Source organism: Elaeis guineensis, chromosome 7 (genome assembly GCF_000442705.2).
Source record: "Elaeis guineensis isolate ETL-2024a chromosome 7, EG11, whole genome shotgun sequence".
Taxonomy (NCBI): domain Eukaryota; kingdom Viridiplantae; phylum Streptophyta; class Magnoliopsida; order Arecales; family Arecaceae; genus Elaeis; species Elaeis guineensis.
Genome location: NC_025999.2, coordinates 17,188,889 through 17,260,977, shown reverse-complemented (window position 1 = coordinate 17,260,977; position 72,089 = coordinate 17,188,889). Strand labels below are relative to the sequence as shown.

Below are 72,089 nucleotides of genomic sequence, written 5' to 3'. Positions count from 1 at the left end.
CAGAACACGGCCGAGTGGTTTCCGTTTTTTTTAAAAAAAACGTTTTAAGCAAAAATCCACTCCGACTGTTACCACTGGTACTTGGCACGTGCACTTGAGGGAACGCCTTGTCTGTCACACGCTCTCCTTGATATCGAGGTTTCAAATAACAATCCGTAACGGAGTCCACAAAAATAATATTTTATCACTATACTAGTTATAACCGCAATTATTTGTCGCATCATTTGATATTTAGGCACCCATTTGAAAAGTGATCAAAAGCGGTCTGTGGCCCAACAGGTACTTCGCAATGGTACATGGGTGTTTGGGAAAAAACTTAGGAACAACTTTATGCCGAAAATCTATCCTTTTTTTTTTTTTTCTTGGTACAAATTAGATACCAATACATCTCAAAAAAATAAAAAATAAAATATTTTATAAAACATGTGAGTATATTTGATCATGTCATCAAATCCAATCACCAGTGTGCTCCGCCATATAAGAAGCGACCTAAATAGTGGTGTTGTTTGCCTTCTGAAAAATATGCTGAATGACACGGCAACAAACTCACATAAAAAAATCCATATGTCTCAAAAAAGCGAATAGACCTCCAACTGCTCTGTATCGCATTAGATCTAGCAGATGATAGTGGAAGAATCTTCCTTAATGAGAATCCTCTCTATCCGAAACTATTGCTTCGCATGATGATGCCCGTCTAAGCAGCACAAAGCTCAGATTTCAGCATGGAAGGCTTGAAGATATGTGAGCCATCTGCTACCAGCAGTCTAACATTCAGATCTCGGACGATAAATCCAGCATCACCCCTACCCTTGCCAACGCTGCCATTTAAGTTAATCTTGACATACCCCGAAAGAGGGAGCTCCCAGGAAATGAATAGAATCTGCCAGGTCACTGTAGGAGCAGCATGAGAGCCCCAAGATTCGAAGGCATCAAAGATCTGATCGGTAGCATTGAATCAGCTATACTCAACCGCCAAGCACCCGATGTGCAAGGACCACCTCAGTTTTGAAGGTCAGGCTGTTCTTGGCAAGCCAGATTTGATAGACGATATATACCATCCGACCGCCTTAGGTATAGGTTGGCCCCTCAATAGTGCTCCGACGAATCACATCCAGAAAGGGTTCCTGCCAAGAACTGCTACTCTCCTCCTATGGCTGACCACCCACCCTCCTCCAAATCAATCTCACCCATGGGCAACATAGGAAACCATGCTAGGTTGTCTCATCCTCCAGCCCGCAGATTGGGCAAGAAGTCGAATCTCCATCACCCTATCCTTGAGAAGCATATGCGTTGGATGCCGATCCCAAGCAATCATCCAAATAAAAAGTCTCATCTTGGGATGAGCACCCACTCTCCAAATCTAGGCTGTCTCAATCCTCTAACTCACCATAGGCCTGTACATCTCGAACAGATTCTTCATGCAGATCTTAAGGCAGCATGATCGGCCCCACACCCTTAAGTCCTGACTGCAGTGGATAGGAACTAAGATGGCGAGGATCTGATACGCGAGTAGGCCATTGAAGAGACAATAGACATCCTAGATTCTCTAGCCCCTACCATCAGCAATGATCAAGTCATAAACTCGAGTTATTGTCCAGAAGGTAGTAATCCAAGAGAAGAGGTGAATTGGGTTCTTTTACAATTTTAACCAAGTTAAGCTCTTAAAACAAATATGTGCTTCTGGTTAAATCAATTCAAGTGGTTATGAAATGTATAGTTAAAGAAGTAGCGGAATCAAGATACATGATATGCTATGTAAGAGATAAACCAAAGTTAAGTAAATAATAAAATAAGTAAAGCAAAAAGCAAAAGCACAATACAAACACACAGATTTATAGTAGTTCAGTGCAACCCACACCTACGTCCACTTCTCAAGCTCTCCTTGAAAATTCTACTATAATCTCCTTGATTACAGTACGTTTATTTTTTCAGGCTCACAAATAAATTCAGTTAATTTTTTGAATCACCAATCAAATCTTACACCGATTATGTTTCGGACTCACAATCAACCAAGTTGGTTTTCTGAGATCACCAACCAAACCTTACACCGATTATTTTTCGGACTCACAATTAATCCAATTGATTTTATGAGCTCATCAACTAAAATCTATAATGTCTAATTTCGGACTTGGATGGGCCTAATCTCAAGTTTCTTTTCTCTAAAAACATTATAAAGAAATTAAAATACAAGATAAAAAATTTCAGTTCAAAATAAAAATAGAAAAATAAACTCTTTAAAGCGTAGAGAAGTTACTGATTGAAGTCTCAAATGAAGCTTAAATTTCTCTTCTTGATGCTTGAGAGGATGCTTGAGATGATGAAGATAATCTCTCTTGAAAGTTCTCTAAATTTTATGCTCAAATCCCTCTCTTTCCTTTTCTTTTAAGGATATTCAATGTACACTTAATAGAAGAAATGTTCCCCCTTTAATTTTCTTTTTCTTGCTTTTCAATTTGATTCTTTAGCTTTTTATTGGCTTGATATTAGTTAAAAAATAAGTTTTGATCGTTGAGAGGTTTGGACTAGCCGTTGGAGTCAAAAAATATCCATTAGAGAAGTACAGAAAACTAGTCATTAGTGCTATCCCATATCAGAGATCGACTTCAATTTCTCAGATGTCGACTTCAATTCCTCAGGTGTCGACTTCAATTTTTCAAGGATCGACTCCAAGACTGTACTAAAAAATTTAGCTTTTTATTTTTCTGAGAGAGCTGACTCCTACTATTCACGAGTTGACTCGAGCTCTGTGTCATTTGATATCAATGTACCAAAATCGACTCAAAATCTTTCGAAGTCAACTCATAACCTTCCAACTTTATTCTTTTCATATTTTTGTCTTTTAAACTTAAATTTCTTAACTATAATGCTTCCAAACAATATTTGCTTCTTTTAAATTTATTTTTTTCATAATGAGCCATCCAAACTTGTGAGAACTTGTTCTTTTAAGTGCTTTGGCTTGGTATCTTGAGAAGATTTATTTTAAGAATAATTTCTTCATTATGCATATCAAAGAGATCTTGCATTAATTTTTGAAATATATGATTACTAATCTTTATGCTCAAAATTTTATGATCATCAAAATCAATCATAGGGTCAACAATCTCTCTCTTTTTGATGATGACAAAACTTTAAGTATATGCACAAATAAATATAATATATTTCAACTAATGAATCAATATAAATTATGAAGTAAATAATTAATCACTTGTGAGCATATACTTCATAAATGCTTCAAGTTATCTTGAATTCAGATTTCAAAGTCAATGCACATTTCAAGAGAATTCAACATATACTCATCAACATGTGATTGTCTCAATGCAAACAAATGAGCATTTCCAGCATATAATCAACTCAAGCATATACTCAATATAACTCTCTCTCTTTTTGACAGCATCAAAAAGCACAAGAGAAGGATTTAAAATGAATCATCAAAATCAAACAAAGACCAAATCTAAAGATATTCAAATTTCAAAATTTGATTTGATTTCTCCCTCTTCTAAATTTAACTTGAGTTTAACTTTCAAATTCAGATTTACTAACTTCTCTTTTTGTTACACTAAAATATTTCTTTTAATTTCAAAATTAACTTGATTTAAGTTTCATGATTTCTTCTTTCTTTTGATCAATATATATTAAAAGGAAACACACTTTTCCTTTTGGAATAAGCTGATTCATTAAATAGATTTTTAAATTTAATTACAAAATTGCTTTGAGCTTCAAGAATTGAAGAAGGATGGAGCTTTTCAAAATAAAAAGTTTGAGCATTGGAATCAAGCATAATACATATTTCAATATTTATTTTTTTTTTTAGTAAATATCAATTAATTCAACTAAAAAGAGATATGTATTGAGGATGTATAAAGAGTGTATTGGAATAAAATATGGTATCAAAATGAAATAATTTTAAATAATATATTCTTTTTTTTTTGCCAAAAGATAAACCAATAGAGTACAAAGCAACAGTAGTTTGTCTGATACCAATTTTTTTTTTTTTAAAATTCATTTGAGCAAACAATCTAAGCAAAATATTTTTAAATTTTAGTTTGATACTCTAATATTTGTAAATTATAAATAGTTTTCTAATAATTTTTGAAAGCGGATCAAATTTAAAAAATTCAAATTTAGAAATATGTTTCAAAATCATTTTCAAAAATGGTCTATTTCAGCAAAATATGATAAATAATATTTTAAATTTAATTTGATATTAATTAATTATCAAAAATGATTAGACAATCAAATCATGTAAAGTATGAATTAACAAATTAAACGATTAAGTACACATGAATGCTCAAATTAGAAAAAGCATGATGTAATTGTTCAATGATTTGAGTTCAAAATTTATTTCTCTCATACCAAATTAACCAAAATTTTTAGTCAAAGTAGAATTAAGTTCAAGAACTATTTCTCCTCTTATTTTTGAAAATTAATGTCTGAAAAATTTGTGTTTCTTAATTCTCCCTCTTTTTCTTTAAAAAAAATACACATTCAACAATCCTAATCAATCATTCATTTCTCCTTTAATATTTCCTCCTCCTATTTTTCATAGTAAATATCAAAAAAATTATTTTTCTTATTAATATTTCAATAATATTTCTTTCCTTAATTTTAAGAATACACATCAAAAAATATGTTTCTTTTAATTCTCCTCCTTTTTCTTTCACTTCTCCACCTTTTTCTTTCAATTAATGCATATGTGATAATTATAATCAATTACTTATTTCTCTTCTCATGTTTTCTCCCTCTTGGTTTTGCAAATAAGATAATTTTTAATTAAACAAACAAATATATAAGTGTAAGCATCATAAGATCATATTTTTCTCTCCCTTAATTTTACAAACAAAGTAAATTTTCAAACAAGCAAATTAACATAAGTATAAATATCAAACATACTGAATTTTCATAAAAAATTATATTTTATTGATTTATGAAACATAATTATAGAACATGAAAACATATAAGATGCATAATATACCGATGTCAATAATGGATTGCTAGGGTCACTAATGCTCTATAAAAGAAATCCTAACATCCTAAGCAAATATAAGTCAAGATAATCTTATGATAAAGGTCTAGGCTGAGAGGGTGAGGATGGTCTAATATCTTCAGATGATTGGGTCTGATACCATATGTTAGGACCATAGCCCCTAACCAACTTTCTTTTAAAAAAAAATTATTAGAAGGTAGGATTTATTAGTCTTTATCTACTAGACACAGAACTCCATATTTATACATGCTGTAGGCAGGCTTGAGGGGCTTCACACCCGAGCCAATCTACTTCAAGCTAGATCGACTCGAGCGGTGGGAAGAATGGTCAGTCTTCTTTTAATCCTCCAACCTGAGGATGAGTCGACCCCCCCATAAGAGGTCGACCCTTTGAGAATTATTGCTACATCACCAGCCATATGAATTCCATATGGGACCCTAAAAGGTGTGCACTGAAATATAGCCAACAATCTCCCCTCCAGTGACTATTCGAAGGGCTAAACGAGACTCAAACTTGCAACCTCGCTCTGATACCATGTATTACCCAAAAGACAGCAACCCAAAAGGGGGGTGGGGTGAATTAGGTTTTTTTAAAATTTTAACCAAGTTAAGCTCTTAAAATAAATATGTGCTTCTAGTTAAATCAATTCAAGTGGTTGCAAAGCATATAATTAAAGAAGTAGCAGAATCAAGATACATGATATACTATGCAAGATATAAATTAAAGTTAAGAAATAATAAAATAAGTAAAACAAGAAGCAAAGGCATAATACAAACACACAAAAATTTATAGTGGTTCGATGCAATCCGCACTTACATCCACTCTCCAAGCTCTCCTTAAGAATTTCACTATAACCTTCTTGATTATAGTGCATTTATTTTTTCAGACTCACAAACAAACTCAGTTGATTTTTCGAGATCCCCAATCAAATCTTACACTGATTATTTTTTGGGCTCACAATCAACTAAATTAATTTTTTGAGATCACCAACCAAACCTTATACTAATTATTTTTCGAGCTCACAATTAATCCATTTAGTTTTACGGGCTCAACAATCAAAACCTATAATGTCTAATTTCGGACTTGGACGGGCTTAACTCCAAATTTTTTTTCTCTAAAAAATCTTATAAAGAAATCAAAATATAAGATAAAAAATTTTAGTTCAAAATAAAAATAAAAAAATAAACTCTTTGAAGCATAGAGAAGTTGCTGATTGAAGGCTCAAATGAAGCTTGAACTTCTATTTTTGATGCTTGAGAGGATGCTTAAGATGATGAAAATAATCTCTCTTATAAGTCTTCAAAATTTTGTGCTCAAATTTTTTCTCTTTTCTTTCCTTTTAAGGATATTGAATGTACACTTAATAGAAGAAATATTTTTCCCTTTAATTTTTTTTTTCTTGCTTTTCAATTTGATTCTCTAGATTTTTATAGGCTTGATATTAGCTGGAGAATGAGTTTTGACCATTGGGACCCTTGGACTAGTCATTGGAGTGGAAAAATATCCATTGAAAAAGTATAGAAAACTAGCCTTTAGTGCTGTCCCGTGCCAGGGTCGACTCCAATTCCTCAGGAGTCGACTCTAATTTTTCAAGGATTAGCGTCTGGACTGTACTTAAAAATTATTCTTTTAAGTACTTTGGCTTGACATCTTAAGAGAATTTTTTTCAAAAATCATTTTTTTATTATGGACATCAAAGAGATCCTATATTCATTTATGAAATATATGACTAATCTTTATGCTCAAAATTTTGTGATCAACAAAATCGATCATAGGATCAACATGAGCCTCGATGTCCACCTCCATGCTGACGTAGGTTGGCCAATAGGCGATAGATAAGTGGGAAATCTAAGCATCTTGGATCACAAACACCAACTCCCCATCTCCAACTAGCCATCTCACCAACTCCCCATCCCCAATCAGCCATCTCACCTAGGAAAGAGCAATAGGTGCATGGACACATATCTCCTTCCAGATGAAGCAACCACGATCAGCCTAGACTTTCGAGCCCTGATCTCATGCTCCATACCAACTGCTCATCACCCTACTTTGTGAGCAATCCAACTGTATTAGGAATCTAGTAGCACGCCTTGCAATGTTAGCCTCCATCTTGATGAAAAGAGACTGGATCCCCTGACCTCCATCCCTTATAAGCTGGAAGACCACCTCCCAAGATAATAAATGGAGCCCTCGACCATCAAACCTCGAGCTCCACAGGGAGTTCTGGAACAGCGGCTCCAGTCTCCAAAGATAAAAACTTGGCACCATCATGTTCGCCATGAGGTAGATCAGAATGGTACTCAAAACCAATCTCACAAGTATCATCCAATCCATCATAGAGAGAGTATTGGCTTATTAGCCCTCAAGACGATCTTGGACTTGTTGCTTCAAAGGTTTGCAGTCAGCCTTTTGAAGATACTGACCTGTAATAGGAATCTCCAAATAGATCAAGGCCCCAACCTGCTCTTGGATCTCCAGACGATCCTGAATAGTTTGCTTCACCTAGACTTTCATCTTGGAACGGAAGATGATAATGAAATTTTATATATTCACACATTGGCCCGAAGCTTGATAATGGATGCGAAGCACCTTGCATTTCGAATTGAGGCCTAATCGATTAGAAGGTAGTCATTTGCAAAGAGGAGGTGCAAGAGAGGTTGTACATCAAGGGCAGGCCAATAAGGTATTAGCTCCGATCCCTGAATCAGTGCACTTAATGTCTGAAACAGAGCATCAACACATAAAATGAATAAAATAAAGAGAGAAAGAGAAACATTGGTGAAGCTCGATCATTGAGTGAAAAGACTCAATCGAGGCACCATTGATCAGAATGACAAAGCTTGAAGTCTTCATGTAGTCCATGATCCAATCAATCCACCTATTTTGAAAGTCAAGCTTCTGAAACATCCAACGAAAGTGCTAGCTCATCCAATCATAAGCTCGCTTCTTATCCAGCTTGATCGCTATGAGGCTATAGTGAGTACAAGCATGCCGTAAATTATACATGAACTCCTGAGCCAACAAGACATTATCAATGATGCAAATAGCCATTGACAAAGGTACCCTACTCCGAACTGATCGAGTGTGACACTATTGGCTTCAATTGCCCGACTAAGACCTTGACACACACCTTGTAAAGGGTGGTGCAAAAGCTAATCAATCTAAAATTTCTTGAATAGATGCATCAGGGTGCTTCAGAATGAGGATGATTAGAGTCCTCTTCTACTCCTCAGAAAGATCTCTGGAGTCAAAGACCATCTGTATTGCCTCTACCACCTTCCTCCTAATAATAGACCAATACCAATGGAAGAAGAGAGGAGAAAATCCATCCGACCCTGGGGGCCCTATCCTCCTCAAGAGACTATAGGGCCCACCACACCTCCTCAATAGATGTCGAGCAGGTCATGACCTCATTCTCCTGATCAGAGACATGGGTCATGGTATGGGACCCCTGGAATGGGACATCCTTGCCCAGAGGAGCTGTCCATCTCGATATGAAGAGTAAAAAAATTTACTCCCTAATCTCCTCATTGTCATCTATTAATGTGCCATCACTCTCCCTTAGCTACCTAATGCAGTTGCCAGATCTTTAGATCATAGTGGACTGGTGAAAGAATATAATATTTTGATCACTTTTTTTGGTCCATTGAACCTTGAACTTCTACCTCCACAGCATCTCCTACTGTCTCAGTAAGGAATGGTGCATCAAGAGCTTATGATAAAATTTCTTCAAGTCAGGCTCCTAAAAGCCCCTCTCTAAGTCCTCTCTCATCTATAACTCTGTAATGTCCGCCTCCACACCTTTGATCCATCTAAAGATGTCACCAACCTCAAGGTGGTTCCATCGAAGAAGTCTATGTCTAGCCAACTCTAGTCTTTGAGTCACCTGATATGTCATATTCCCATGAATCAGCATCCTCCAAACCTCCTCGATCAACTCCCACGATCACGGATAGAAGGTCTAAAACTTTTCAAACCTGAACGGATCCCTGGACAAGCACGGTCGATCAGTGGTAATGAGAATTGGATAGTGATCCGATAAAATCCTTGGGAGATGCAGGACCTGATGCCTCAAAAATTACTGGATCCAATTAGCAATGGCAAGCACACAATCAATCCTCTTCCAAACTCTAGCCATCTTCCATCGATTATTGCGCCAGATGAATCTAGGATCAGAGTATCCAAGGTAAATCAGGCCTATATTATCGATAAATTTTTTGAACTCTCTAGAGTCAATATTGTCAGCATGCTATCTACCACCCCTCTTCTCATGGGATCCCACAATGCAGTTGAAGTCATCGACGATAAGAGAGGGAAGTCCTGCGATACCATCTTGAGGATCTCGAACCAAAGCACCCTTCACTCCCTATACTCGGTGATCGCGTACGCCCCAGAAAGAAGCCAAAATCCACTAATCTACTCCGAGATAACCAAGGTGTCCTGTTGCTCGCATCTATGGAAGGCATCCACCTTAACCCGGCCGCATCTCTATATCACAAGGATCCCTTCAGATAGGCCTCTAGATTCTACTACGTAGGTGCTCCATGCTGTCAGAATCCACCATCTGGCATGGGCAAGACTCACCCCCGAAAGCCATTTCTCAAGCAGGATGCAAACATCAGGACTATGCTGTTGGATCAACCTATCAAAAATTGATCAAAATGAGGGCTTCCCCATCCCTCAGGTATTTCAGATTCGCATCCTTATTGGACAGACTAGTAGGAGAGGGCCTCCGCATTAGTACTCCTCTTCGCCTGAAGATCTACCTCCATCCCGGCTATCACTAGGTCCATTGCCTCAGCAAGAGACGGGCATTCCCCCTCCCCCTGGATGACCCATCTTAGACGGATAACAGCACCCTCATGACTACTGTCTTGGCCTCCCACCATCACATCCATCTACAAAGAGTCCTCTCCCTTGAGAGGCATTAGGTCATGCTCCCTTAGAGGCTCCATCACCCGCTCAGAATGCCCCTCCTCGATCGGGCCCTAGGATCGTATACCATTTTTTTCGATTCAATTGGTGCCTTCTACCCCTCCATGGAGGTCCTGACAGAGAAAATGAAGACCCCAGGGCCTCCACCATTAGCTATGGACTCCAAGTTGGCCTCCAAGAGGGCTAGGACCTTGCCTTTGGCCCTATTAGACTTCTAAAGGGTTTTCTAGATCCAATAGGCCCAAAAACCTGCCCATTGGTCTTCACAATCACCCGGCCCACATCAAACTTAAGGGGCTAGGTCTTTTTGGACTAGGCCGAACCCACCTTAAGAGCACCCACAGACGCACCCACAAACGAGCCAGCACCTGCATTCCGACCCAGTGCCAGCGGGCTGAACCGATTAGCGAGACGATCGGTGCCTGGGCTCAAACTCTCCTCATCGATCTCAATACAAAAAGAAACTGATCCGACCATTGATTTGGGCCTAGGTTGGGTGGGCAAGCTCCGTCATCTGATCTTAGTGGGTTGGATCCAGCTATTGAATCTCGACGTCGAGTTCGCCTGATTAAAACCCGCCTTACTCATCTTCGACTCAAACATCAGGGGGCCGGATTGACTTGGCCTCCTTCCTCAAGCCAGCCTAGCACCTCTAGCCCACACTACCATCACCATATAGCCACCAGCCATGGCCCTAGGCATAGCCCATCTGTTAGGATTTCTAAGGTGCTCGTACATGTAGATTTCAATTTTTTTTCAAAATCAAAATACATCAAAAATAAGATTAAAACTCTTTTAATTAATAACATACATTCATCATATAAAAGTATCTGAGGATCTTTTAATCAAGTGTAGGTCGTTATGTGCCATATTAGTTGGTTATCCTCTTAACCAAGATATGTGGTGACACGGGTATGGCATATGGATGAAATATAGGAGTACGTTTCATTGAGCGTGACCAACTTCGGAGTACTTTGCTGTCAAAGATTGTTCTGATGGGATATAAATATAAGTATCCCTCTAATTTGAGGCTGCCTCGATAACTTGCAAGCAACTCATCGTACTTTAGTGCTGGACTATCCAAATTTCTAATTCGATAACAGAAGGTTTCTAAGTACAGTCAAGTACTTGTGAAGTCTGAATGCGAGTAAAAATGAGATTGACTACTCCAAGTAAAATTAAAAATAATGCATCATTGTGTTTCAATTTAGTAAAACTTTATCCAAAGTAGTCCTAATGAGGGGTCACAAGATTTTTGAGATTGAGACACAATGCAGACCACTCATCTAGGATTGACAGTTTAATCTTAAGTCATTCTTGAGCATTGAGAATCAAAGTAATGAATTATACAGTAACTATATCCACGTAGATTCTAAAATATTGCTAAGCATACATTCAGTCTATCCGGATGTCGGGTCTCTTGCTAGATGGTTACATTGATTGGTATAAGAATTATTTTTATGCTACCGACTTAGGTTCGAACTTATGAAGTTACACATATAGAAATACTTGTCTGATCAAATGGCTGATCGATGATTATGAATCATTGAAGGATTTAATTATCAATATAATTGATGATTAATCCTGTACAAAGATTGTAATAAATTATTTATTAATAGTTAATAAATTAAAAAAATAATTAATTAATAATTTGATTATTAATTAGCTCAATTTGATTGAGCAATGAAAATTGGATCAGATCTAATTAAATTAGATTCAATTATATTTACTTTGAATTGATTGGATGTAGCCCTAATGGATAACAGAGTTTATTCCAATTGATCTTAGAAATACAAATCAAATTTTGATAGAGTTCAGTTTAATTTGATTTGGGTTTGATTGGATCAAATCCTATTAGATAATAGGCTTGATTGGATTAAGCCCTATTGATCAAAAGTTTCACTGATATCCAATGAGATGAGAAAAATCAATCCCTGAATTAATGGGATTCTTAATTTAACTAATTTTTTAATTAGATTAGGGCCTAATTGATTTCATAATTGAGCTAGAACCTAATTAGTTAATTTGTTATAATTAATTCTTAAGTTAGTTAGGATTGGATTCAAGAATTAGTTAGAGTTGGACAAATAATCATGAATCCTATTTAGAATAGGACTTAACCAACCTAAGCCTTATGTGATATTAATTCTCCATGCCCCACATCTTTTCACCGTAGAGAACCCACACCCCACAAAAGGAGCCGTGTTGCTCCTTGAATTGATTTTGATGATTACAAAGCATTTGAGGGGATCACTAATGATTCTGGCTTGGAAAAAGACTTATTGCATTTCAGGAGTAAAATCGTAATTTTGTCAAGACCTAATTCAAAAGCCTCAAGAACAAGAACTGAAGACGTACAATCCATTGGAGGAAACTTCAACATTTTTGAAAGTGTATTTTGTAAGAAAATCAGGTTTTTATTTTTGAGTCGACCCCATGAGTCGACTCATGGCTTAAAGGGCTGAACGGCACGCTGAAATTTTGACTGGCACTCTCTGTGAGTCGATCCCATGGGTCGACCCCTTGACATGAGTCGACCCTATGAGTCGACCTCTGCTGCTTTGCAAGTCAAAATTACAGAACAGTCATTTTCTGTTCTATTCCACAGAGGTCGACCCTATGAGTCGATCCATGAGCATGAGTTGACCCTATGAGTCGACCCCTGTGATGGAAAGTTCCGCAACGGCTAGTTTTTAACCCGTTTCAATTGCATTTAATGCTCATTTAATGTACTCTAACGGCTCTATTTCAACCCAAATTACTCTCCATCATTATTTGAAGTTATATAAAGGAACTTAAAAGAGAAAATCATAGATAAGAAGAAAGAGAGAGAAATTTTGAAAAATATTCTTCAAGCATTCTTTTCAACCCTAAGCAAGAGCCCACTTAAAGTATTCAAGAAGCTTTTAATTCAAGCTCACCAACTCCTCAAGTGCTCATTCAAGTCTCCAACTACCTTGAAGAAATCAGAAAGAGCTTCCTTCAAATTGTGTAAAGTGTATTTAATGCCTTAGTCGCTCATTAAAGGAGTTTGTATTTCTGTGCTATTAACTGTAATCCTCTTTTTGAGTTTTTTTTTATTTTGGAAAGATTTCAAAATGTGGGAAGGTTGATCCAAACTTTGAATCGGATTGTATTGGGTTGACTTGTACCCAAAAAATAAGTGGACTAGCCTGGGATAGCTAGAGTCGGAGTTTTCGACGAGTGTATTCAGGTTGAATACAAGTTAGTGGATTGAAATTCTCAAGTAGGAGCTTGGAGAGTGGATGTAGGTGCAAGGTTGGCACCGAACTACTATAAATCATCTTGTTTGTATTGTGCTTAGTTGCTCTCCTTTTAAACTTCTTTATTCTCTTGCATTCTTGCATCCAACTATTACCCTTGCATCAATTACACTCTCCTTACTTATCTTGCTATTGTTAAATATTCTTCATAAGTTGTAAGTTAAGTTTAATTTTTTAGAAATCCAATTCACCCCCCCTCTTGGGTTGCATAGCTGGGCAACAAGCCGTGCCCCTTATTCTCTTCCATAAAAAATATGACGCCTCTCCTCTCTTCTCGTTGCCCAAAAAGGAGGGACGCCCCAAATCCCACATGCCAAGCCCTCATCTCATGTCTTTTTGAAAAAAAATTTTGAGAACTTTGCTTACTAGTTCTTAGGCATCAAAGAGAGCTTTTCTTGCTAGTTTTATAGCAAAAAATTAGAAAAAAAAAGTTCTTCCCAATGAAAGGAAGAGAAAAAAGAAGAAAGATCTTCTTTCTTATATGCAGTCTTAGAGAAGAAGGAATTCTTCTCCCAGATTTTTTTTTTATTTTTCTCTAGTATAAAAATCAGATTGGATCTGATTTTTAACATGAGAATTTGGAAAAGAAATACTATAAAAAATTAGTTGGATGTTGGGGACTTCGTAGAACTCTAGATCAAGGAGAAAAAAGAGAAGAAAAGAGAAAAACGGTTCTTCTCTTGGATTTCTCTTTTGGGTTCTTCTAGAACTTAGGATTCCATATTATTTTCTGTATGAAAAATTAGATTAGATCTGATTTTTATCGTAAAAAATTAGAGAAAAAAATGTTCTTCTTAAAGATGTGAAAAAAAGAGAAAAAGGTTCTCTCTTGTGCGTGGAAGAATTGAAAAGAAAGGATTCTTCTCTTGATCTCTATCATAGAGATCTAATGCATGGATCCAGAAAGAAAAGAAGAGGATCTCTTTGTTCTTCATCTTCTTCATGTTTCTCTTAGATCCGCCAACAGTATGGTATTTTCGTGAGCTAGCACTCTCAGAGAGATCAATCAGCACAAAAACTTCGTGTGGATATCCATAGAGGCCAGATATATGTGCGGTGCTGAGTATCATGAAGAACCAACTATCATCGATTTTGAATGTGGTGATGTACTACCCGCACTCAAGTATGAAGTTTTGAATTTAATTTATAATTTAGATATGATCTAATTTGATATAAATGTGATCTATGTTTGCTGAATTTTAGATTTCAGATTTACATACATACATATTAGTTCATGTCATAAATCCTATATGGTAGTTTTAGATTTAATTTATGTATGTATTGTAGATTAAATTATTTAATCTATGTATGTTCCACTATAAAATTTTAAAAATATATGCACAAAACCGTCACGTTTTTCTTCAGAGGCCAATGATGGAGCAGTAGTAACGAGACTGGATGAAGATGAAGATGGAGGAGGAGATGAGTTAGGATTAGGAGATCAGGATAGAGTAAAAGCAGAGAATGGAGACAATTGAAATGTGGGGAGGGCATGATCATATCCAAATATAGAGATAAACCACAATGGTCATAGTGGACAGAGGTAAATGAAGATGGAGCTCTAAGAGCTTGATAACTTTGGTATGAAGGTAGCTGTGGCACTTTTCTATCGACTATTATTGAATATTTTAGGTATCAAGTGCTAGAGCTTTTGTCTCCATCTTTGGATTTCAGTTTGTGAGGTGGATAGAGATCAGAAAAGAATAGAGTTTTATAAAAAAAATATTTTTATTCTAAAAAATAATAGAAAAAAAAGTTGGCAAGAAAAAAAAAATAAAAAATAATAAAAATATTATTTTTTAAAAAAAATAATAAAAAAATTAGGAGTCCGGCAATCTTTAGGTGATCTGCTGCTAACTTGTTAAAAAAATGGTTTGAGTATCTTAATTTTTCGAACGATGTAGATATTTTTTTTAATTTTTATAAAATATTATAAAAGTCTACTATAGTAGAATTCTACGTATATATAAAAAATTACTGTGGAAAATGAGATGGCAGTGGCAGGGCAATTTTGACTTCTTCACAATATATAAAAAGTTTTCGCCAATGTATAAACCATCTCGTCACGTCCTTTCGTGAAAGCATATCTATACCCACCATAAAAAATAAAAAATAAAAAAATCTCCATCGCCTTCGTATCCCACCTTTATCGATGGTGACCACAAGATCAAATAGGGTTGGACGAGCACCAGAAATCACAAGCTTCACGACAAGGGATGGAAACAGTCTTATACACACACATACGGCTAACAGCAATCCTACGGTTTTTTTTCACCTCGCCCTCCCACCCCTTGCACGGCCTCTCTGTTCCCAACCCTATCAATTTCGCTGCTTCTTCCGTGATCCATGATCCAACCAATAATTTTTTCCAGGACCCGGCCTCAGTTTATATATTAAAAAAAAAAATTAATATAAACAAATATCAGCTTCCAGACAAAACCTCAACCACTCCGTTACCAGCTTCCTACTTCCCACCATGTCTGAGCTTACTTTCTTGCCTCTCAAGTATTCAATTCCCATTTGGTCTTCTCTCTGGCATCCTTTCACCTCATAATTATCATCACTCGTATTCCAAAGCTCTTCCATTTCAGTCTCTCCCTCTCTCTGCTTTTCTTGTCCTTTCCTCCCAGAATGGCAAAAAGAGCAGTGAAGTACTCAGTGGTTAGTATCTCCGTCTTTTCAAACTCCTTTTATAGGCAGGGTTTTAAATCTCATGGGCTGTCTCGATGTTTCTATTTTGAGAGAATGTTCCAAAACGTCCTAATCGAAACGTTAGAATGCTAGTAGGACAGCCATGTCCCGACATAATGAATCACATCCCGTCCCATGTCCAGATCTGAATCCTTGTTTATAGGAACTACAAGAAAATAATTACACGGAGTCTTTTTCTCTTGTTTTTTTTTGGTTTCAGATAGATGCCTTTACTGATACTCCCTTCAAGGGGAATCCGGCTGCTGTGTGCCAGCTGGACGATGAAGTGGCAGGAGCTGTGGATGAGGAGTGGATGCAGACGGTTGCCAAGGAGTTCAACATCTCACAGACCGCCTTCCTGACTCGCGTCGCCACCACCTTTGGTTCAGACAGCAATGGTGTTCCCACCAACCCCCGGTTCGACCTCCGGTGGTTCACCCCCGTCTCTGAGGTCACATTTGCCACTTCACAGTTCTCATGAAACATGCTACTTTCTGCATGCATGTGTACCGCATCACTGTGATGTCCGATTCAACTTTATGCAGTGTCTTTTTCTTATCCATATATAGCTCAAGTTATAACAAGGGGAAGTCTGGTTCTCTGTAGCCCAGACTTTAATTCTATAGATCTTTTTATACTTGAACAAGAGAAATTTGACATGGGAAGCCAAAGGATGATTTTCTCATAGATGGGCTGCGATTATTGTGAGGACTCGTAAGGGCGTGTATGTAGTGCCATATCAATTATTTGTCGGAAAAATCTTGGATGTTTATACAGGATCAAAAAAAATTCAAATAATATCTTCGGACTAGCCTTTTTGATGAGGTTTTCGGTTGTGATAATTGCACAATTGGATGATAACTGATGTTACATAGTTGAACCTGGAGTTCACTCATTTCCTAAGGTGTAAATCGTACCAAAAATTGTATCATTAACTTTGTTTTGTTTTTGTGGCGATCTAATGTTCTAAATAAGTTTATTCTGGCATGGCTTGATTTCTTTGCTGATCTATGGTTATCGATCAGAATTGTTAGCAGTGTTGAGGTGATAGGACAGGCTTCATCTTTTTATCTGAAGCAAATACTATGCTGAGGATGAATACATTAAATGATGTTCTATATTTTTAATCCTTTATGCCGGTTCTAATGTTGAATTTTGTGGGGTTCTTTTTCAGGTTGAACTTTGCGGTCATGCAACATTAGCTGCTGCACATTACCTTCTCACTTCTGGTGTGGTAAAATGCGACGTAATTGAGTTTGTTACGAAGTCTGGCCTTCTGACAGCCAAGAAAGTTCAATTGCCTTCAAAGTTTTCTAATAATGAAGCAGATGGACGCTTCTATATCGAATTGGATTTTCCGATGGTTCCGGTGGTAGAATGTGATTCTACAGAAATCCCATCGATTCCTGAAACTTTGAACGGAGCAGCAATGGTCAATGTTCAGAAAACAGCGACTGCAAATGATCTCATTGTACTTATTGCCTTCTCATCTCTAACAATTGGTCATGTTGATTAGAATTGAAAATATGGTTTCCTTGGTATTCATGTTTAAAGTATGGTAAATGATTTATCAGTGTACTGCTTTGGGCTACCATTGGAACAATTCCATGCTGGAACAACTTGAACTACCTCTGTTTTCCACCATGAATCCATCATGAATAATCATTTAAGCAATTGTTGGAAGGATTTCTGTTCCTTTTCTAAGTAGTTTGCTGCTTCAATTTAGTAATTTCCCCTATTTGTTTCTGCCACACCATGCAGTCTTACTCATGGAATTCAAATTCATGTTTGATAGGTGGAACTCGCTTCAGGAAATGAAGTTGCTGGCATACATCCAAAGTTTGATGAGTTACAAAATTGTGCTGGGGGAGGGGTAATAATAACAGGAGCTGCTCCTTCTCAATCTGGATTTGATTTCTTCACTCGGTTTTTTTGTCCCAAGCTAGGGATCCCTGAGGTATTCATCTAATATCTCTCATACACTTTCTAAGTTTATTTAAATAGCTGATTTAGGAACATTTTAAGAGATTGACATCATTCTTTTTTTCATCTATATTATAACCAAAGTTGCACATATCACATGTCTGAGCAGAACTTTATCTTCTATCAGCTGATTTCAGATTTTTCCTTTCTTTTGCATCCATACAGATTTGAATGACAAAACCTTTGTTTTCATATGAAAAGCAACTTTTGTGCCAGCATTCTGGGCACCTTCATGTACAATAATCCTGAAATTAAATTGCATTTGTAGTGCAAGGCAAAAACATTTGTTCTTATGATTAATATTGTTTTCTTCTTCTGAAGTTCCAACTGAATTCCACTTTCATGCAATTTTTCATAATTTGTTCTATGTGATGAAAACTGGTTACAGTGTTTACATCAATACTGGTATTTTAGATCTATGATATCATCAAGACTACAAAGACACTGTGGATTTCAGTTGTCAAAGAGGGCGCTGACGAAATTTTAAAGAGCACTTTAGTCAAGATTTCTGGCTCAAATTCAATTCGATCTATATGTCTCTCGTTCATTGCTTCTCATATAAGTCCATTTGTTTTGCAACCGACACTCCATTTTGTTAAAGGCATTAGGTTAGGGATTTCACATATGGTCTATTTGTGGTGATTTTAACTTAAAAGTGCTGCAAGCAAGCATGTATATGAGAGCTGTAAAAGACAGTCTCTTATATGGACATGTTTAAACATTTTGAGGCACAAGTAATACCACTTTGTCGCAATTGTGCCTATTTAGTGGACAATATGCCCCCAAAAATACCCTTTATGCCAAGGTTTTCCATATTGGTACCGGTGACTGTTTCGGCCAGCCGATGGTATGGTACGGTATGGTTCCATATCGTATCGAATCAAGGCGAACCGATGAAGGAATGCGGAGCCGAACCGAGAGAAGAAAAAGAGAGAAAGAGAGAGAAATAGAGAGAGAGGAAGGAAGAAGGAAAAAGAGGGCGCAATTCATGCGTGCGGCACCACGAGCGTGAAACAAAGACGATGCCTCTGTTTCACGAAATTTTTTTTCAAAATCAAGTTTTAATAGAAGTCGACCGATTTTTTTTTTTTTTTTTAATTTTTGAAGTCGGCAATTGAGTTGCCGACCTCATGAGTTTAAAACAAAAAAAAAATAGAAACAGGCTGTCGTCTGTTTTGAAAAAGAAGAATAGGACGAAGCCACGGAGGGGCTCCGTCTGCTCGATCGCCCTTAGGCCGTCGGCATCAGCTCACTGGCCACCGGAGACCTCACGACGGAGGTGCCGTCCGTCCGGTACATCGCCCCCCTCCCCCATCGAGCTCTCTCTCTCTCTCTTTTTGGCTCTTTCAAGTGCCCTATCGGGCAATAACGGAGCTCGGAAGCCCTCCGACGGCCGCAGCGGGCCACCGACGGCTCCCACCTCCCTCCCTCTCCTCCTCTCTCTCTCTCTTTTTCACTTTCCTTCTCTTTCCCTCTTGGTATCGCCGGTATACCATTTGAACCGGCTGAACCATGCCGGTTCCTCGTCGGTTCGGTACGGTACAGAAAACCCTGCTTTATGCACTTATGGCTTGGTCCGGGCTCAACAAAGGAAACTTTGACGCTCATTTAAGTGCAGCATGGCATGTGGCTCAGGCATGATTCTATTTTTTGTCTGAAAGTCTAATAGGTTTGATTTAAGGAGTTTGATTGCATACACAAAATTTGAAAATGCAAATGTGAAAATGCCTACTTGTCATTGACCCTACACAGAATTTAATTACAGACCATTGCACCTAATCCTGGAGCTCATGATGCACATGCAAGAAGCTGATGTTACATGTTTGCATGTTCATGGAAGCTCTAGGCACCTTGGCAAGTGAGTATAGTCTCAAGTCTGTTGCACTCATGCTAGATGATGCTGCAGCAATGGACACCCATGGAAGCAAGGAGAGGCTTGTGCATCCAACTGTAGGTGTAGTGTCACTTGCATAAGTGCCCAGTGTCTCTGTGTCCTCAAGTATTAGGCATCGCAACTTCCAATACTTCTCGACCAGCATATATGTATGCATGCATATATCAGCCTGTATATCAGCCTTGATTTGATGCTTAACCAGAAAGGAAAAATTGAAGAGTAAGTTGACAGAGATATGCTATCCAAGAAATATATGAATATATCAGCCATGATTTTGCATAGTATTTTGATGGTATTTTTAGAAGAAAGTAACCTAATACGATCCTTATAAAGAACCCCAAGCTTTAATAACTGTAAAATGCAAACAAGCATAAAAAGGCTTTTAAAGATCAGATCTTGTTGTAAGAGTAAATTAAATTTCAAATCAAATCTTGAGGTATTTAAGAAGAAAAAGTGAATTTAGAAGCCAATTCCAAAAGAAACCCAACATCCTTAAAAGCCCTAAATCTAAATGGGACAGAATTACTAGTTTTCAGAATTTAGCTCAAGCAGCTCCATTAAAAATGGGGATGAGATGGGGGGATGGACAAAAGAAGGGCCAGATGCTTTTCATAATTACCACAGAATTGAAAAAAAAAAAAAGAAGTTTCAACTATTATTAGGGTAGATTAGAGATGTTGTGGTGAAGTTGCACATTGCCACAGTGTCTACTAAAGATTCACCACATGTAGTTGTGCTTCCTAGAGCAGTTCTTTGTGCACCGTAGGCAGTGTAGAAAATCCAACATGGAGTATACTGTCTTATCCGATGGATCCATGTAGTCACCACTTTCCAACACGCATTTAATACCTGCAAATCGGATTTTTCGTTTAAAAATTTTATATGATGAAAATATCCTTATCTTTTGAAAAAAATTATGATATCTTGTGACGTATTATAGCCCAAGGTGTCATAATATAGCCCAAGATATCATAATATGGAAGGGGTGTTTTTATCCAATCGCTTTCCAACATGCATTTAATGCTTGCAGATCTGCTTTTTCGTTTGAAAATTTTGAATGACAAAAATACTCTTGTTCCTTAGAAAAAATTATGACATCCTGTGTATATTATGACATCTTGCATTATATCATGACATCTTGTGGACAAAAATTATGACTTTTTGGATGCAGGATGTCATAATATGGATATAAAATGTCATAATTTTATCAAAGAACAGGGATATTTTCGTCATATAAAATTTTTAAACGAAAAAGCCGATCAGCGGGCATTAAATACGTATTGGAAAGTGGTGACTGTGTGGATCAATCGGACAAGATGGTGCGCTCCACATCGGATTTTCTGCACCGCCCACTGTGCATAAAGAATTTGCTGTGCTTCCTAACAAGCTTTTTTTGAATTGTTGGTGTTGCAACCAAGGGCTCGTGGCTCGGATGAATGGGATGGGTCGGTTTTCTGTGCTCACCTGTGCGAGGTATTATCCGTTTTGGAGGCTGCTTTGCATGCACTCCCCCGCACGACTTTGTCCTTTAAAAGATGCCTCGCTGGGAAGAGAGAAGGCCTCGATCCCATATAAGCTAGAGTCCTCCTTGACTCATAACCAATGTGAAACTAAAGGTGCCGTCCTCTCACAATAGTAGTCTTTTAGTGGGGATTGGTCCTCTGGGTCTTCCCCTTCTTCGGGAGGAGGTCCTGTAGGGCCAGGTGTCCGACATGAGGTTGAAAATGTTACAATCAGGGGCTTGTGGCTCAAATCGATGGGATGGGTCAGTTCTCTATGCTCATCTGCGTGAGGTAATGTTTGCTTTGGAGGCTGCTTCGCATACACTCCCCCGTGCACTCACCTGCACAGTTTTATCCTTTAAAAGGCTCCTTATTGGGGGGAGAAAAGGTCTCAATCTCATACAAACCAGAGTCTCTCTTGACTCGCAATCAATGTGGGACTAAAGATTCCATCCTCTCCCAACAGTTGGTATCATGGAAAGGGTTATCAGTCAGTACTTGCTTCATGAAAGTTTTAATGGTAGTAGATACAAGAGGTTTTGAGGAATAGGTGTCAACAAAAGATTGCTGATGTGTTTATTGTTAACTTGCATATTGCCCTAATGTCAGCTAAAGATTCATTGGATATTGTTGTGCTTCTTAACGGGCTTATTTATATTGTTAGTGTCATGTATTTTCAAAAGTGGATGTGTAATATTTTTGGAATAGCTAGAAGCATCTGCTCTATGATATTCTGTATCGGTCTAAAATGGTCGGTACACTTCGTACTGAACTGTACTGGTGGGAAGCCGGTCCGGTTCAAACCGGATTTTCGAAAAATAGGCTAAATTGGACCGACCCGATTGATTTGGTACGGTATGGACCCGGACCACTCGATACCGGATGATTTGGGGCCGGTTTGGCCCTATTTTCCTTTTTTTTTTTTTTTTAGTGTCGGTGGATGGGATTTTTTTTGATTTTTTTTATTATCGGTACAGTTCGGGATGGTACGGTACCATACCGTGCCAGCCCGCAACCGACATGGGCTCTGATACCAAGTTCGCGAATCTTGATGTACTCTTTGCGGAGAGCTTTATTTGCTAAATATGATCATTGTCATCCAAAACAACATGCAGCTGTAAGATCAATTGAAACTACTCAGTCTAATTTTCCAGGAAAATATTACTTTTTGACATAGTCTATCTTATTTACCCACAGCTATTAGGAATAAGAGATCAGAATACTGTGTCACAGTAACCGTGGAAAAAATTCTCATGCGTGCAAATGTAATTATATCAACTGCAGACAGGAAACTGGTGAATGTTTTCATGTAAACTCATTAATGTTCCATCAAAATCGCAATTAACATCATAATGTCCTCTAGAGCACTCCCATTTATATACCTTTCTTCTCATATAAGGAAAGCTGCAAAAGTTTTACATGCCATAGTTAACAACCAGAAACTACTAAACAGCAAGACAAATGAATACTTTTACAGACCTTCTGCTCGTTTTTCTAATGCTTTTGTGAGATGTACAAGTCTGACATATTTTCAGGACAAAGATTGTGATGTCTTAAAGCTTTTGGTACTCCTACAAATGGTTCAAGGATGATAGAAGTTATCCTCTCTCTTAACATATGTTGCATTGCATCTCACAGGATCCTGTTTGTGGTAGCGCACATTGTGCACTAGCACCCTATTGGAGTAAGAAGCTGGGGAAACACAATCTCATTGCTTACATGGTAATATTCCACATATTGTGAATTTATCTTCATGTGAGAATAAATTATTTAGTGATTTCCTTTAGGAAAGAACATTGTTATTGCAGGTTGGATGGTCCTTATTTTTCTTCTTCTTCTGGAGTGTTTATTGTGTTGTCATCACTTGTATGCTTGAGCAGGCTTCTCCAAGGGGTGGGATATTGGACTTGCAATGGGAAGAGGAGGCAGGACGAGTGAAGATTCGGGGAGAAGCTGTTACTGTGATGGTGGGCACTTTAGTGGTCTAGAATTTTAGGCTTCTAATAGCAGAACATGTCACCAGTCCATTGCTGAAACTGTTTCCTTGCTTAAACATGGTTTTGTTGGTTTAATTTGCTTGGAACTGAGATCTTCCATACAAAATATTTGCCTGATTGTCTCAATCCTTTCTGCTTGTGTGGATGGTTAAATTTGTTGGTTCTGCACATACTAATACATCACCAAACCAAATTTCAACTAGTTCAATCTTTTGAGGAGTAGGATAATGTTGCAAACTAAATGATGCCAAATTTTTGAGTATATACCCAATATACAGTAGTTGATATATAGCTGGCAAACCTCAAATAATGTCTGCGATGAGGTATTCAGAACATTGTAAATTAAGATCACCAACAAGTGTAGTAATTGATTCAGTAATTTAGACATTGTTTAGCGAATCACAAATGGATGTGAATAACACAATGAAATTTTCGAACATTGGAAATATCTGGAAAATTATAAAATGGGCATTGAATACTGAAAACTTATATCCAATGGATACCCATCGATGTTTTAGAACATGGTATGCTAACTCTCTTTGTTTTAATCACTAGTTCTATGCGTTCAATGTTTTAGTGGAATTAGATGTTAGCATGTTGTTTCATGGATCTAATCCACCTCATTGGTCTCTTGATAAAAAATAAATTTCATTAGAAGATATTTGATTGGAGAGAGTTGGAGTCTGCAATTGAAATGGATAACTTTTATTCTAACTGTTTGATTGGAAGAAGTCCGATTTTGAGATGGAATGAAAATTATGTAATCTATCTAAAACTTAATTTCTACTCTCTTCTAATTCAAATTTTCATTTCGATTCTGATTTCGATTACAAACCAAATATTTTGGAGGATTTAGTGATTTCGATTCTAATCTATTTTAATTTTGATTCTAATTGCAAACCAAACAGTTGCACATGGAACAATAGCAATATAAATGCCCAACAACGACTCTTTCTCATGGCAGCTGTGTATTTGTTCAACTCCAATACTCGATCGCCCATCTTTGAAGACAGATGTCCGAAAGAGTCTGAACTTCCCATATAAGAACAAAGTTTGCAAAAAAGAAAGACAATAGGTCTCTTCAGCACCCAACATCAGCAACATTTAATAGAGGCAGTTGATGCTCTCATCAATGGACATAGCATGGGCATCTGATGCACACACTTCACCCTACGGCCATGTGTGATGGAAAGTTTGTGACACTCCATAATCCATCCACCAAGAATATGAAACATACAAACTCCATATTTTCCTGTGTTCAAAGTACTTGAACCAAAAGCCAGTTTTAAGATCTATTGACATTGACATGTATTTGGAATAATACAGGCAAGGTGACAGGAACATCTAATTGAGAAAAAAAAAAAAAAAACCACCTGAGAGATGCAAATAAACCAAGTTTTTTACGTGGGACCAAATATTCAAGTGCCCAACTATGAATTTCAAGAATTACAAATAGCTGCCACTCTGTACTCTCATGCACTTGAAGATGATTGCCTGAGTTTTGCTTGTAAGATAATTCCAGCTTCATCTGCTATGTTTTTCTTTTTGGAAGCCATCTGCATGTTTAGATAGCCAAAGTTAGCTATTCTGTGACGAAAATTCTTACAGTTGGTAGTGGTTTGCCAGTTCCAGAAAGACCATTTAAAGTAAATGAACCAAAATTGTATTATAGCACTAAAATTTGCAATGCACATGATTTTTAATTTTTTTTAAAGCAGGTAAGTGTGTTGTGTTCAACCCAGTGCAAAATGCAAGCCAATCATCTAGCCTATGGACCTATAACCATATCCATCAACTGTGTCCCAACTATTTAGGGCTATCTCACACACCAGTACATGAAAATCAGATCAGGATTTTTCATGTGGTTGGAGATGCTTTATACAACTGCATGCCAACCAACAGTAAATCCTCCACCAATCTCATCTACGCTTATGACCAGCAGTGGCATTGTTACAGAGTTCATGTTTACAATAAGAAACTGCTAACTGATATGCAAGTGCATGATAATACATTAGAATCTGAAGGTTATAGTAGAGAAGAAAAAGAAAATATTTTATTGTCCAGGTGTTGTGGTGAGGTGGGGGTACGGGCACAAGGTTGGTGGTATTGAAAAGGCAAGATTAAATTAATAAAATACCGCTTTAGTTTATTAAATAGTAAAAGCTATAGATCAGAAAGTGAACAATTTCTATTTGTTATAAACCATTAAAAACTGTAACACCAAAACTAACTGTGACTTCGCTTCCCCGCATCCTTCTGTCCCTACCTTCTCTCCACCCTACATTGTGCAAAATAACTCTCATTTTGATGAAGAATATCCACAAAAGTCGTTTTTGACCCAATCTAACCTGAAGTTTGGGTAAAACTAGGTTCTGGTTCAGGATAGGACCACGATCCACTTCAAGTCACGTATCTTATAGTTAGATCTTGAACTAGTTACAGGCAAACCTCCTTGATAGCTAGAGTAACTATATGGCCAGGTATTCCGGAGGCATACAGCACCTTCCCAAACTCAGACATTAGTGATTGCTTGACCTCTATGATAGAGGACGTGCCATACAGCTAGAGGCCCTGTTAAAAGGCAGACAAAACCAGACTTGTTGCGGTCATGGGTCAAGGGGTCGGATCTCCGCATACGTGAGGTATTGTCCATTTTGGCTCATGACCATTTTTGGACTTCAGTGGGCTTTAAGCTTCAGTGGGCCTTGGTCATTTAGAGCCTCACGATTTTGTTTTTTAAAAAGCGCCTCACGTGGGAGAAAAGGTTCTAATCTATATAAGCCATACTCTCTCTTGACTCTAACCGATGTGGGACTAAAGAAGTCCTCTCTACACCACAACACAGTCCCCCAGTCAAGAGGGAGTATGTGTGGATAGGAGGCTTCCCACAGACGGCGCCAATATTATGGTCATGGGTCAAGGGGTCGAATGGCTCAGATGGTTGGCTTATGCCTTCGCCTCCGCATACGTGAAGTATTGTCCGCTTTGACTCATGTCCATCTTTAGGCTTCAGTGGGCCTTTAGACTTAAGTGGACCTTGATCATTTAGAGCCTCATGGTTTTGTCCTTTAAAAGGTGCCTCATATGGGAGAGAAGGTTCCAATCTATATAAGCATATTTTCTCTTGACTCATAACTGATGTGAGACTAAAGAAGCCTTCTCTACACCACAACAAGGCTAATGACATCGCCTAAATGCTCTTCACCTAAAAATATATCAACCATGCAAAACCCCTGTGAGACAAGGTCTCTTATTTATTTGAATTAGCACCCTAGTACGATATGCAGGCTGCCACTTTGCCACCCCAAACAAGGGTCTCAGAAAATCAAAGGGTTGTTTTTAAGGCCTTGGTTGGCACTTTTTCCTATAGAATGAGACATGGAGAGGCAGCTATAGACACGTCATATTTTGGCACCCAAAACATCCTGCCTGCCTGTTAAACCATGCCTGTGAGCCTGAGATCATTGCCCCTACATAGACCAAATTGTATAAACCACACACAAACAGAAGCATTACTTCATTTTTGAAATTGGGTCTTCGAACAATGAAGTGTTACCTTCTTGATAGGAAAGTCCTGCCTTCTGGATTCAAAATTTGATTTTGGGACCCTGTTTAACAAACTGGAATCCCTAACCGTCTTGGTTGTTTGGATTGTAGCTTCTTGCCACCCAAACTTCCTAACAAAAACATTTGCCGTCCAAGTGTCTAGAGGACAGCCTTCTGTTATCCAAATTCCCTTTTAAGAAAAATCATCGAGTACCAACAGACTTACAAATTTTGAAGCCTAACCGATCCTATTTACACATGGGAATGCCTAACCCCTCTGGAACAGCAGTCACTAGCCGCTTGAAAACATCAGTTCTTGAATTCCTTCAAAAGGGAGTTGAGAGGATCCAGCAGTAACTTTGATGCTGAGAGAGAGAGAGAGAGAGAGATAGCAAGGAGAAATGGAGGTTGGAAAGACTCTTTAAGCAATCATCATCCAAGGCCAAGGGGAAAATTTCATCCCAGGCTCCACCTATGCTCTTTCCTTATCTCTTTATTTTTAGGCCATCCACTCAGACATGCATAGGTTTAGTATTTGCATTTCATAATTCACTTACCTATCTTTATTTTCGGGGTTTTATAAAGGGGAGCAGCAGTCAATCCTCCCCCACCAACCTCCTCAGTGCATATCAGACATGATAGTCTAGTTTCAGCATACATGCATGGAATTGTTTACTATACTCTTCTAGACTAATCTTTAATTTCTATTTTGCAGTCATACATGGGAAGATCCCTAAGCTGAGCATACTCCAACATAGGAAGGCAAACCCATACAATCAACACATCTCCCATAGCAAGTCAAGGCATCTCGGCAACCAATCATGGTGATCGTGGATATTTGTTGATGCAATAAGACCCCAACAGTAGCACTCAAGTTGGATATCACAATTAGCCACAACCTTCTACAAACATCCAGAGAGCAGTGAAACCCCAGTCCTACAGATGTGCAGCCACATGAGCACATACTCTTGTAAAAAACAATTAAATAACATCCACCAGTGCGTTAACTTGATAGTCATTGCCAACTTAAATTTAGAATTATTGTCAATGATGAAAAGGATCAGCCATTTAAAATTGACGCATTATGTCTCATGGAAGCAATGGCATGTTAATTCTAAATATTTGATATAATAGGGTTTCAATGTTTTATACAAAGCAAATTAATTTGCTTTGTCTCCCTTTAAATAAATAGAAAAGGATTTAAAAGCGTAGCATGCAAGCAGAAGGTTTATGATCAATAAATACCTCAATAAGTTCCTCATAATTAGACTTGAGTAAATTAATTTTTCGATCACAATAGTCCTTGCCCTCAGTCATGGTTTTCTGTAATCAACAAAGTAAAATCAACAATGATATGAAACAAGCAAGAAGGATGCGTAAATGAAATACGCAGGTGAGCATATAAACATATATGAAATTATATGTAATAAGGCATATATTATGACCCAGAAATAGATAATCTATCAAGATTATTTTGGCCCCCATTTTTCTATAGGTAATATGAATTTGGCTTGTTGGCTTGCTATACCAGTGTCAAGCCCCTAGAAATTTCTAATTGCTTTTGCATGTAAAAATCTCACAAACTAAAAGTAAGAAACGAATTTATGAAATTTATTTATTTCAAAAAAAATACACAAGTAGATGCACGAAAAGATTGAAGACTCAAAAAGCATGTGTGTTGATTCCAAACATTCTAAAGCCAAACAACAGATGCAAGCATGCATATTTTTTATTGATTATGTTGATTCTCAACATTTCATTGTTACAGCAGCATCGAACACCTAAGACCGAGAGTTCTTTCACACTTAATCTCCTTAATCAAAACAGGCAACATAATTGACTCAACAATCCAATCAAAGTAGGTTACAAGTAAAACCAGATTATTGATTCTTTTTTGTGTGTGTGTGTGTGTGTGTTTTTGCTTATCGAAATATATAATTGGTTATTTATACCTAAAATTACAGAAACACAAGTATGTAATTCATGCACTAAACCAACAATAAAAAAGGCATGACCATGAAGGCATTCAAACTATAGATTGCAAGTACAAGTTGACACAATGTCAATGTTGCATCCTAGATCAAAACAACAACAGAAGATCACATTCCAGTACCAGCATCTTTTGAAAAACCACCATCACCCAAACTATAGTTTCTTAAACTTGAGTTTGCCAACTGCACTTCCATGATTTGCCAGTTCATCAGCAACAAAATAGAACCTAACTACCGAATCATGTCATTGCCAAAATAAAAGTTATAACCACAGGTCAATGATATTATTAGCTTTTCTGGACAAAAAATTATACACCATTTTGATGACAGTCCCTCCAAAGAAATACTGAAATATGTGAAACAAAGGCCAGTTATAATGTTAGGACCAGCCCCTCTTTTCTCTTAAAACTAGAATATTCAAAGAACTCTTTTTTCCCTCAATTTTTTTTTTTTAAAAAAAGAAATTTGGTTTCTCAGTATTTTTTTTTTTTTAATTTTCAATTTTTCACAGTCAAACTTGCATTGAAGCCTGGCTAGTTGGTCAACTTTGCGGCTTTCTGCTTGAGGTATTCAAATTTTCAATATTTTTCTTTCCCTCTTGTTTTTTCGAAACATTTTAATTTTTTCATCCCCCCTTATTGAATCTCAAAATATCTATACCATTATAAAGCAAATCAAAGATCATCATATTTATCTATAACTTTCTATCTCTTTCTCATGTTCCATGCTTTATGTCTTGTTCACTCCACCTTCTCTCACTCATTCTTGCATCACACATGCCCTTCACTGGTTTACATAACACATGTATGTAAAAAGATTAAAAATGATCTATGATTCAGGTTCTTAAATCATCTTGCTACATAAAGCACAAGACACGAAAGGATGGAAAGATGAATCGGATTGTTTCAAAGAGGATCAAACAAACATGGACAAACTAGACATTAACTCCTAGAATGTTGTTTGGTCAATTGACTAAGGATAATAAATGTACATATGATGTATTATATTTGAATTTAGGTATGAATCAAGATGTTGTGAATTGGGAGGGAATAACATCATGAGATGATTAGATGGCATGGCTAATAAGTACAATGAAGAGTTTATTCGGAATAGAATCAAAAAAGATTACTATTAAGAAAAATTAGTTATCATGTAAGTGCAGCATAATTTCTTTTTTCCCCCCTTTATAACCATGAGCATGTAATGGTGAGGCACATAATCAGCTGCTTTCTCCAAGGAAATAATTAGCCACTTGCTTATCAAAGTGGATGAAACAACCTTGGTATCCTCGGATTTGGTACCAAGGACAGAGATGTACACAAGTTCAGGCATCAAAGGAAGTCTAGTATCAACAATTTGCATATATGTCCATCATTAATAACTTTTACATCAAGATGAATGGAAAGGGAAGACAAGGAACTTTTGCCAAGTGAAGGAATGGATAAATCACAATCAAAATGGATGGCATCATTAGCTGCTTGGAAAAATACACCCAATAGTCTAGAAATTTAGAATGTGATAAACAGAAATTCGGCAAGTCAATGATGACAAAAACTTAATTTGAACAGGTTAAAGCATTAACTAGTACCAATACCTACGGCTAACAGAGATCAGATGCTGGGGGTGAATGGGATGAAGCAAACTGTTTAGAGCTATATTTGTTTGCATCATTCTGAAATTATAGTATCAGAGTGATTACATATTCCAATAAGCATTTTACCAGATCAAATAAATACAAGTAATAATGGCATTCATGCATTTTACATGACCAAAGAGGCATATTATTACTCTCAAAACCATCCAGACATATATGGGTGATACAAATCACTGGATTGCCAAAAGAAATCATTCGCAATAGAGCCAGCTTGACCTTGTTTTAGTTCTCAAGTTGAAAGTAAAAAATCTCTGCCAATCTTCACTCTTTATTACCTAATTTACGAAGACAGTTGTCATTCTGGAATCAAGAACATCTATTTTCTAAGTCAACCTATTATGAATACCCTAATTTACCACAGAAATTTTGGGGCAAAAAAGCAAATGTGCATCAAGCAACATATAATGATATCAAGAAGAAGAATCTCCTCAGTCCATCAGCTCCAAAACTGTGCGGGGACCCTAGATTCAATCAGTATTGCTAAAGATTCTAAATTTCTAACAGGAAACGATCTAAAGACTCTAAAAACACAAGAAGGGACTTGAAAGACGGCATCTTTATCAAAAAGTAGGAACGAAGGAAGCACCTCGATGAAGTATCCAGTCCCGACATCAACGAGAACTTTAACGGCATCATCGAGGGTGCCGGGAACGTAGAGAGACGCCGTGAGAGGGACCAGCAGCTTCTTCCCTACAAAATCCAACAAAAATTTTTTAGGAATCCAAAGAAGAAAGCCTCTATAGAGGGAGGGAAGGAGGGAGGGAGGTGGATGCCTTGGGGGCGGAGGGAGAGGTCGTGGAGGGCGGAGGAGGCGATCTCGAGGCGGGTGGCGGCGGTCCGGATCTTGTTTAGGCTGTCCTGGAGGAGATTGACCTCGAGATCGGACTGCTCCTTGAGGGATTTGAGCTGCTCCAAACTCATCTTCTCCATGTCCGAAACCCTAATCGTGCCCCCAGCCCCTGCTCCCGGCCCTCGCGTCGCCATGGTTTCACACACGGTGAGGGAGGGGGAGTAGAGAGGGCAGAACACGGCTGAGAGGTTTCCGGTTTTTTTTCTTTTTTTGAAAAAAACGTTTTAAGCAAAAATCTACTCCGGCTGTAACTACTGGTACTTGGCACGTGCACTCGAGGGAACGCCTTGTCTGTCACACGCTCTCCTTGGATATCAAGGTTTCAAATAACAGTCCGTAACGGAGTCCACGGAAATAATATTTTATCACTATACTAGTTATAACAGCAATTATTTGTCGCATCATTTGATATTTAGGCATCCATTTGAAAAGTGATCAAAAGCGATGTCTGTGGCCCAAGAGGTACTTCTCAATGGTACATGGGTGTTTGGTAAAAAACTTAGGAACAACTTTATGCTGAAAATGTGTCTTTTTTTTTTTTTTTCCTCTCTCGATACAAATGGCTGGTCGCACTATTTGAATATGAATATATCTTAAAAAATTTAAAAATAATTTTTTTACAGAGCATGTGAGTATATTTGATCCAATCACCAGTGTGCTTCGTCACATAGGAAACGACCTAATCAGCGATACTATTTGCCTTCTGAAAAACATGCTGAACGATACAGTAATAAAGTCACATAAGGAAATCTATATGTCCCGAAAGAACGAATGGACCTCCAACTACTCTGTATCACATTGGATCCAGCTGATGATAATGGAAGAATCTTTCTTAATGAGGATCCTCTCCACCCGAAAATCCTGCTTGGCATGATGATGTCCGTCCAAGCAACATGAAGCTCAGATTTCAGCATGGAAGGCTCGATGATATGTGAGCCATCTGCTGCCAGCAGCCTAACATTCGAACCTCGGACGATAAATCCAGCATCACCCCTACCCTTGTCAATGCTGCCATTCAAGTTAACTTTGACATACCCCGAAAGAGGAAGCTCCCAGGAAATGAATAGAATCTGCCAGGTCACTGTAGGAGCAGCATGGGAGCCCCAAAATTCAAAGGCATCAAGGATTTGACCGGTAGCATCGAATCGGCTATACTCAACCACCAAGCAAAAGGCTCTCTCCAGCACCCGATGTGCAGGGACCACCTCAGTTTCGAAGGTCAGACTGTTCCTAGCAAGCTAGATCTGATAGGCAACATATACCATCCGACCTCCTCAGGTACAAGTTGGCCCCTCAGTAGTGCTCCGACGAATCACATCCAGAAAGGATTCTAGCCAAAGACCGCTACTCTCCTCCTATGGTTGACCACCCATCCTCCTCCAAATCAACCTCACCCATGGGCAACGCAGGAAAGCATGCTAGATTGTCTCATCCTCCAGCCCCCAGATTGGGCAAGAAGTCGGAATCTCCATCCTCTTATCCTTAAGAAGCGTATGTGTTGGACGTCGATCCCAAGCAATCTTTCAAATAAAAAGTCTCATCCTTGAATGAGCAGCCACTCTCCAGATCTAGGTTGTCTCAATCCTCTAACTCACTGTAGGCCTGTACATCTCGGACAGATTCCTCATGAGGATCTTAGGGCAGTATGATCGGCTCCACACCCTCAAATCCTGACTATGGTGGATAGAAACTAGGATGGTGAGAATTTGATCTGCGAGTAGGCCGCCGAAGAGACGGTAGACATCCTAGATTCTCCAACTCCTACCATCAATAGTAATTAGGTCATAAACTCGAGCTGTTGCCCAGAAGGTAGCAACTCAAGACGGGGCGGCGAATTGGATTCTTTTACAATTTTAATCAAGTTAAGCTCTTAAAACAAATATGTGCTTCTAGTCAAATCAATTCAAGTGGTTGTGAAGTGCATAATTAAGAAAGTAGTAGAATCAAGATACATGATATGCTATGCAAGAGATAAATCAAAGTTAAGCAAATAATAAAATAAGTAAAGCAAGAAGCAAAGACATAATACAAATACAAAAAGATTTATAGTGGTTTGATGTAATCCACGCTTACATCTACTTCCCAAGCTCTTCTTGAGAATTTCATTATAATCTCCCTGATTACAATACGTTTGTTTTTTCAGACTTATAAACAAATTCAGTTAGTTTTTCGGGATTACCAATCAAATCTTACATCGATTATTTTTCGAGCTCATAATCAACCAAGTTGGTTTTCCAAGATCACTAACCAAATCTTACACCGATTGTTTTTCGGACTCACAATCAATCCAGTTGATTTTATGGGCTCATCAACTAAAATCTACAATGTTCAATTTCGGACTTAGATGGGCCTAACCTCAAGTTTATTTTCTCTAAAAAAATTTATAAAAAATCAAAATACAAGATAAGAAATTTTAGTTCAAAACAAAAATAAAAAAATAAACTTTTTGAAGCGTAAAGAAGTTGCTGATTGAAGTCTCAAATGAAGCTTGAACTTCTCTTCTTAATACTTGAGAGGATGAAGATAATCTCTCTTAAAAGTTCTCTAAATTTTGTGCTCAAATTCCTCTATTTTTTTTCCTTTTAATGATATTTAATATACACTCAATAGAAGAAATGTTCTCCCTTTACTTTTCTTTTTCTTGCTTTTCAATTTGATTCTCTAACTTTTTATAGGCTTGATATTAGTTGGAAAATGAGTTTTGACCATTGAGAGGCTTGGACTAGCTGTTGGAGTGAAAAATATCCATTGGAGAAGTGCAAAAAACTAGCCATTAGTGTTGTCCCGTGCCAAGGGTCGACTCCAATTTCTCAGGGGTCGATTCCAATTTTTCAAGAGTCAACTCCTGGACTGTACTCAAAAATTTAATTTTTTATTTTTCTGAGACAGCCGACTCCTACTATTCACGAGTCAACTCGAGCTTTGAGCCACTTGATATTAATGTGCCAAAGTCGACTCAAAACCTTCTGGAGTCGACTCATAATCTTTCAATTTTATTATTTTTTTTATATTTTTATCTTTTAAACTTAAATTTCTTGACCATAATGCTTTGAAATAATATTTGCTTTTTTCAAATTTATTTTCTTCATAATGAACCATCCAAACTTGTGAGAACTTGTTCTTTTAAGTACTTTGACTTGGCATCTTCAGAAGATTTGTTTTAAGAATAATTTCTTCATTATGCGTATCAAAGAGATCCTACATTTATTTTTGAAATACATGATTAGTAATCTTTATGCTCAAAATTTTATGATCATCAAAATCAATGGTTAACAATCTCTCCCTTTTTGATGATGACAAAACTTAAGTATATATGCAAATAAACATAATGTATTTCAACTAATTTATCGATATAAATTATGAAGTAAATAATTAATCACTTATGAGCATATACTTCATAAATGCTTCAAGTTATCTTGAATTCAGATTTCAAAGTCAATACACATTTCAAGAGAATTCAATATAGACTCATCAATATGTGATTGTCTCAATGCAACCAAATGAGTATTTCCAGCATGTAATCAACTCAAGCATATACTCAATATAACTCTTTCCTTTTTTGACAGCATCAAAAAATACAAGAGAAGGATTTTAAATGAATCATCAAAATCAAACAAAGATCAAATCTAAAGATATTCAAATTTCAAAATTTGATTTGATTTTCCCTCTTCCAAATTCGACCTGAGCTTAATTTTCAAATTTAGATTTTCTAACTTCTCTTTTTGTTACACTAAAATATTTCTTTTAATTTCAAAATTAACTTGATTTAAGTTTCATGATTTCTTCTTTCTTTTGATCTATATATATTAGAAGGAAACACATCTTCCCCTTTTTGAATAAGCTCATTCATTAAATAGATTTTTAAATTCAATTACAAAATTACTTTGAGCTTCAAGAATTGAAGAAGGATAGAGCTTTTCAAAATAAAAAGTTTGAGCATCGAAACCAAGTATAATACATATTTCAATATTTATTTCTTTCTTTTTTTAGTAAATATTAGTTAATTCAACTAAAAAAGATATGTATTGAGGATGTATAAAGAGTGTATCAGAATAAAAAATGGTATCAGAGTGAAATAAGTTTAAATAATATATTTTTTTCTTTTTATCAAAAGATAAACCAATAGAGTACAAAGCAAAAGTAGTTTGTCTGATACCAATTAAAAATTTATTTTTTTTAAATTCATTTGAGCAAACAATCTAAACAAAATATTTTTCAGAATTTAGCTTGATACTCTAATATTTGTAAATTACAAATAGTTTTCTAATAATTTCTTAAAGCAGATCAAATTTAAAAAATTTAGATTTAGAAATATGTTTCAAAATCATTTCTCAAAAATGATCTATTTCAGTAAAAAATAAAAAATAATATTTTAAATTTAATTCGATATTAATTAACTATAAAAAATGATTAGATAATTAAATCATGCAAAGTATGAATGAACAAATCAAAAGATTAAGTACACATGAATGCTCAAAATAGAAAAAGCATGATGTAATTGTTTGATGATTTGAGTTAAAAATTTATTTTTCTCATGCCAAATTAACCAAAATTTTCAATCAAAATAGGATTAAGTTCAAGAACTATTTATCTCCCTATTTTTGATAATTAATGTCAGAAAAATTTGTGTTTCTTAATTCTCCCCCTTGTTCTTTAAAAAAAATACACATTCAACAATCCTAATCAATCATTCATTTCTCCTTTAATATTTCTTCCCCCTATTTTTCATAGTAAATATCAAAAAATTTATTTTTTATTAATATTTCAATAATATTTCTTTCTTTAATTTTAAGAATACACATTAGAAGATATGTTTCTTTTACTTCTCCTCCTTTTTCTTTCAATTAATGTATATGTGATAATTATAATCAATTACTTATTTTTCTTCTCATGTTTTCTCCCCCTTGATTTTGCAAATAAGATAATTTTTAATTAAACAAATAAATATATAAGTGTAAGCATCATAAGATCATATTTTTCTCCCCCTGAATTTTACAAACAAAGCAAATTTTCAAACAAGCAAATAAACATAAGTATAAGTATCAAACATATTGAATTTTTATAAAAAAATATATTTTATTGATTTACGAAATATAATTATACAACATGAAAATATATAAGATGCATCATGTACTGATGTCAATAATGGATTGCTAGGGTCACTAATACTCTATAAAAGAAATCCTAATATTCTAAGCAAATATAGGTTAGGATAATTCTATAATAAAGGTCTAGGCTGAGAGAGTGAGGATGGTCTAATGTCTCCAAATGACTGGGCCTGATACCATGTGTTAGGATCGTAGCCCCTAACTAACCTTCTAAAAAAATAATTTCTATTAGAAGGTGGGGTTTATTAGCCTTTACTAGACACAGAATCCCACATCTATACGTGCTATGGGCGGGCTTCAAGGGCTTCACACCCAAGCTGACCCACTTCAAGCTAGATCGACTCGAGTGGTGGGAAGAACGGTGAGTCGATCCTCCCATAAAGGGTCGATCCTTCAAAAATTATTGCCACATCACCAGCCATATAAATCCCATATAGGATCCTAAAAGGTGTGCGTTGAAATATAGCCAACAATCTCCCCCTCAGCAACTACCCTAGGGGCTGAACAGGACTCGAACTTACAACCTCGCTCTGATACCATGTGTTACCTAGAAGATAACAACCGAAGAGGGAGGGTGAGTGAATTAGGTTCTTTTAAAATTTTAATCAAGTTAAGCTCTTAAAACAAATCTTTTAAAACAAATATATGCTTCTAATTAAATCAATTCAAGTGGTTGTGAAGTATATAATTAAAGTAGTGGAATCAAGATACATGATATGCTATGCAAGAGATAAATCAAAATTAAGTAAATAATAAAATAAGTAAAGTAAGAAGCAAAAGCACAATACAAACACACAGATTTATAGTAGTTCAGTGCAACCTACACTTACGTCCACTCCCCAAGCTCTCCTTAAGAATTTCACTATATCTTCTTGATTATAGTGCATTAATTTTTTCAGACGCATAAACAAATCCAGTTGATTTTTTAGGATCACTAATCAAATCTTATACTGATTATTTTTTTAGCTCACAATTAACGAAGTTGATTTTTCGAGATCACCAATGAAATCTTATATCGATTATTTTTCGAACTCACAATCAATCCAGTTGGTTTTACTGGCTCACCAATTAAAATCTACAATGTCTAATTTTAAATTTGGATGGGCCTAACCCCAAATTTTTTTTCTATAAAAAAATTTATAAAGAAATCAAAATACAAGATACAAAATTTCAGTTTAAAATAAAAATAAAAAAATAAATTTTTTGGAACATAGAAAAGTTGCTAATTGAAGGCTCAAATGAAGCTTGAACTTCTCTTCTTGATGCTTGAGAGGATGCTTGAGATGATGAAGATAATCTCTCTTGAAAGTCCTCTAAATTTTGTGCTCAAATTCTTCTCTTTTCTTTCCTTTTAAAGATATTCAATGTACACTTAATAGAAGAAATGTTTCCCCCTTTAATTTTTTTTCTTGCTTTTCAATTTGATTCTCTAGCTTTTTATAGGCTTGATATTAGTTGGAGAAAGAGTTTTGACTATTGGAATGCTTGGACTGACCGTTAGAGTGGAAAAATATCCATTAAAAAAGTACAGAAAACTAATCATTAGTACTGTCCTGTGCCAGGGGTCGACTCTAATTCCTCAGGAGTCGACTCTAATTTTTCAAAGGTCAGCTCCTAGACTATACTCAAAAATTCAGCTTTCTATTTTTTTGAGGGAGCCGACTCCTACTATTTTCAAGTCGACTCAAGTTTTGTGTCACTTGATACCAACATACCGGAGTCAACTCAAAACTTCTCGGAGTCGACTCATAACCTTCCAACTTTATTCTTTTCATATTTTTATCTTTTAAACTAAAATTTTTTTATCATAATACTTTCAAATAATATTTACTTCTTTCAAATTTATTTTCTTCATAATGAGCCACCCAAACTCAAAACTTGTTCTTTTAAGTACTTTGACTTGGCATCTTGAGAGGATTTCTTCCAAAAATAATTTTTTCGTTATGGGCATCAAAAAGTTTCTACATTCATTTTTGAAATATATGATTAGTAATCTTTATGCTCAAAATTATATGATCATCAAAATCAATCATAGGATCAACACGAGCCTCGATGTCCACCTCCATGCTGATGTTAGTTGGCCAATAGGCGATAGGTAAGTGGGAAATCTAAGCATCTTGGGTCACAAACACCAACTCCCCATCCCCAATCAGCCATCTCACCTTGGCAAGAGCAATGGGTGCATGGGCACAGATCTCCTTCCAAGTGGAACAACCACAACCAGCCTAGACTATGGAGCCCAGATCTCAAGCCCCATACCGATCGCTCACCCTACTCTATGAGCAATCCAACTGTATTAGGAATCTAGTAGCACGCCTTGCAACATAGCCTCCATCTTGACGAAAAGAGATTGGATCCCCTGACCCCCATCCCTTATAAGCTGGAAGACCACCTCCCAAGACAATAAATGGAGCCCTCGACCATCAAACCTTGAGCCCCATAGGAAGTTCTAGAACAGCTGCTCTGGCCTCCAAAGATAAAAACTCAGCACCATCATGTTCGCCATGAGGTAGACCGAAATGGTGCTCAAAACCAATCTCACAAGTATCATCCAATCCATCATAGAGAGAGTATTGGCTTATTAGCCCTCAAGACGATCCTAGACTTGCTACTTCATAGGTTTGCAGTCAGCCTTCCGAAGATGCTGACCCGTAATAAGAATCTCTAGATAGATCAAGGCCCCAATCTGCTCTTGGATCTCCAGACAGTCCTGAATAATTTGCTTCACCTAGACTTTCATCTTAGAACTGAAGATGATAGTGAAATTCTATAGATTCACACACTGGCCTGAAGCTCAACAATAGATGCGAAGCACCTCGCATTCTGGATTTAGCCTAAACAATCAGAAGGTAGTCATCTGTAAAGAGGAGCTACAAGAGAGGTTGTACCTCAAGGGCAGGCCAGTAAGGTATTAGCTCTGACCCCTGAATTGGTGCATTTAATGCCTAAGATAGAGCATCAACACATAAAATGAACAAAATAAGGAGAGAAAGGGCAACGTTGGTGAAGCTCGATCATTGAGTGAAAGGACTCAATCGAGGCATCATTGATCAGAATGGCAAAGCTTGAAGTCTTCATGCAGTCCATGATCTAATCAATCCATCTATTTTGAAAGTCGAGCTTCTGAAACATCTGACACAGGAAGCGCTAGCTCATCCAATCATAAGCTCGCTTCTTATCCAGCTTGATCGCTATGAGGCTACAGTGAGTAGGGGCATGCCACAAATTATACATGAATTTCTAAGCCAACAAGATATTGTCAATGATGCAATGGCTACTAACAAAGATATCCTGCTCCGAACTAATCGAGTGCGACACCATTGGCTTCAATTGCCCGATCAAGACCTTGGCACATACCTTGTAAAGGGTGGTGCAAAAGCTGATCAATCTAAAATTTTTTGATAGACGCATCAAAGTACTTTGGGATGAGGATGATTAGAGTTCTCTTCTACTCCTCAGGGAGATCTCTGGAGTCAAAGACCATCTGCATCACCTTTACCACCTCCCTCCTGATAATAGACCAATACCAATGGAAGAAGAGAGGGGAAAATCCATCCGACCCTGGGGGCCTTATCCTCCTCAAGAGACTATAAGGCCCTCCACACCTCCTCGGTAGACATCGAGTAGGTTAGGATCTTATTCTCCTGATCAGAGACATGGGTCAAAGGATGGGACCCTTAGAATGAGATATCCTTGCCCAGAGGAGCTGTCCATCTTGATATGAAGAGTAGAAAAATCTGCTCCCTAATCTCCTCATTGTCATCTATTAATGTGCCATCACTCTCCTTTAGCTACCTAATGTAGTTGCCAGATCTTTGGATCATAATGGACTGATGAAAGAATATAGTATTTTGGTCGCTTTCCTTGGTCTACTGAACCCTGAACTTCTGCCTCCACGGTATCTCCTGCTGTCTCAGTAAAGAATCGTGCATCGAGAGCTTATGATAAAGCTCCCTCAAGTCATGCTCCTGAAGGCCTCCCTCCAAGTCTACTCTCATCTATAACTCCATAATGTCTACCTCTACACCTTTAATCCACCTAAAGATATCACCAACCTTAAGGTGGTTCCACTGAAGAAGTCTATATCTAGCCAACTCCAGTCTCTGAGTCACCAGATATGTCATATTTCCATGAATCAGCATCCTCCAAACCTCCCCAATCAACTCCCACAATCTCGGATAGAAGGTCTAGAACTTCTCAAATCTAAACGGATCCCTGGGTAAGCACGGTCTATCAATGGTAATGAGAATTGAATAGTGATCTGATGCAATCTTTGGAAGATGCTGGACCTGGTGCCCCAAAAATTACTAGATCTAGTTAGCAGTGGCAAGCACACAATCAATCTTCTCCCAAACCCTAGCCATCTCCTAAATCTGAGATCAGAGTATTCAAGATAAATCAGGCCTACATTATTGATAAACTCTCTGAACACTCTAGAGTCAGTACTGTCAGCATGCTATCTACCACCTCTCTTCTCATGGGATCCCACAATGCAGTTGAAGTCATCAACGACAAGAGAGAGAAGCCCTGTGATACCATCTTGGTGATCTTGAACCAAAGCATCCTTCACTCCCTATACTCGATGATCGCGTATGCCCCAAAAAGAAGCCAAAATCCACTAGTCTGCTCTGAGATGACCAAGGTCTCCTACTGCTTGCATATATGGAAGGCATCCACCTTAATTGGGCCGCACCTCCATATCACAAGGATCCCTCCAGATAGGCCTCTGGATTCTATTGTGTAGGTGCTCCATGCTGTCGGAATCCACCATCTGGCATGAGCAAGACTTGCCCCCGAAAGCCATTTCTCAAGCAGGATGCAAACATCGGGACTGTGCTGTTGGATCAACCTGTCAAAAATTGATCAAAATGAGGGCTTTCCCATCCCCTAAGTATTCCAGATCAGCATCCTTATGGGATAGACTAGCAGGAGAGGGCCTCCACACTAGTACCCCTCTTGGCCTGAAGATCTACTTCTATCCTAGCTATCGCTAGGTCCATCACCTCAGCAGGAGAGGGGCATTCCCCATCCCCCTGGATGACCCATCTTAGACGGATAACAGCACCCTCAAGACTACTGTCCTGGCCTCCCACCACCACATCCATCTGCATAGAGTCCTCCCCTTTGAGAGGCATTAGGTCATGCTTCCTCAAAGGCTCCATCACCCGCTCAGAATGCCCCTCCTCGATTGGGCCCCAAGATCTCATACCACTTCTTTTGGTTGAATTGGTGACTTCTACCCCTCCATCGGGGTCCTGACAGAGAAAATGAAGACCCCAAGGCCTCCATCATTATATGTAGACTCCAAGTTGGCCTCCAGGAGGGCTAGGGCCTTGTCTTTGGCCCTATTAGACTTCTAGAGGTTTTCTAGATCCAACAGGCCCAAAAATTCGCCCATTGGGCTTCACAGTCACTCGGCCTGCATCAAACTCAGGGGGTTGGGCCCTTTTGGGTTGGGCCAAACCCATCCTAAGAGCACCCGTAGACCCACCCACAAACGGGCCAACACCTGCATCCCAACCCAACACCAGCAGGCTGAATCAGTTAGAGAGCCGATTGGTGCCTAGGCTCAAACTCTCCTCATCAATCTCAATACAAAAAGAAACTGATCCAACCATTGATTTGGGCCTAGATTGGGTGGGTAAGCTCCATCATGTGATCTTAGTGGGCTGGATCCAGCTATCGAATTCCGACATCGAGTTAGCCTAGTTAAAACCCACCTTACTCATCTTTGGCTTGGACTTAGGGGGCCGGGTTGACTCAACCTCCTTCTTCCTCAAGCCAGCCTAGCACCTCTGGCCCACACTGCCATTACCATATAGCCACCAGCCTGGCCCCAGGCATAGCCCATCCGTTAGGATTTCTAAGGTGCTCGTATATGTAGATTTCAAAATTTTTTTAAAATCAAAATGCATCGAAAATAAGATTAAAACTCTTTTAACCAATAACATACATTCATCATATGAAAGTATCTAAAGATCTAGTTCATATGCAGATAAATAATATGATCTGATTTTTAATCTAAAAAATAAACATGCAATTAAATTACGTACCTATTTTGCTTTTCCATCTTCTAATCTGAAACTTCATCGTGAATCTATCTTCACCTGTGAAGCGATGATCTTGGATGTCTTTTAGATTCTTTTGAAGCCGCACAAGCATATGACCTCTACGAATATCCATATGAGGTCTTGATCTGATCAAAAGTCTTTGATCTTACTAAGGTGCTAGCTTCTTTGCAGAGATCGCATCTTGACAGTTGATGATTTTCTTATTTTCTCTCAAGATACTCTTAAAAAAGAAGAACAACAAGAGGATGTAGATGAAGATAAAGATCAAGACGACCCTCTTCTTTTCTTCCTGAAACCATATACATGATCTCTCGCTAGAGATCTAGAGAAGAACCCTTTCTTCTCTTTTTTTTCATGCATGAAAGTGAACCTTTCTCTCATCCCTTTTCACACCTTTAAGAAGAACATTTTCCCTCAAAAAATTAGCACATAAGAAAGAAGGCCCTCTTTCTTTCTTCAACCTATAAGGAAGGCCTTCTTCCTCATCTTTTCTCATGCAAAGAAAGAGGAATAATTCCTCTCTTTTTCTTCTGATTTTTCCCATGAGAACCAACAGGTTTCTCATGTTCAAAACCAGCCAAAAGCCCTCACCCAAGCTTTGATTTTCTTCCATGGAAAACCTCTACAAAACCACATTGAAAAGATCTTTTAAATAGGTGTGGAGTTGGGATTTGGTTAGGAGTCAAACTTAGGCGTGTAAGAGAACATAAGGGGCGATTTTGTTTGGCATGTGGACTTGGGATTACGGTGGAGTTTTCTCACGAAAACTAGGGGTGGCAATTGATTCTTTGGGGCGTGATGTATTACACACTAAAAACAAAGGGAGAATGGGTGGCATGGTGTAATGTGGCGTGAAGAGTTTATGGGATTTCAAGAAGATTCCTAGTCAAACTAGGAAATATAGTTTCTTTATCAAATCCCTAACTAATTCTTGACCTAAATCCTAACTAACTTAGGAATTTATTATAACCAATTAACTAGTTAGGTCCTAATCCAATTAGGACTCCAATTGAATCATAATTCAATTAAAAAATTAATTAGGCTAAATCCCACAAAATTTAGGAATTGATTTTTTGGATATAAGATTATCTCATAATCAATGGAGCTTGATCCAATCAAGCCTCTTATCCAATAGGACTTGATCTAATCAAATTCAAATCAAATTAAATTGAATCAAATTCAATTAAATCTGATTTGAACCCTATAGCTCAATCAAATTAAACTCTATTATAATCCAATTACAAATTAAATCCTCCTACAACTTACTAGCATAGTTATTAAATTTGGTCCGGGCTTTGACTCAGATAAGGCATCGGGTCAGTGGGTCAGCAGTTCAACCGTCAGGTCAACGGTTGAACTGACGGGTCGAGCGGAGGATGAAGAGGAGGGAGGAGGTGGAGAGGGCCGAGCGGAGGAGGAGGAGGTGGAGGGAGGAGGTCACGGATGGAGGAGGAGGAGGCGAAGGGGCCGATCCTGAGTCTTATTCATCGAAGAAGGAGACGGAGGGGGCCGAACGAAGGAGGAGGAGGCAGAGGGAGGTTTCGAACGATAGAGAAGGAGGCTGAGGGGGGATGGGGTCGAGCGAAGGAGGAGAAGGCAGAGAGAGGCTAAAGGTCACAGATGGAGAAGGATGAAAAGGTGGAGGGGCCGATCTCGAGCCCTACTCACAGGATATTTGAAAAAAAAAAAGATTAGCGACAGTTACTCATCAGAGAAGGGGGCTTCGATCATCCTCATCGACTCGACCTCAGTCCCTACCACCATCGGTTGCTCGATCCTTCTCCTTCGCTGCCACCATCCCCAACTTGATCACCAAGAAAGGAGAAGACAGGATCATCTTGAACTCGAAAAGTCAAATGGAATCAGGACAATGGATGAACAGTAAAATCCTAAATCACCCAGAGCTCAATCGGGTTATGTGAGATCAAGCGGTTCGTGGTCGAACCAGTCGATTCACATGAATTTGACTGGATTTTAAACATAAACAGTTCAATGAGCTAACCAGCCCGATCCCATGGTCGAATCACTGGGTTTTTGATCTAACCGATTGAATCGGGTCGGGTTTAATAACAATGCTTACTAACACTTAGTAAGTTTTATAATTACAACTTTTATATTAGATTAATTATCAATCATATTAATAATTAAATTCTATTACGATTTATAATCGTAAATTAACTATCTGATCAATCAAAAGTCTCTTTTATGTATGATTCCATAAGTTCTATTCTATCTGGTAGTGAGGTATATGATGCTTTCTATCACAATATCATCAAAACTTCTTTTAATGGGTTGGAACCATTCTAACTCTATCCATCAAAGATCATCGATCATCAAGATAATGCTCATAGGCCCCACAATCTATCAGTGGCATCTAGCTGTATATAGTGACAACCTAGCAAAATAAAAGTAATGAACCTCTAGGTGTAGTTATCGTATGATACAGTCCTTCTATTATGAGTTTTGAATAAACGAAGATCATGAAAAACTCATCAAATCCCATCGTCAGTCATATGTAAGATTTATTCGACTCAAGTTCATCCTGTAAATACTTATAGAAACTTCTTTCCACTAATCACACTGTCTTGGCCAAAGATTTTTGAACTCAATCTTATAAGTCACATAGGACTACTCCTTTCTACTAAGATCGATAGATCCTATCTAGATACTTATCCTGCTCCTACAGTGGATCAACTATCGCCAACATCTACTATAAAGATTTATTGAGATCATATTTCTGTGTAATCAAACTTCAGCAGCCTCACTATAAACAGCCATAGCACCATAAGTCAAATGATCAGTCACACTACTGCAGCATCAAAAAAGTTATTAACGAATGAGCAAACATCCATATGACTTTTCATGTTAGTCACACTCAGTGCTAGTTATTCTCTAACAACTATCTGTACTTTCGCTCCAGTATTTCTATACTACAGACTCGAGACTTTTCTATTTGAAAAAAATGATCCGTACATCAATCTATCTGAATTAATTATCATCTCCATGATGATCCTATGATCAGGAGTAATTTAGAAATTAACCATCAATGACACATGCCTTAAATTCTTAACTCTTTGAGAATATGTGTTATCATCTTATTAATCTCTTGAATGATTCGTAGACACATACAATATGAATGAAATTAAGAGTATCTGTTAAGTACAAAATCATGTTCTAGAATTATGATATGCTTCAGTCAAGATTCGCTTCTAGGGCATACATCTAACACCATCAATACCTACCTCACACTCCACCCCTTCAGCCTAAGCCTCCATCGCGGAGCTCAAACCGACCATCGGAGCTACTCCTCCCTCTCCAGTCGAGCACACATTCTCTGGAGACTGTAGCTAGCTGCATCAGAGGCAAACACACTCCAGATTCTCATAGATGAAATGCTGCCAAAAGGGGCCTCCTAACCCTTGTTCTGCACCCCAAGCCGCAATGGTCAAGAGGTGTCCATATTAATGCTGGCCCGGGCGAAGCCAAGCCTTCTCAGCTCCGTGCACTCATCCAACTAGATGAGCTCCCCTGTCTGGTGGAGAATTTCTCAGATCTCCACCTCACCCCAAAACTCTACGGAAGCCATGCCAATAAGGCATAGATGAGGACCGATCAGATGGCCCCTTCTGAAGAAAAGAAGCCGGCCTGCCATGCTTCCACTATCAACACTTGTTCGATGACCACCCATGGCTGGTAGAGAACCAAATCCCTCTCTTCAGCCACCTCAAACTTGAAGAGCATAAACCCCCTCTCAAGCCTGTACCCAACACCTCCCCTTTCAGTCTCACCCATAGCTGGAACTCCCTCGCTACCACCTCTGCTAACACTCCCTAGCCGAGGCTCCTTGCCACCACCGTCGATGATGCCTAGCGCTCTGAAGCCTACCTTAGATTCTCCTTTAGGAGCTTGACCACCTCCAAGAACCACTGCATGAGTTTCCCCACCTCCTTCAATGACGGCTCTAATAAAATCCACATCATTCATCCTTGCACTACTCTCCTCCAACTCACATTGGACCCTTCTCTCAACTTTGAGGCCCTCGAGTAGTTCTCAGGGATGCCCATCATCCTCTCTAATGCCGACAGTCGCTACGGCTAGTTAGATCATCTTTGATCAGATAGAAAAGGACCATAGTAGTAATCTCAAAGTACAACAAAAAAAAATGATCACCATGCAAACAGAACTCATTCCTTTATCTATCTCTCTCTGTCTCTCCAAAATAGTAAAAGCTTTAATTTGGAGTTTCTCATTAAAATAATATTTTTTGATATCCATCGAAAAGCTATTTATGGGACCAAAATATCCTTGAACTTTATATTATATTATTTTAATATAAAAATAATATTATAACTAGTATTTAACCTATATAATGCATGGGATGTAGTTTATTCTTCTTTTTTCAACTATTCTTGAAATAAAATATAGACAGATATAATAAAATAGATAATATAAATTAATAAAATAGAATATAATAGATATAATTATCTAATAATTTTTTAAAATAATTTTTTGATGCTAATATTATGATATACGATCACTATAAAAAATTCTGACAGTATATGTGTATTCATCAATATAGTAAAATAATATATTAGCATAAAATAATAAAATCATGATAATATATTATTATATTTTGATAATGTATTATTATATTTTGATAATATATTCTTATATTTTGATAAAGATTTGTGTTAAATAAGAATATATTTATTATCTAAAATAAAAAATATTATTGATAACTTATTCATATAGATGTTCACATGACGAATGGATGTCTCTGTACTTGCAAAGTCTTGATTTTAATGTGTGTGTATATATAATATATTAGATTAGTTCACTCTTGCAAGAAAGTTCAACATAAGTTATAAATTTTTTTAATATTTTATTCACCAATCACCATAGCAACCAAGGATGGATATAGTATGCACGTAATATTGACAAACACAATCTAGACTTAATGTACCATCCCACCCATCACTCTAGTGTGAGTAGAGATGGGAGTAGTATAGGAAATATTTTTTTTATTAAGAGATGAATATGTTGTTTTGGATTCTCTCTATCAAAATTTATGACTATAGTATTTTTAATTCCTCTTTTTATAAATATATAAAAAATATTATTAACTTAAATATATAATTCATGTATATTTTTATTTATTTCTTTTGGTATTTTTATTTCTCAACATTCTAAGCTAGTTGTACTCTATTTTTAAAACTCCCTATCAATCTCTTATCCACATTTCCAAACTTACTATACTCATTTAACTTAAAATGAAGAAAATCAATATATTCTATTTTATCAATTTATTTTATCTATCTTATCGCCTAATCCCTTGAACTCCTTTTTAATTAATTTTTAACATACCTGGCATATGTTGGATTATGAGACTATTAAAATAATAATTGCCATAAGAAAGTTATAACAATGAGTAGTAAAACAATGATAATATTTGTTGGGTATAAAATACCCCCAGCCGAAGTCCTCCGCAGAATCAACGGCTCCGCCAACAAGGCCAACCTCAAAGGGTCTCCGCCCGGACTCCCACGGGAGCCGGACTTCATCCTCGACGACCAACAACTTCAGCTACAAGACAGCTTCGCCCGGACTCCTACGGGAGCCGGGCCCCGCCGACGACTCCAACGACTGCAAGACAGACTTCGTCCGGACTCCTACGGGAGCCGGACACCACCGATAACTCCAACAGCAGACACCGCCCGGGCTCCTACGGGAGCCGGGCTCCGTCCTCAGCGTCAACTACTGGTAAGCCTTGTCCGGACTCCGACGGGAGCCAGACTACGCCTTTAACCTTGATCGCAGGAAGACTTCGCCCGGACTCCTACGGGAGCCAAGCTTCGTCCTCGACTCCAATGGCTGCAGATAGACTTCGTCCGGACTCCTACGGGAGCCGGACTCCGCCGACAACTCCGATCTCAAGTGGACTCCGCCCGGACTCCTACGGGAGCCGGGCTCCGTCCTAAGCGTCAACTGCTGGTAAGCTCCGTCCGGGCTCCTACGAGAGCCGGACCTCCCCTCTGGCTTTAATTACAGGGAGGCTCTACCCGGAGTCCTACGGGAGCCAGGCTTCATCCTCAACTCCAACAGCTACAAGCAGACTTCGTCCGGACTCCTACGGGAGCCGGACTCCGCCGACAACTTCAACCGCAAGTGGACTCCGTCCGGACTCCTACGGAAGCCGGGCTCCGTCCTCAACATCAACCGCTGACTTCGTCCGAACTCCTACAGGAGCCGGGTTCCACCCGCCACCCCAACCGCAAGGAGGACTCCATCCGGACCCCTACGTGGGAGCAGACTCCGACCACTGCCGAACTTCAGCCGACAGATCCGCACTCCCAGGCTACAATCATGGCCACGATTCTGCCACACTTCTTGCGACGGGTTATGCACAGCTCCACCACTCCCTGACAGGTCGCAGTAACAATCGCAGCACTGCCCCACTCCCTACGACGGATCCCACGCGGCCCCATTACTACCTGACAGGCCACGATAAACGGCCGCGATCCTGCTCCACCTCCTGCAACGGATACCGCGCGATTCTTCCGTCCACTGGCAAGTCACGACGACAAACGCCGCCCCACTCCACGCGGCAGACTCCACGTGGCACGCCCCAGCGATAGCCACGGGTCCATTCCACTACTCTTCGCAGCAAACTTCGCCTGACCCTGGACAGCTCACTGCCAGACGGTTACAAACGTCACCATCTATCCGTTGCCTCCTCCGCCTATAAAAGGAGGACCCAGATACGTTATTCTATAAGCTCATTTCTTATCTCAAAACTCTGCTAAATTCTCCGTTCGAGCACTCCATTCTTGTTGAGGCAGAGAACTGACTTGAGCGTCGGAGGGTCTTGCCGGAGTAACCCCACCTCCGGTTTAGACTTCCTTTGCAGGTCCCGGCGGCGACCGCGGCTTCCCCGACTCCAGCTTCTCCGACGCAAGCAGATTTTTGCACCAACAGGATTGGCGCTAGAGGAAGGGCGTGTGTCTTCGCAGTACCCTTGTTCTTAAAGGAGTGTTCAACAGAGCCGTCTCTGATCGTCTCTCCGACACCCACTCCTTATTTTCCCCCGCGGGATCCACACTCGATGCCTCCACGCAAGGCGTCCACACGACGGTCCACGGCCTCCGCGGCCAGATCTCAGGCTCCGGCCTCCCCTCCTGTTTCTCAGCCTCCTCCTCCTCCTCCAGCGGCGGCGGTCGGCGCGGAGCAATTTGACTTGCTGGCCCAACAGGTTAGAGGCCTCGTTGAAGCTGTGCAAGCGATGCAGCAGCAGCAACCGCAGGCGTCGGCGCATCCGAAAACGGCATCTCCGGAATGCCAGAACCCAGCGGCGGGGCGGGCCACCTGGGCCAGCCACCCCGTCCTTCCTGGGAAAACAAATCCGAGGGTAGAGAGCCCTCAATCGGACCACGACTCCACCCCTGGAAGATCCCTGCCCCCGTTCTGTCAAAGGACCCTCGAGACTCGAAGTCGAGAGGATTTCCTGGACCGGAGGCTCCAGGAGATGAACCGGCGGATTGAAGAACTCCGCCACGCACCCCCCGCTTATGGTGAGGATATTTGCACTGACCCCCCCCTTCTCCCAAATGATTATGCAGGAACCGATCCCGCCAAACTTCAAGCTTCCCCAGTTCGAAAGCTACGACGGGACTTCGGACCCGGTTGATCATCTGGAGGCCTTCCGGACGATGATGCTGCTTCACGACGCTCCTGACGCCATCTTATGCCGGGCTTTTCCGTCTACTTTGAAGGGAGCGGCGAGGAACTGGTACTCGACTTTGAAGTTGGGTACCATCTTTTCCTTCGATCAAATGAGCCACCAATTTGTGGCCCATTTTGTCAGCAGCCGGCGTCCCCGGAAAGGCCCGGTTCTTTTAGACCGGATGGGGGGAGAGGCCTTACAACGCCCTAATGTGCCCCCACAGCCATGTCAGGAACAGGAGAAGAACCTCGTCCTGACATGAGCAAAGTCAAAGGCCCGATTCTTTTAGACCGGATGGGGGGAGAGGCCTTACAACGCCCTAATGTGCCCCCACAGCCATGTCAGGAACAGGAGGAGAACCTCGTCCTGACATGAGCAAAGTCAAAGGCCCGGTTCTTTTAGACCAGATGGGGGGAGAGGCCTTACAACGCCCTAATGTGCCCCCACAGCCATGTCAGGAACAGGAGGAGAACCTCGTCCTGACATGAGCAAAGTCAAAGGCTCGGTTCTTTTAGACCGGATGGGGGGAGAGACCTTACAACGCCCTAATGTGCCCCCACAGCCATGTCAGGAACAGGAGGAGAACCTCGTCCTGACATGAGCAAAGTCGAAGGCCCGGTTCTTTTAGACCGGATGGGGGGAGAGGCCTAACAGCGCCCCAATGCGCCCCCGCAGCCAGGCTGGTGACGAGAGGAGAACCTCACACCGGCTCGAGCAAAATGGAAGGCCCGGACTCCTACGGGAGCCGGGTTTCGTTCACGGCGCAAAGAAAAATTTCACCCGGACTCCTACGGGAGCCGGGTTCCGCCTACAAGGAAGACTTCACCCGGATTCCTACGGGAGCCGGGTTCCGCCTACAAGGAAAACTTCACCCGGACTCCTACGGGAGCCGGGTTCCGCCTACAAGGAAGACTTCACCCGGATTCCTACGGGAGCCGGGTTCCGCCTACAAGGAAAATTTCACCCGGACTCCTACGGGAGCCGGGTTCCGCCTACAAGGAAGACTTCACCCGAATTCCTACGGGAGTCGGGTTCCGCCTACAAGAAAAATTTCACCCGGACTCCTACGGGAGCCGGGTTCCGCCTAGAAGGAAAACTTCACCCGGACTCCTACGGGAGCCGGGTTCCGCCTACAAGGAAAATTTCACCCGGACTCCTACGGGAGCCGAGTTCCGCCTATAAGGAAAAGTTCACCCAGACTCCTACGGGAGTCGGGTTTCGCCTACAAGGAAAACTTCACCCGGACTCCTACAGGAGTCGGGTTCCGCCTACATGGAAGACTTCGTCCGGACTCCTACGGGAGCCGGGTTCCGCCTACAAGGAAGACTTCGCTCGGACTCCTACGGGAGCCGGGTTCCGCCTACAAGGAAGACTTCACCCGGATTCCTACGGGAGCCGGATTTTGCCTACAAGGAAGATTTCATCCGGACTCCTACGGGAGTCGGGTTCTGCCTACAAGGAAGACTTCACCCGGACTCCTGCGGGAGCCGGGTTCCACCTGCAAGGAAGACTTCAGCTGGACTCCTACAAGAGTCGGACTCCATCCACGACTTCTGCAACTAGGGTTAATGGTGGCGAAACCCGACCAGCTAACAAGATCAGATGACAAGAAAGGTTCGGCAGACAGCGATATTAGTGCAGTACGCGGACGAGGTAACACAAAACGCTCTTTTTATTCCATTTTCGATATAACACACTACAAAGCCAGGAAGACTGAGGAAAGAAGGGCAAAACGACAAAAAGGAGGTAACTACATGATAAAACAGGAAGACAAAAAGAGTTCTAAGGAGGCCCTGCTCCCTCCGACCTAGAGTTATCTATTCTGTCCCTCAACCAGGAGTGCCTCATATTCTCTACTTCTCCTTCTAGCTCTTCCCTCTTCTGCAGCGCGTCCTGGAGCACCCGACGAAGTCGCTGGCTCTCAGCCTCCGCCTCTCGATGCCTCTTCCTCAAAACTTCGGACTCTGCCTCCGCGTCTGTGACGGCCCGCCGCTCAAGTACCAGTTGGATCTTCACTTGTTGCAGCTCGACTGTCTTCTCCCCGAGGGAGACAGAAATCCCCTCAACAGTGCCTCTCAAGGCTTGAAGCTCTTCAGAATCTTGGGCGGAAGTAGGCTGCGCCCTGCTAGCCAGCTGCCTCTGGAGACGAACGACTTCATCGGCCGCCGTCCGAAATCTCTCTTTATATTCTTCCACCTGCCTGCGCCAGCCAGCCCGCTGCACGTCGTGGCTCATCTCGGCGTCTTGAAGCTGCTTCTGAAGGTCGGAGACCTTCTGCGACCATCTCTGTTCATCATCGACCCGGACCAAGAGCCGGGATGAATTCCCTTCCAGCTGGCCGATCTTCCTCTTCGCAGCTGACAGTTCCACCTTCAGGGCGCTGATCCTGGCTTCTTGAGCCCAAATTCGATCGCTGGTACTTTTCTTGCATTCTTCGAGTTCCTTTGCGAAGTTCGCTTTCCTCCGGCTGTAGTCTATGATTGCCTTCACATGGAGACTCCGAAAGTGGGTGGCCTCAGCGGCGGCTTCAGAATGGCCTTCTCTCGATTTACGGAGCTCACCTTCTGACTTCTTCAACTTCTTCGTCAGGTGAAGGACCTCCTTTTTTAACCGCTGGATCGTTGATTTCAGCGGGACCCCCAGGGGCAAGGGGAGTGCTTCTGCAGGGCACTGCCATCGGAAGGTAAAAGCGTCAAAAAATGACTCATTGCAAAGAGAAAAGCAGAAAGAAGGGGGAAGGGGAGAGAGAAGCCGTCCACAACAAGAAATTTGACTTTATTGAATGATTTTTGAAGAAGACAAACGGAAAAGAAAAATTGTGGCGAAGTAAGAGTACAAAGATTTGAGGTCTCAGACCTCAGGGGTGGGGGCTGGAGAACTCGGCGCAGGGGTTGCGACAGCAGTAGCGGCCGATGAGGGACCGACCTCGTCTTCAGACTCTTCAAGGAAGCCGAGGTTGAGCTCGGAGAATTTGCTGGCCACCTTCTCTTGGCAGAGATCGAACCCCTTGATGAATGCTTCCTGGCCGAATTGAACGTTCAAGCCCCTCATCTCCGCGGAGGCCTTGAATTCCTCCACCGCAAGGGCTCTGGCCTCCGAGACCAAGACCGGAGTTTGCTCGACCAAGTGGGCGACCTCGGCCTCTGCCTTCCTCACCGATTCCTCCAAGATCTGCCTCTCCTCCTCCCGGGCCTGCTTCTCCCTTTCCAGGGCCTCCTGGAGGGCAGCGACTTCGGCCATCTTTGCTTGGAGGCGAGCGACCTCGGCCTGGCAGCGTTCCTCCGTCCGAAGGACGTCCCTCCTCGCGCGGCTCACCGCCTCAATATAGGCGACGAGCTGGTGCCCAATCTGCAAGGATGGATAGAAAATTAGAGCAAAGACCGAGTAGCTGAGTAAATAAAGATCCACTTACCTCGAGGAAGGACCCCAGAGAGTCCCAGGCCCGCTGCTCGGGGTCGACGCGGTCGATCCTCTCCACGACGTCAGATAGGATGCAGCCGTCGATCAGCCGCCTGATCAGGTCTCTGTCGTTGAAAGGATTCTCCGACCCCTCCTCGGAGCAAAGGGATTGGTCCACAGCAGTTCGGTGGCTACTCGCCCTGCGAGCCACCGATTTTCTCCTCCTCCCCGCGGCGGGTGCCTCCGTGGAGCGATCCCCCGGGGCGTGGGCCCCAGTCGGTGGGCTCCTCGAGGAAGCCCGGGGGGCCACTGGCTCGACATCTGAGGGAATGTCGATGGCCGGGGCCGCCTGGACGGGCGCGGCCAGGCTCGTCTCCTCCGCCCTGGCCCTCTTCGCCGATCCAGAGGTCCCAGTGCCCTTTCTCTTCTGGGCCCTCATGCCCCTGGCGAGCATCCGCGCTGCCTCGGCGTCCATTCCTAAAAGAGAGAAGAAAAAGGGGAAAAAGAAGCAACACCAATCAATCAAGAGTCAGAAGTCAAAAAAAAAAAAAAAAAAAGAAGAAAAGAAGAAAGAGGAAGAGAAGAAGAAGAAAATAAGAAAGAGAAAGGAAAAAAAAAAAAAAAAGAAGAGAAGAAAGGCAAGAAAATAAAAGATAAGATGAATACTCGCTGGATCCTGGGGGCTCAGGCCAACGTTGAAAAGAAGCTGCTCCCGCAAAAGGTTAGGAAGGGAAGGAGCGGGATAGGTTAGAAGTTTCTGGGCGGCCTGGAGGTCGTCCTCCCCCAGGCTGGGAGCCCGGCGGACAGAATCCCTCAGAGAGCCCCAAGGGGGCAGGCCCAGTTCCAAGGTCGGGCAGTGGACGAAGAGATATTTCTCCTTCCAATTATGGATTGAAGAAGGAGCGCCTTTCAGCAACCCCTTCTTACCGAACTGGGGGGAGAAGTACCACCAATCCTTCGCTGAAGGATGGCGCTTGAAGGTATAAAAATGCCTAAACAAAGAGAGAGACGGCTGGACCTCGACTACGTGGCAGAGGGAGAGAAATCCTATCAAAAACCTAAAGGAGTTCGGGGCCACAGAAGCAAGGGAGATGTCCAAGAAGCGGAAGAGGGCAGCGACAAAGGAAGGAAGCGGAAGCCGAAGTCCGGCGCGAAACGCTTCCTGGTACAGGCAGAAGCGACCGGGAGGGGGAGTGCTGGCCCGGTCAGAGGGGCCTGGCAGCTCCAGGTCGTACTCCAGAGGAACTCCGTACTGAGCCCTTATCAGAAGGAGTTCCTCCGAAGTCAAGGAACATGGAATGGCGCCCGGTGCAAAAATCGGGCGGGGCCCCGCCCCAGACGCAGGTTCGTCCGCAGGGACGGGAACCTGGGGGTTTGAAGCAGAAGAACTCCCGAAACTATAGGGAGCAGAGGAACCAGAAGACATTTTGGGTAATCTCGAAGGGGGACCCTAAAGGACCCTAAGAAGGCGGACAGGAGGGGGAGCGGGAGACCGCAGGCTATCTCGGAAGGATGCAAAAAGTAATGGCAGAAAAAAAGCCCCTAGGCGGTGAGAGGAAGGTTGGCACTAACCTATATCACTCTGAGGGACCTAAGGGATGAAAACGGGAGACGCCTACAGCCCGAGAAGACGCTCACTGAAGCAGGACTCTCGAAGAGGAGACGGACGCTGGTGAGAACTCAGGAGCAGAGTAGGACGCCCAAAGATGGGAGGACAGGTTTAAATAGACCCTGAGATCCGGTGCCATAATGATCGCAAATCCCCCCAGGCCGGTCCGCATCCGACACGTGTCCCACTCCCTCGGACAGGCGGCTAAAAGTGACTGACGGTTGGCAGAATTATAATTGCACCGTACCTAGACCAATGTACCTGCGGGAATTTTGAAGCGTCCCCTCGTACCGCTCCAATTCGAAAAGACTCCGGCACACGCACATTTAATGCCAAAATATCTGGAGGCGGTAGTACGCAGGATTCGAAGGGACGGTTTCGGCTGTGCCCATCTCTTTCTGTGTACTTCCTTCGTTTGAAATTCAAACTCAAAAATAGGGGGACTGGTGTTGGGTATAAAATACCCCCAGCCGAAGTCCTCCGCAGAATCAACGGCTCCGCCAACAAGGCCAACCTCAAAGGGTCTCCGCCCGGACTCCCACGAGAGCCGGGCTTCATCCTCGACGACCAACAACTTCAGCTACAAGACAGCTTCGCCCGGACTCCTACGGGAGCTGGGCCCCGCCGACGACTCCAACGACTGCAAGACAGACTTCGTCCGGACTCCTACGGGAGCCGGACTCCACCGATAACTCCAGCAGCAGATACCGTCCGGGCTCCTACGGGAGCCGGGCTCCGTCCTCAGCGTCAACTATTGGTAAGCCTTGTCCGGACTCCGACGGGAGCCAGACTACGCCTTTAACCTTGATCGTAGGAAGACTTCGCCCGGACTCCTACGGGAGCCAAGCTTCGTCCTCGACTCCAATGGCTGCAGATAGACTTCGTCCGGACTCCTACGGGAGCCGGACTCCGCCGACAACTCCGACCTCAAGTGGACTCCGCCCGGACTCCTACGGGAGCCGGGCTCCGTCCTAAGCGTCAACTGCTGGTAAGCTCCGTCCGGGCTCCTACGAGAGCCAGACCTCCCCTCTGGCTTTAATTACAGGGAGGCTCTACCCGGAGTCCTACGGGAGCCGGGCTTCGTCCTCAACTCCAACAGCTACAAGCAGACTTCGTCCGGACTCCTACGGGAGCCAGACTCCGCCGACAACTTCAACCGCAAGTGGACTCCGCCCGGACTCCTACGGAAGCCGGGCTCCGTCCTCAACATCAACCGCTAACTTCGTCCGAACTCCTACAGGAGCCGGGTTCCACCCGCCACCCCAACCGCAAGGAGGACTCCGCCCGGACCCCTACGTGGGAGCAGACTCCGACCACTGCCGAACTTCAGCCGACAGATCCGCACTCCCAGGCCACAATCACGGCCACGATTCTGCCACACTTCCTGCGGCGGGTTATGCGCTGCTCCACCACTCCCTGGCAGGTCGCAGTAACAATCACAGCACTACCCCACTCCCTACGACGGATCCCACGCGGCCCCATTACTACCTGACAGGCCACGATAAACGGCCGCGATCCTGCTCCACCTCCTGCAACGGATACCGCACGATTCTCCCGTCCACTGGCAAGTCACGACGACAAACGCCGCCCCACTCCACGCGGCAGACTCCACGTGGCACGCCCCAGCGATAGCCACGGGTCCGTTCCACTACTCTTCGCAGCAAACTCCGCCTGACCCTGGGCAGCTCACTGTCGACAGTTACAAACGTCACCATCAATCCGTTGCCTCCTCCGCCTATAAAAGGGGGACCCAGATACGTTATTCTATAAGCTCATTTCTTATCTCAAAACTCTACTAAATTCTCCGTTCGAGCACTCCATTCTTGTTGAGGCAGAGAACTGACTTGAGCGTCGGAGGGTCTTGTCGGAGCAACCCCACCTCCGGTTTAGACTTCCTTTGCAGGTCCCGGCGGCGACCGCGGCTTCCCCGACTCCAGCTTCTCTGGCGCAAGCAGATTTTTGCACCAACAATATTAAAAATATATTTCATATAATACAATCTTTTAGAATTTCTAAAAATATTAACTTTGAAAATATCGTTTCATTAAAGGAATGGTGCGAGTGTCTAATAATCATTATTATTTTGTATTTAATACATTGTTATCACAATAAATAACTTGTCACAATCTATATACTTATATAAAGGAAAAGTTAATGGTCTCCCAATGTGACAAATTTCATACACCTAACATCCCATATTCTTTTATCAGAAGATAATAGTGGATTATTTTTTGTATATAATCATGGAGAAACAGACAAGATTTATCTTTAACAAATCATTATACCAAAAATTAGATCAAATGATAAAATTATTTTTACTATTGGTTCTTCAGAAATTATCTCGCTTCTATTGTTCGATCGATGGATAGCTTATTCTAGATTCAAAATACTAATTCAAGTTGATGACTACTCATATGAAATTAAGAAAGATATTCAGCTTGCAAAATTAATTGAATCTATAAGTTTGATGGTTTAAGATGAAGCCTTTATAAATCATAGAAATTATTTTGAAGCACTCGATAAATTTTTAAAAGATATTTCATAAATAAAAGATTCAAATGCATCACCATTTGGAGAAAAAGTTATACTACTTAGAAGAGATTTCAGATAAACTCTTTCAATCATTGTAAGAGAAAATAGAATATATACAGTTGATGCATCAATAAGTCGATCATATCTATAAAATTATTATATAATTTTTATCTAAAAAAATATAATTATTGAGTAATAATATAAATAAAAAATCTAGAATATCATTGATAAATTTTAATAAATAGATTTTGGATATTAATAATAAAAAAATATTAGCATTAAATTATAGGATGATGAAGAAGAAGTAATTTGGATAAAAATTTTTGATAATTTGCTTATAAAAATAGATAAAGATCATATTTAGCATATTACTTCTATAATTTATTCAAATTTTGAAAAAAACTTTACTATTCTTACATATTTGAAAGAAAGAGCTATCATTATACCTATAAATGAGATGGCCGATGAAATAAATATGTACCTACTTTTTCTGCTTTTCGATGAAGATAAATTATATTTAAGTTCGATCAATATATCAAACATTAATAAATGCTACAATTGAGGATGTTCTTTATCATATTGAATTTTTTAATTCTTTACAATTTAATGACATTCTGTATCATAAATTAAGATTAAAAAAAGATGCATCAATAATATTATTATAGAATATAAATCAAAGTGTAGATCTCTGAAATAATATTAGATTTATAATGAATAATTTGATCGTAAAAGTTATTGAAGCAAAAGTTATTATGGATGGCTAGATTGATATTAAGGTTTATATTCCTCGCATTATGATGCAAGTGAAGAAAAAATAAAATGATAATTTATTTTTTTTAAAAAATTGTTTTCAGTTAAGCTTCATTATACCATGATAATTAACAAAAGTCAAGATTAAATATTAAATAAAGTTAAATTATATTTGTTTAGGCCATAATGCAGTTATGGTCAGCTTTACATTGTACTTTGGCACGTCACTTTTCATCAAGGCCTTAAGATTTTAATAAAAATGAACATACATGATATAAAGATTACACAAAAAATATTATTTATAAAGATTTTCTTAGATTTACTTTCAAATATGTTTGCAGCATTTAATGATATATTATATAATTATGTAATTATCTATATATAACATTATGTAATTACTTTTATAGAGTTTTATATACTTATTTATATTATACTTATTTATATCTTTTGTTTGTTGAAATAGGATGATAAAAAATATGAAATATAATCTACTATTAGATTTATCATTGGAAAAATAAAACTAAAAAATAAAAATTAGAATTGCTAGAATTCAGGATTTAGTTAATCTTAATACTGATATCAACTGCTGAGTGTTGATTGTATTTTCATCAATGAAAAGATTGTAATAAATCTTTCTTTTTCTATTATTTTGGATATATACATATTCTATATATTTATTTTTAATGAATTAATTTTATCTAGAAAAATACTATTTAAGCATCAATTCGTAGGAAAGATGCAGTGCATTTCAAGACCATTTTTATTGAAGAAAATATTTACTTTTTGAAAAAAATTAATGTGGTACAAAATAAAAAAAATTAGTATAAAAAGTTTTAAAACTGTTATACATTAACATATTATCTATATTACTAAATTAATAATCATACAACAAGTTGATAATACTAACAATGCTATATCTCTTTAAAAATTTAATTTTATTAATTTTGATGAATTATTGGCTAGAAATTATAATGATCTTCATTTGATCGGTACATATAAATTTTATTTGCCGCCACTTATGATTTTGGGAGAAAATGCTTCTACTATACTAGTCTTCATTTTTTTCAGATGTTATTCATCACATGATGACTGTTGGACCTCTCAAACAAACATATATCAGATGTAAATTAATTTATAATAGTAATTTAGAAATAAAAAATTTGAGATAACATATATCAGCTCAATTTATCTTTTAATTATCATATAAAATATTATTATTTAAATATATATAAATATTTTATAGGATGCAAAAAACTATGTATTATTTTTTGTACTAAATTTGCTGAAGAGATTAATCAAAATATCATTTGAGAAAAAGAAAGAGAAAGATCGATTATTTCTATTTTCACAGAAATGATAGTAAGAACATATAAAAATAATTTTTTTATTCAATAAATTCACCTATTATAATTCAAATTATAATTATTAAGGTACTTTATCCTTTCTGTGCCTATAGAAAAATATGGCTATCGATATGGTTGGTATCAAAATTTTATATGATTATAGAAATATAGGAAATAAAAGAGTATCAAAGTAGATTAGCACAAAGAAATTTTTTTCAATGCTATATTCAATGAAAAATGTAAAGCATCTATTATCGTATAAATATAATTATGAATTTCTATATAAGATAAAAATAATAATTCCATCAATTGAATTTATGGAGCAAAAGCACCATGCTATTATTCATCCATATGATGAAAGCATTATTAATAGGAAACTAATAATTAAATTATTAAAGTTGGGTCCGTAGGAGTTTCACGTATGATCTAAACTAATCGAAAAGATAATAATGTACTCATGTTCGAAACTTAAATTATTCTTTTTTTTATTTTTTAGAGAGTGAAATTCACATATAAAATAAATATTAAAAAAATCGATACATTCTATGGATGATGATATAAAGCATGTTGTAGTTGTAGGACTGCAGTAAGAGTTTATGATAACAATTTTTAGTGTCCATTTTCTTCTTTTCCCATTATTACATGTAAACCATTTTATTAATCATTATAACATTATAAAAGCAACTATTTTAAATCAAATTATACATAACTCTTTTTTAATAAAACAAAATTGATGAAATTTTTTTGGGATAAATAATTGGAATAGGTTATATGATAGAGTGAGCTATTTGTGAGACCTAGTCCATTTAGGCCTAGCCCAAAACCCCATCCAAATGGCCTCAAAAAAAAAAAAAAAAAGAATTGGAAGAAGACTCCCGATAGGAGTCTTCTTCTCTGATGGTTCCATATAGAAATCGAAGACCTAGGGTCACCAAAACCATAGATCTCCTCTATATATTGAAAGCACCCTCCCTCCTAAGTAAGCCGCAATGAGCACTAGCCTTCCTCCCTCTTCTTTCTCTTTGGCTTCTCCGATTGAAGCCACAAATACCCTCATTGGTTCCGTCAGAAATTGAAGGCGAAGATCCACCAGAATCAAGATAAAAAGCCCTAGCCCCTCTTCCTCTCCTTCTTTTCTTTCTTCCTACACCTTCGTACATGGCCGTTGGTCGTCAAGCCCTAGCCCCTCTTCCTCTCCTTCTTTTCTTTCTTCCTACGCCTTCGTACATGGCCGTTGGCCGTCTGATTCACCAAAAAAACCACCAAAAACAAACCCCTATTTTTTCCTATTTTAGATGAGCTATCTCCCCCTTTTTTCGACCACCGCTGCCATCGCCCTTAATGCCGCAACCCTGGGTCATGACGCTCCACTTGTCTGCTGCCTCCCCTGCAAATCTTGACCATCGGTGATTGGCTAATGACAAAAAAAACAAAAAAAAAATGGATGGATCCCCTATTTTTTCGAACTTCCTTGTTTCTTTTGTTGATCGGCCATTTGCCATCAACAGTCTCTTATTCCGTCACTGTTGGCCACCTATCACTATTGTCTATTGCTGGTCTTCTAGTCACTAGCCACCACAGATCACCATCCCTTGTTCAGCCAAGCAAAGGAAGAAAAGAAGAAAAGAAAAGAAAAGAAAAGAGGAAGAAAAAGAAGAAAAGAAAAGAAGAAGAGAAGAAGAAAGAGAGCTACTCTCTCTTTTGTGTCTCTCCTTCTCTAGGTTTCTCTCTCTGCCCCCTCTATCTTTCTTTTCAACCCATTATTGATGAACCTATTGATTGATCTTGATCTTAATCCAACTTGTGTTTTATGATTTTTTTAATTAAGCCTCTTAGTTCTGATCCTCGACTAGGAGATCTTGGATTGTCTTGATGCACGGATAGCCTGTCGAATCAACTATCCGGTCAATAGTCCTCTTTTCTTATGATTTAATTCTATTGAATCATCGAATATGAATTGATTATGATTTGATATTTTAAATAGGATATCTAATTCATCTAATGAAGTCTAAAGATCTAGGACGAACAAGATAAGTAGATCTTATGCTCCTTATTTATTTTTAAATTTTTATATTTTTTATATATATGATCTCTTATTGATGAAATCATATTTTTCATAAAATAAAGATCAGCATATGAGATATAAAAAATATATTTTATTATGATCATTGATTCTATAAATATATTTTATAAAAATAGTATATTTATAAAGTATGAATTTTATTATTTTTTTATCTATGTATATGTATGTTTTAAAAAAAAAGATATAAAGATTTTAAAGACTCTCAGATAGCTATAAACGAACCTCTAAAATTAAGAAAATCGACATCTAGAGCTGACATCCAGAAGAAATATTGCCCCACAAATAGATATAAAGTTGACATATGAAATAAGAATTCTATCAATTAAAAAGTATGACTCTATTACGGATATAAAGTGATCTTAGCACGAATATATATGAGCAATGGTTTGAAACATGATATGAATATCTGTCAAGAATGATTTACGAATCATGTTTACAAAATATTTATGATTTATGCATGCATGATTGATTTATGACTTATTTTATTATATATTTCATAAAATACTTTATTTTATTTTTTTATTATTTTTTAAATATTATATTATCATGAAAAAACTTATGCTTGATCCAATCAGGAAGCATAGATTTCACTTACTGAGCTAGTGTAGCTCATATTTTTTTCTTTTATAGAAAAATAAGCTTAGGATTGACGAAGGATCTAGACTGGGGGTCTGTATAGCAAGCTTGAAAATTTTGCAACTGAAATTTAGTTATTTGATAATCATAGACTTGTAATAATTATTTATGAATTGTAAGACATGGGTTTGATATTTGATTTTGGATTTAGATACTTTGAACCAATTTTGGTTTGATTACTTAATGCATCATGAAATTGAATATTTTATTATATTTTATTTGTGATGGATTTTAGATGATTATGATTGATAAACTTTGTGTTAACGAGGACAGTACCCTTCGATAGCATGACTATATTATATTCCGAATTTGGGGCGTCATACTATTAATCAATGATCCTGCTCCCCTCTCTCCTTTTGCTGGGAAAGGAAAACACAGATGTATGCTCCAATTTAATTCATTGGAGATCACTCTACTTATCGAATTAAAATGCACTCATATATATAATTATATTTTATCTCCTATTCATATGGCCTACCTAATACCTTTATTTACTCAGTTGAATATATTATTTTTTGAACATGAGAATAAAATGTAGTACATTGACAAGCAGGTAGTTAGGCCTTCGAGACTCTACAGTGTTGTTCTTGCTTGATTGCTGAACAATATCCATGTAACTATTTATCAAATTGTATACCAATCCTAAGGAAAGTACTACAGGGACTTCTAACCAAATTTGGACATGAGATGTCTGCCTATGCATCCAAGCAAGGCCTTAAAATCTTTCATAATCAAGAAGAAGGAAAGAATTACTATTGATCTATGATGGTTGAGGGTCTTTTATTGTGTGCTTTACTTTTTCATCTTTTTTTTATCCATTGGTTTCTTCTTCTTGATGTACATATAAGTCATTAAGTACCTAAATTACATGTAGTATTCCTACTACTCCGCTCAGAAAATAGAAAGAATCAACATAGGATTTAATTTCCATTCTTCACAAATTGGTTTCATAATGAAATTTTTTCTATAATGGATAGGAAGGGAATGCAACATGAGATTTGTTTAGATGAAGATCTCTACAGATTGATGAAATAATGGAGAAATCTCGATAAGACAGTGACAAATAAAGATCAATCCTGGATAATGGACCGAGTCCTGTTAATATTGGTCGTTATCGAAGCATTTTCTTGAATTAGTTTATAATAATCAAAATCTCATCCCAAAGTGCTAGCTAGAGCTATTACGTGGATTCTTTTGTCCTTTATAAGAACCTGAGATCTTCATACGCAACTGATATATAACTAAATATATGCTAACATAGGCTCTCACATATCCTATTTAAGCTTTAGCATTGCCAGGTCCAAATTCAATCTGATCACAAATATATGATCAATCTCTGCTTAGTCTCAAAGCATCTATGTTTGAAATGCCCCTAATTTTAGTGGACCATAAGTTGATTTCACTTATATCATTTGTAACGATCTAGGACTTCATCTAAAAAGACTATAACTATTTAAGATCTTTCTAGTACACAACCAACGTTGAACTAGCCAACAAAGCTCTCACATAGTCAATGGATAGAGGCCAACAGTTTCAAGGATTAGAACTTCTACTTTCCTTCATCAAGGAAAGGATGAAGATAAAAACCTACATCATTTTTTTCCTCACATTTTTTTTTTTTGAAGGAAAGGGAGGCTAGACTACCCATAAAACTTCATATCATTGAGAATGTAATACATACACAAGGACTTAAACAAAAGGTTGCAGAAAAGTGGGGATTAGGAAAAAGTAATTAAAGTTAACGAGAGTCAAGAATATAAAATTACAGTAGTAAGAACAACATTTCATCTATTAGTAGAAGAACTTAAGATTGCCTGTTGTTCTTCTAATTGGTGCAGTAATGCCTGAGACCTAATGCCTTGATTGAGAAGGGCACTTGTAACAAACCAATAGGCTTTCTTGTGTTTTTCTTTCATTATAAATCTCTATTCACAAACCCAGGCTATTGCCATTTGCTCCACATGGATATTGTCATGAACTTTTTGCACGAACACCCATGAATTGCGCTCTCTAAATAGCCCAGAGCATTGTTATTGTTCATTAAATCCAAATAGGCTAGGTGTCCTAGTTGAAATTTCATAATTTTTTAAATTATCTATCCCACCAATTAAATTCATCTCAAAAAATGCCCAAAAATCAACCTGAAGATTATCAAAAAATGGACAAAAGATTATAATATTAAACACATTGGATATTTTTTATCTCTACCTAATTCACCTTCCAAAAAAAAAAATGGAAAGAAGCATTTCAAACCATCAGAACTAGGAGAAAGCATCCTATTGTTTGAACCAAAGTTTTAATCCATGACTCTTTCTTTAAGCTAATCCTTGAATGCCACTTGACATCATCTTAACTCTTCTCCAATTCAAAGAAGTTTAAATTTGGCCATTGATCTCTGCTTCCCCTTATATAAATATCCCCTATAAAAAGAGGATGAGATTCCTTTCTTGAAGATTATAAATTTCCTACCCTTAGTTTTAGCTTAGGTTCCTTAGCTTTAGATTTTCTTGCCCCTTTGCCACCTTGTTTTTTCTGTTAATCCCCTAAATCTAGATTCCTAACCCAAGGAACATGCTCATCTAAGGATTCAAGAAGGCCTTGAGCAAAAAGGAGCTCAAGCTAAGGAAATCCCTCAAGGGATTTCTTGCAAGGAGGAGACATGCCAAATTAGGTTATTGCACTACCAGAGAAGCTTCTTTTCTCCTCTTTTCCTTTATTTACATGCTTTGATCGTGTGATTGATGTTACTTAATAGCTTTTGATTCAATGAAAATTCTTGCTCCTTAATGATGAAAAGCATTTTTCTTATTTCTTTTTATGTTCTCTTTATCTAAGTTCTAGAATAGCTTGTAGATTACTTGTAGACCGTTGCATCCTTTTCTCCTTTCTTTGTATATCTAGACAAGTAGACAGGGTCCAAACCTCCTTGGTCTAATCCCTTGGTAAGTTCCATGACCACCAAAGCCCGAATAACAGCATCCTAGGATGTGCCATAGGACTAGAATTATGGATTTTCTATACTTTGGACATTATGCATTACATATGGTGGGCATGTCATATACTCCTTTCCACAAAAAAGAATGGGTCTAGGCCATTATGCCTAAGGCCGAATAGGGTGCCTCTTCCCTTCCCCAACCATTCCCTTAAACCTTTCCTAAGTCGAATAGCAGCTTCAAGCCATGTTGGATCGTGTTTGTGTCCCTTTCTAGCGGTGATACATATAAATTTATCTGAAGATTCAAGGAATATTTAAGCTTTAGGGTTTCAATTTTTTTTTTTTTTTTTGAAAGTAGCTGAATTTTAAGGGTTATGAAAGAAGAGAAAAGCATAATATTGCTTTCTAGATTTGTAGAAAAGCAATCTAACTTAAGCTTAAAACCGACCTTTGAAAATTAAACAAATAATAAAAAAAAGTAATTGTTTATTGAAAAGATTAAGGAGTTTGTTTATAGTTGCACCAAAACTCTCGGAACCCATCTCCAAATTCTTCCTCTCCTATTCTTTTCCTCGTCTCTATATCTGTTCTCCTATTCTTTTCCTCCTCTCTATATCTATCCACCTTCCTTTCCTTGTTTTTCTCCCCTCCTTGTTATAGACAAAACTAGTCGAAGACCCGCACGTTACATGAGGTCGGATGTACGAACATAATTTTTCTTCTAAATCTGATCAGATTGAAAAAAAAAAATTATATAATATAATAAAATAATATTCATTTAAATTCTTATGATCACTTCATCAACTATCTATATAAATAGGTTTTAATTGTAAGAATATAATAATATCATATATTAATAACATAATTTAATGTGAAAAGGTGTTAGGTTTTAATTGTAAGAATATAATAATATCATACATTAATAACATAATTTAATGTGAAGAGATATTTTTTTTATGTGACATAATAAAACTCATCTGAAAAGCTAAATTGGCAACAATCCAATATTTCTTCACAAAATATTATTATTATTATATATATAGAGAGAGAGAGAGAGAGAGAAAACACCTGCCCTCTTTATCTATCTACTAAGATCGATTACTTTGGCCGGTAATCACTTAAGCGAGTTAGTATAAATAAAGAGTTAGCTAGATTGGGTCAGTTAGGTCTAGGGCTACAGTGTGCAAAGTGCAAACTACCACGAAGACAAAAGAGAGTTTGACGTGGGCAAGATATTGTATACAAACTTGTTTATGTTTTCTTGGGTATAGCTACAAACTTGTTTACTTCTGACGTTACACGTAAATATGTATATTTGCATTCATTACATGTAAATAAGGAACACCCTATCCAAGTTTAATTTAAAAAAAAAATTTCTCAAAACTCAAATTTTTTAAGAATAAAGAGTCCATTTCCTAACTTTAAATTCCCAAATTTTAACATGAGGACAAATAAGCATTATTGGTACTCGGCACTCCAGTAGTTGAAAGGGAGGTTCATATTCCAATTTTATATTTATATCAAAAAGAAAAATTCCGATTTTATATGCATGTACATGCATTCAAGCACCTGATGGTTTATTACGCAAGGGAAGTTAGACGAGCATAACAATTCCTTACTTTTATATGCTTTTACGGGCATACAGCTCATTTCAATTATAATAAGATTGGACCCGCTTCATCCAAGAATGAAGGAGAATTTTAAGTCAAATGAGACCTGCCTGTGCTTGATGCGTACAAGAAACAAAAGATGTGTTGCAACAATCCATAGAAATTATTAAATAATTACTTTCTGCAGTAACCTCGATTGCTTGCTCAAGGAATGGCAACAACAACTCCAAGAATTATTGCAAATGACGATGAGGCTTGAAAATGCTGGTCATATGGGATAATAAGAGCTATGCACAGATTAGATTTGATCGAATTAAGAAAAAAATTTTATTCAATCAAATCTAATCAGATTGAAAAAAATTTAATCCACTGTCGACTACTGATCATGCATAAATGCCTAAAACCGAAGTAAAAAATTTATAGCGGATACAAATAGATTGTATCAGTTTGAACTTCAATATTGACTCAACGTTGATTTTAAATCCAATGTTGATCCACTTAAATTTATTTATCTTTCTTTTTATCGATTTAATATTAAAAAAATTTAAATTTTATAAATTACAAATTTTGAATTTATTTTTGAGTCTATACAAAACAAAAAAAATAAAAAATTTACTCATTTAAAAATAATTATATTTAAAAATTTTTACTTTAAAATTGTATCAAATTGATATACTTCCATCAATAATTCAACATTAATATTTTCATAAATCCAAATAAATGATACGATATTTTTTAAAATAAAATATTAAAATCTAAATAATATCATTCCAAAATAAAAATAAATTTATAAAATACTACATTAATTAGATTCAATTTTATATGGATTAAAAATATAGTAACGAAATTTGATTTCTTTTATAAACCCCTTTATAAACCCCAATCCGACTCCAACCGATTTATGTCTTTCAACTGACTGAAACTGATGTTTATTAGGTCAAATTGGGTGAATTTCTTCGAATTTTGATTATTTCCTCAACCCTATGAGATACTACAAGAAAGCATGAGCACTTAGAATAATGAATGGTTAGCATTCAATATTTAAAACAAACTTATTAGCTGATTTCATAGCTTAACTACTTTTCTAATGTCACCAGGGTAAGATGAAATTATCAACTATTAAAAGCACTGACTTTAGAGATTGAATTTCTTACATATGTCTCTTGGATATAGCTGATATCTTATATGAGTAGCAACTAAAACAAAATATCCAATATTACAACACTATAACAGAAAAAGACGCTTCAGATTTTCTTAAAATACAGAAACATTCATCAACAGAAAGATACTTACTGATATTTACTTGTAAAAGATATATGATACAAATTTATAAAATATGATGGTTTTAAGCAACTTATATTCATGTGTTATTAGCCAGACATTCATAGTTCAGAATTAAGGAACACATCTTATAAACATGGTAACTCATTCCACTCGACACATTTCTTAATCCTCAACATGAAATTCTTAGGCACTCAAAAGCCCATCCAAATCATGCTAGAGGGCCATTCATCATATACTGTTCCCCCTTGTTACCAACAAAAAAACCCACCGAAAACTGCAGTGAAGAAATGAATCATCATTGTATACCACCAAATCAGTACTATTAACAATGACAAAAGAATATATCAAAAACAAAAATAATATTAACCTTATATCAATACTTGAGAGAATAGAACCAAAATGGACTACAAGATGCAGCAAAATTTTAAAATTTTCAGATACGTAGCTATTGGCTTGTAGTCCAAATGGTCTGCACAGATGCTGCTCCTTACGCATGACAGGTGCTTGTCATATTGTTATCATCACATAGATCTGTATCACATCCATAGCTCATGCACGCTTATGAAATGACAAATACGGCTTCAATTCTGTCAGCAAGACTATTGACTCAAGATTTCGGAGAGCCGCTGCTCTGCATCAGCTGGAATTTCTCTGCCTGGGACACTGATCTTTAGAAGGCTGGAATACCTGTTAAACAACCATCATATGAATCAATTCTCTCATTATATGCATTAAGTTTGCTTGTTATTTGATGTTCAACTCACTCTTTCGCTGTAAAGAGGTACTCATGTTCTGTAATAAATGCAAGCAAGGCCTGGACATGAGGAAACAGAGTCAACAATCTTGAGGAAAGAACACTAAAAGGAAACAGTGTTTCAGAGTTCAGATAATGCCTCGAATGGCAGATTTAAAAGTTCATAGTATGTCCGGACACGATCTAGTCTCTGCTGGACTGCTTCATTGTCTATTGGAGGTATGGCTGCCAGAGCCTGCAAAATCAACAATTATTAGGAAATATTCTACCATTTCTTTTAAAAGCTAAGCCCATTTTTTAGTTGGTCAATAATTGTCTCTCTGTAGACAAGTATGAAAAGCGATGATGATTTGAGGGTACAAGATATCTGAGCTGGCAAGAACACAGAAAGAACTCTCAGCCACACCATAAGAAAAAAGATAATATATAACCTTAGGCAGCGATATCCTATCATTAAGTGCAAGATTCAGTTTAGGGCAAGGTTTTAAATCCTATGGGTTAGGGCTGTCCCAGTTCTCTCACGAAATAGAACGCCCGCCATCCCACCCTATCTCAACATTTGAGAGAAGATGTCTCAGAATGTCCTGATCGAGATGCTGGGACACTAGCGGGATGGCCCTGTCCTGACACATGGGATAGTACCTCATCCCGATGTCCTGTAGAGCATCCCGTCAAGATCTAAATCCTTGGTTCAAGATCATACGACTAGGGTTGTACACGGTCTGGTTTGGTTTGGTTTAAGGATATTCTCAAACCAAATAAGTAAATTACAGTTTGCCAATTTTACAAACCAAGCCAGACAATTTTATCACTCAAACCAAACCAGACCAAAGCGTTGAATTACAGTTTGGTCTGGTTTGATTAACGGCCTCATAAATTGCAACGTAGAAGACGAAAAATCTTGAGAAAGAAAAATATTCTAGCTAAATAAAGACTGAAATTATCAGCATAGCTTTCGGACCAATATATAGCTCCGATTTCTTGAACCATTAAAGTGAAGATTACGTCTATAGCCAACCAAAAACTAGGCTCTATTCTAGGGTTTATATATTAGTATATATATATGCACATATTATGGTTAACGGTTTGGCCTGGTCTAATATTTTTGCAAAACCAGACCAGACTATTAAACCGTTTTATATGCAAATCATAAACTAAACCATACCATTTTAGTTTTCAAACCAGACCATACTGATAAAAATGGTTTGATCTAGTTTGGTTTAACGGTTTGAACCATTTAGTGAACACCCCTACATATGACCATTAGAGATTTTTTGTTGGTAACAAGCTTTTAGCTTTAAGAATTAAGACATTAAGTTGCTAAACCTGTTGCTCAAATCGCAGAAAGAGAGCAGCAAAAGAGAAATAGAAGAATATCCAACCTGTTCCAATGCAATGGAATTTCTGCATATCTGCTGGACTCCCAACAGGTTAATGGATTTCATTTCAGCTAGCGCCTAATTGAAGATTTCGAATCTCAATAAGTAAATTTATACATGAAACTTTTATTCATTAGCAAACCATTGATGTAAAGTTGAACCTTGACAGATGCACTTGCTGCAACACTACATATTCCGCCAAATATATAATTCCTCTTTGACTCTTCAACAAATGGTGCTATTTCCTCATCCCAACGAGTAATCTGCGCATATATGGAATAAGCTCATCATGGATTTAAAGTGTCAATAGGAATAACCATATCAGATAAACAAGCTATGGTTAACAAAGTCTTAGAGACTAGCCAGTTCAGATAAATGCAGGAAATGCAGAGGTTTACAAATTTTTAGAATTAAACTGTATAACATTGAACCATGGAACCATAGAAGACAACTTTCTAGCAACATAAAAACACGATATGCCACTAAAACGATAAATGAAGAGAGCCATTAGGGTGCCAAAATTATGACAAACATGTGGAATAGTATAATTTAGATGTATTCTTTCAATCACTGCAAAAGAAAAAGGATGCATCAAATAAGATAGGTTATGACACAGGTGCTTGAATTTATCACCAAAATACTGACTGCACAACTCGGGGGTTCCTGGAATACTATGCCTCATATGGGGTGTTTTGCAGAGTAGAAGGTCTATAAAACACCTGCAAATCATAGTAACTCAAGCGGCAACAAAGTGAAGAATTTAGAGTTGAAGACCTTCAGATATAAAATGAAAGAGAGTGCCCTGCCATTTAACCAGCAACAAATCTCTGTCTCTCTATAGAGGCAATAGTATCAAATACACCACATCATGGTCACTTGTTACAAGTTCTGACCATCAAATTCTGAAGTAGTGGACCACATACTACATGGTACAGTATATGGTCTCACTCGTAAATAAGATTTCTCCATATGTAACGCATATTGCAAATGATGTCTATTTCCACTTCAACTTTCAATATGCTGCATCAGTAGAGGTATATTCATGCAGCCATTGTTGTACCATGATTACTTTGTAAGTGGTTCCAACCCACATCCATCTCTTCATATTTATCTTTGAGCAATCAGATGGTATCATATTGTTGCTTCATTACAAATTAAACTTCCTTTCTATCTTTTTTTATTTAGATATAGTGCTAACTTATATTAGTTGATGGTTTAAATTTCTTAAATAGTGGTGCCTAAGTTCAGGACATGATCATCAATAACCAAGGTCTTAGTATGTTTTGAGATAATAGTCTGGATTTAAATTTATCAATAATATATATGTGGAAAGGAAAGCATGTTTACTTCCCTATTAATTAGAATCTAAAAATAGAATAAGTGCAAAGATTAGCATACTAATTGAGCAACCTTCAGCCTTATGTATCATTCCCAAATAATCTGGTTCATGTTGGCATGAGACAGTATGTTATCATGCCAACCACCAGCATCAGCCAACAGCCATATAATGAAGATTCTGAAAGAGAAGTTGCTGAATGGTAAAAAAGAACTCAAATAGCACAAAA

At 38.6% G+C, this 72,089-nt stretch overlaps 3 protein-coding genes across 4 annotated transcripts in view; 1 reads left to right on the top strand and 2 right to left on the bottom strand.

The window, feature by feature from the left end:
- Positions 1-15,507: 15,507 nt before the first annotated feature.
- Positions 15,508-23,396, top strand: LOC105060455 (uncharacterized). 2 transcript variants are annotated; one of them, XM_073260673.1, is made up of 6 exons: positions 15,508-15,864; positions 16,115-16,345; positions 17,069-17,365; positions 17,690-17,851; positions 22,912-22,995; positions 23,082-23,396. In XM_073260673.1, exons 1-6 carry the CDS (start codon positions 15,835-15,837, stop codon positions 23,259-23,261), a joined length of 984 nt encoding a protein of 327 aa, XP_073116774.1. In that variant the 5' UTR covers positions 15,508-15,834; the 3' UTR covers positions 23,262-23,396. The 2 variants fall into 2 exon arrangements, with proteins under 2 accessions (XP_073116774.1, XP_073116775.1); XM_073260674.1 differs by having other exon boundaries at positions 15,517-15,864; positions 23,154-23,396.
- A 1,141-nt stretch (positions 23,397-24,537) lies between these two features.
- On the bottom strand, positions 24,538-31,520 carry LOC105060456 (prefoldin subunit 5). The gene is made up of 4 exons (XM_010944174.4): positions 31,235-31,520; positions 31,048-31,151; positions 28,062-28,139; positions 24,538-24,826 (listed from the first exon to the last, which is right to left on the bottom strand). Exons 1-4 carry the CDS (start codon positions 31,443-31,445, stop codon positions 24,743-24,745), a joined length of 477 nt encoding a protein of 158 aa, XP_010942476.1. The 5' UTR covers positions 31,446-31,520; the 3' UTR covers positions 24,538-24,742.
- A 37,151-nt stretch (positions 31,521-68,671) lies between these two features.
- LOC105060457 (exocyst complex component SEC8) overlaps positions 68,672-72,089 on the bottom strand; it is a 79,325-nt gene continuing 75,907 nt past the window's right edge. The window contains exons 31-35 of the mRNA XM_073260957.1: positions 70,686-70,787; positions 70,528-70,602; positions 69,285-69,380; positions 69,156-69,205; positions 68,672-69,078 (exon numbers count right to left, since the gene is read on the bottom strand). Coding sequence (XP_073117058.1) covers positions 68,991-69,078; positions 69,156-69,205; positions 69,285-69,380; positions 70,528-70,602; positions 70,686-70,787 — 411 coding nt within the window. The 3' untranslated portion in view covers positions 68,672-68,990. The remainder of the gene's footprint in view (positions 69,079-69,155; positions 69,206-69,284; positions 69,381-70,527; positions 70,603-70,685; positions 70,788-72,089) is intronic.

What these genes read in the sequence shown, in the direction of transcription:
- LOC105060456 (XM_010944174.4), bottom strand. Translation starts at nt 31,445, where the DNA reads ATGGCGACGCGAGGGCCGGGAGCAGGGGCTGGGGGCACGATTAGGGTT. An exon ending in CCTCTCCCTCCGCCCCCAAG is followed by an intron (nt 31,152 to 31,234) that starts GCATCCACCTCC and finishes TGGATTTTGTAG; the next exon opens with GGAAGAAGCTGCTGGTCCCT. An exon ending in GGACTGGATACTTCATCGAG is followed by an intron (nt 28,140 to 31,047) that starts GTGCTTCCTTCG and finishes TGTTGATTACAG; the next exon opens with AAAACCATGACTGAGGGCAA.
- LOC105060455 (XM_073260673.1), top strand. Translation starts at nt 15,835, where the DNA reads ATGGCAAAAAGAGCAGTGAAGTACTCAGTG. An exon ending in CGACTGCAAATGATCTCATT is followed by an intron (nt 17,366 to 17,689) that starts GTACTTATTGCC and finishes CATGTTTGATAG; the next exon opens with GTGGAACTCGCTTCAGGAAA. An exon ending in ACAATCTCATTGCTTACATG is followed by an intron (nt 22,996 to 23,081) that starts GTAATATTCCAC and finishes TTGTTATTGCAG; the next exon opens with GTTGGATGGTCCTTATTTTT.